The sequence below is a fragment of the Emys orbicularis genome, chromosome 1, assembly GCF_028017835.1.
Source record: "Emys orbicularis isolate rEmyOrb1 chromosome 1, rEmyOrb1.hap1, whole genome shotgun sequence".
NCBI lineage: Eukaryota > Metazoa > Chordata > Testudines > Emydidae > Emys > Emys orbicularis.
Window position 1 is genome coordinate 147,992,694 of NC_088683.1, and position 72,089 is coordinate 148,064,782.

Below are 72,089 nucleotides of genomic sequence, written 5' to 3' on the forward strand. Positions count from 1 at the left end.
GTGGACGAGAAGCTGGATACGAGTCAACAGTGTGCCCTTGTTGCCAAGAAGGCTAATGGCATTTTGGGCTGTATAAGTAGGAGCATTGCCAGCAGATCAAGGGATGTGATCATTCCCCTGGGATTCTTTAGTCTGCAGAAGAGAAGAATGAGGGGGGATTTGATAGCTGCTTTCAACTACCTGAAAGGGGGTTCCAAAGAGGATGGATCTAGACTGTTCTCAGTGGTACCAGATGACAGAACAAGGAGTAATGGTCTCAAGTTGCAGTGGGGGAGGTTTAAGTTGGATATTAGGAAAAACTTTTTCACTAGGACGGTGGTGAAGCACTGGAATGGGTTACCTAGGGAGGTGGTGGAATCTCCTTCCTTAGAAGTTTTTAAGGTCAGTCTTGACAAAGCCCTATCTGGGATGATATATAAGGACTATAAGGTGGATAGAAGGCTGGCTAGATCCTCGAGCTCAGTGGGTAGTGATCCCAACGGTTAGTGATCAATGGCTCCATGTCTAGTTGGCAGATGGTATCAAGCGGCGTGCCCCAAGGGTCGGTCCTGGGGCCGGTTTTGTTCAGTATCTTCATTAATGATCTGGAGGATGGCGTGGACTGCACTCTCAGCAAGTTTGCAGATGACACTAAACTGGGAGGAGTGGTAGATACGCTGGATGGTAGGGATAGGATACAGAGGGACCTAGACAAATTAGAGGATTGGGCCAAAAGAAACCTGGTGAGGTTCAACAAGGATAAGTGCAGAGTCCTGCACTTAGGATGGAAGAATCCCATGCACTGCTACGGACTAGGGACCAAATGGCTAGGCAGTAGTTCTTCAGAAATGTATGGACAGCAGGGTAGAGAAATTGTGTGGGAAGTTCTGGCCTGCACTTGCAGAGCTCTCCTTCGATAATTACATTTCTTCTTTTCTCTGGGCAAATTTACCTATAAAATCAGTAGAAATTGAAATAATTTTCATTGCAACTTAACCACTCCCTTGAGGTCCTCTTCACAGCTCAGCCACCATCCTGTTAGTATCTGTTAGTAAATATTAGTGCCTCTATTACTTTTCTTCCTGTATATTTGATTTATTTATATATTAACAATGAGTATATTGAATTCTAAGGCCCAGAACACTAACCCTTGACCTATAAGTAACCCTATTTAGGAATTCTATGTGTTAGAGTGTATTTAATAATCCTGGTTGCCTCTATGTCCATAGAACTCCAGATAGTCCGGGAAACCTTTTCCTTAAATATATAATGCTTATATAAGCATATATAAACCTTGGTAACTGATCAGGGATAATTGTCACAGCAGATAGGGAGGAATGATTATGGGGGAAGAAGGACCCAGTGTAATATATTATACGGAAAAACTGTTGGTCCTCTCAGGTGTAAATAATGATGCTTTTACACAAGTCAGGTGAACTGAGAAAGTACAGAAATAACATTAGAACATATGTTTCTTCTGGAAAAAGGATTTTCTTTGTTTGAAAACCCTATATAGTGACACTGGCGTGGGAACTGAGTCCAGGAATGAATCTGATGCATCCCTCCAGTTACAGTCAAGAAGAGACATAGAGCCAGCTCTTTATCATATAATCAAATAAAGGTAGTAATGTATCTATTCTTTCTGTATAGGGATGTACTAATCTCTGACAATCTTTGACCCAGACACAACTCATTCCTCTTCCGGCTTCTTTCTAGATCTCTTAGAGGGTATCTCCCTATTAGGCATGTGGGTTACACTTACATAAAATGGCAAGGAGGAGGAGGATCTCACTCACAGCTTTTAGCCCAGTGATTAGGGTCGTCACCTTGGATGTGGGAGAGCCCAGGTTGAAGTGCCCCCTCCACCTGATGGGGAGAAGGGATTTGAACAGGACTCTGTCACCTCTCAGGAGTTTGCTCAAACCATTGGAATATGAGCTAGTTTGATGTGGGGCTTCCTCAATCTCTCCTCTTGAAGCTGTTTCACTGTGAATAAATAATGAGAAAGTCATTGGGGCAGAGAGAGCAAGCGAGCCTGGGAATGATTCTGTAACCTGGTGGTTAGAGCCCTCACCTAGGGGGAGGGACACCAAGTATCCAATTTCCCTGCTCCAATACTTTTTAAAATTATGTATCTAGAGTGGAACAGTTTCAACTGGAGACACTGGGGGAGCCCAGCATCACAATAGCCCAGAGGTTAGATTTCTCTGACAGGTGCGAGACCCCTGTTCAGATCACTTCTCCCCCTCAGACTGAGGGGGGACTTGAACTGGGGGTCTCCCACACCCCCAGTGAGTATCCTAACCACTAGGCTAATAGTTATGAGGGAAGTGCAATTGCCTAACCCCGAGAGAGGGTTTGCAGCTGAGAATCCCAAGCACAGGAAGTTGCCTGACTCCAGACCCAATTTAGGCACCTATCTCAGAGAGGGGTGGGGCTTAGCACATACCTCTTGACTTCCTATCTCTCATTGGCTAGCTTTCGTGAGGAGCTGCTTAGTATGCTGGCTTTTGTGAATCCTATATCTCCCCATTCATTGTATAGGGAGCCTGGGCACTTAACCCAGTGATTTTTGAGGCACCTAAGAATTAGGCACAGTGTGCTCAGCATCATCACACCTATGTTTTATTGTTATTCTAGTCTCTAGTGACCTAATGAATGAATCGTGATTCACACTCGCACATAGAGAACTCTTGTGAGAACTGGCCCTACCATTTTACTCTGACTGGGAGCTCAGCTGTAGAAAGTGTATGAAAGTTCAGAAGATGACACAATAACCTATAATAACAAATATGGATGGGAAAAGGTGACAGAACGACTGAATTAGTCTAAACAAACATGCCTCCTGATATCATTCAAAGACTGTGTTAAGATCATGGCTGGTAAATAAGAAAATGTGGGCCTGGAAATTAATGAACCAAAACTGGCATGTCAAATATTAGGGGAAAATGAGGAAGAACACACAGAGGCTACTGGAGCAAGCTACACCATCATGGCTGCCACCGCCAGTCCCTTCTGTGCCCCTTTTCATCCTAATCCTGAGAGACCTCAGAGCCATTAATGATTATCTTTGAGAACTAGTGGAGGATGGGAGAGATCCCAGAAGACTGGAGAAGGGCAAATATAGTCCCTATCTATAAAAAGGGGAATAAGGACAACCCAAGGAATTATAGACCAGTCAGCTTAACTTCCGTACCCAGAAAGATAATGAAGCAAATAATCAAACAATCGATTTGTAAGCACTTAGAAGATATTAAGTTAATAAGTAACATTCAACATGGGTTTGTCATGAACAAATCATGTCAAACCAACCTGATATCCTTCTTTGACAGGGTAACAAACCTTGTGGATGGGGGGAAGCAGTAGATGTGAGATATCTTGACTTTAGTTAGGTGTTTGATACTGTCTCACATGACCTTCTCATAAGCAAACTAGGGAAATATAGACTATGCAAACCTACTATAAGGTCGGTGCACAACTGGATGCAAAACCATACTCAGACAGTAGTTATCAACGGTTCACAGTCAAATTGGAAGGGTATATCAAGTAGGGTCCCACAGGGAGCTGTCCCAGGTCCAGTTCTATTCAATATCTTCATAATTTATTTGGATAATGGCATAGAGAGTACAGTTATAAAGTTTGTGGACAATACCAAGTTGGGAGGAGTTGCAAGTGCTTTGGAGGACAGGATTGGAATTCAAAATGATGACTAGAGAAATGCTCTGAAATAAGTAAGATGAAATTCAATAAGGACAAATGGAAAGTACCCCACGTAGGAAGAAATAATCAGTTGCACAAATACAAAAATGGAAAATGACTGTCTAGGAAGAAGTATGGAAGAAAAGGATCCAGGGGTTATAGTGAATCACAAACTAAATATGAGTCAATGTAATACAGTTGCAAAAAAAGCCAACGTCAATCTGGGATGTATTAGCTGGAGAGTTGAAAGCAAGACACAAGAAGTAATTCTTCACTCTACTCAGCACTGATAAAGCCTCAGCTGGAATACGGTGTCCAGTTCTGGACACCACACTTTCTGGAAAGATGTGAACAATTTGGAGAAAGTCCAGAGGAGGGCAACAAAAATGATTAAAGATCTAGAAAACATGACCTATGAGGAAATATTGAAAAAAAATTGGTTTTGTTTAGTCTGCAAAAGAGAAGACATCATACGTCTTCAAGTACATAAAAGATTTTATAAAGAGAAGAGTGATAAATTGTTCTCCTTAACCACTGAGGATCGCAAAGGAAACAATGGGCTTAAATTGCAACAAGGAAGATTTAGGTTAGACATTAGGAAAATCTTCTTAACTGTAAGGGTACGTCTTCACTACCCGCCGGATCGTACGGGATCCCGATCTATCAGGGATTGATATATCGCGTCTCGTTAAGACGCGATATATCGATCCCCGAACGCGCTCCCCGTCGACTCCGGAACTCCACCGGAGCGAGCGACGGTAGCGCAGTCGACGGGGGAGCCTCAGCCGTCGATCCCGCACTGTGTGGACCCCAGGTAATTCGATCTCCGATCTACAGCTATTCGAGTAGCTGAAGTTGCATATCTTAGATCGATTTCCCCCCCCTGGGATTAATTCCTGCCTCCTCAAAGGCTGAGGAAGGGAAACTGGAGTTGGGCCTTGTGTGAAGCAAGTAGGGTTCTCTTAGGCATGTGGCTTGGGACTTGGGACACACTTAATGAACCTGGGATGTCCCCACCACAACAATGTATGTGCTTCTTCCATAACAAGCTGAGGTAACTCTGAGAACAAAATGGCTCAGAGTAACAGCTCAGTTATTCATGCACAACATCTCATGACTTCAGGCTGCTCTAACGTGCACCAGGCTGTTTACACATTAGAGAACTGAACTGTTTGCTATTGAATAGGTAGGCTAGGATTGGTTTAAGTGCATCCACTCTAGCTATACTGATTCATCCATACACAATAGCATTGTGGTAATCCCTTTCAAATACAAAGGTTTCTTGATACCTTGCCATGTTCCCAACACAACTCCTGAAAAATGTGGATTTTTGGAGATTTTTGAAATGTCACCACTGAGGACTGGTTGAACCATTCCAGCTCACTCAAACTTGCTTCAAACTAAAATGGGTCAAGAGAATAACACAGCATTAAACACTGCAGAAAGCAAGTCTACTTCAACTTGTATTTGTCATGCATTTGAAGTGCTTTTGTGAGTAGACACAAGATAATGAACATACTAGGGGGACCACCAGCTTCCTACCATGGTACATTTCTCCAGTGTAGACAAGAATGAAGTGACTGGGTCATGAGCAGCAGAACCACCCTGTGTAGCAAGGACATCTTTGTACCGAGCACAGGGTGCTGGAGTTAGAGTATTGGACAAATTCCTCACAGTAGATCCTGAAAGCGCAGCCTTAGGGCTAGGGGCATTCCCTGATGTGTGTCAGAGATACATGATCTTCAACCCTGAAAAGATGGAATTCTTGTTGGTGGACTGGAACTCCTTATGGTTTTTCTTTTTCTATCACACCATGTATTGTAGGGGCTCATTCAGAGATGAGGTTAAGAATTTTGGCATCATTTTTGACCATGGACATCCTTGCATTAAATATGGTACAAAAGTGGGTTTCCCTCCCCCTTACACACAGTTTTGCAATTTTTACAGGTGCACCCTTAATTATCCTATCATGACAGCAACAATCTCTATCCTTATCAGTACAAGAGCTCACAGCAGGACTTCTTCATAGCTCTCAACTTGTTCTTGATGCATCTGTAGTTCTGCTTATTGGTATGAGAGGTTGGGATCATATTACATCTTGCATTTTATTTTTTACACTGGCTGCCTATTTTGTAAGAGGTTGTCATTAAACTAGCCCTACTGAGTTTTGAAGCTCTGGTAATTTTTCAGAGCTCCTCCTTCAGCCCACCCTGATGGGTATTTTTACCCCATTGAAACAAGACCTTTAGGAATCCCACCACCATCATGTCTTAGATCTTAAATAACATGGCAGTAGACACAAAAGGAGACAGAGAAAGGGTATACGACAGATAATTATGATTTTGCTTTGATGGGTCCTTTGGCATGGAACTTAATTCCCTTTGATATCCATTTCAGTTCATCCTACTGAACTTCTAAACAACATTTTAAACTGATTTCCCCAGAAATGTGTTTTTAGTGAAACTACTGGTATCCTCGTATTTGAATACATTTGCTGTGCTCTTTTTCCATTTTTGAATGAAGTATAACAAAGGAAGCAAAAAGGAAATAACTAAATTAGACATTTAAAAAAAATTCAGTTTTTCTCATCTCTAGAGACTTATTATTATCAGTAGCACAATGTGATACAGCATGGCCAGAGGACAGCAGGAGAGGGTTAGAAGGGAGCCTTATTCACTGTAGAGGGAAGAAAGTTTGCTATAGATTAATTAAAGCACCTGAAGCCAATTAGACTCATAGACTTTAAGGTCAGAAGGGACCATTATGATCATCTAGTCTGACCTCCTGCACAACGCAGGCCACAGAATCTCACCCACCCACTCCTGTAACAAATCCCTAACCTATGCCTGAGTTATTGAAGTCCTCAAATCGTGGTATAAAGACCTCAAGGTGCAGAGAATCCTCCAGCAAGTGACCCATGCCCCACACTGCAGAGGAAGGCGAAAAACCTCCAGGGCCTCTGCCAATCTTCCCTGGAGGAAAATTCCTTCCCGACCCCAAATATGGCGATCAGTTAAACCCTGAGCATGTGGGCAAGACTCACCAGCCAGCACCCAGGAAAGAATTCTCTGTAGTAACTCAGATCCCACCCCATCTAACATCCCATCACAGACCATTGGGCATATTTACCTGCTAATAATCAAAGATCAATTAATTGCCAAAATTAGGCTATCCCATCATACCTTCCCCTCCATAAACTTATCAAGCTTAGTCTTGAAGCCAGATATGTCTTTTGCCCCCACTACTCCCCTTGGAAGGCTGTTCCAGAACTTCACTCCTCTAATGGTTAGAAACCTTCGTCTAATTTCAAGTCTAAACTTCCTAATGTCCAGTTTATATCCATTTGTTCTTGTGTCCACATTGGTACTAAGCGTAAATAATTCCTCTCCCTCCCTGATATTTATCCCTCTGATATATTTATAAAGAGCAATCATATCTCCCCTCAGCCTTCTTTTGGTTAGGCTAAACAAGCCAAGCTCTTTGAGTCTCCTTTCATAAGACAGGTTTTCCATTCCTCGGATCATCCTAGTAGCCCTTCTCTGTACATGTTCCAGTTTGAATTCATCCTTCTTAAACATTGGAGACCAGAACTGCACACAATATTCCAGATGAGGTCTCACCAGTGCCTTGTATAACGGTACTAACACCTCCTTATCTTTACTGGAAATACCTCGTCTGATGCATCCCAAGACCGCATTAGCTTTTTTAACTGCCATATCACATTGGCGGTTCATAGTCATCCTGTGATCAACCCATACTCTGAGGTCCTTCTCCTCCTCTGTTACTTCCAACTGATGGGTCCCCAATTTGTAACCAAAATTCTTGTTATTAATCCCTAAATGCATGACCTTGCACTTTTCACTATTAAATTTCACCCTATTACTATTACTCCAGTTTACAAGGTCATCCAGATCTTCCTGTATGATATCCCGGTCCTTCTCTGTATTGGCAATACCTCCCAGCTTTGTGTCATCCGCAAACTTTATTAGCCCATTCCCACTTTTTGTGCCAAGGTCAGTAATAAAAAGATTAAATAAGATTGGTCCCAAAACCGATCCCTGAGGAACTCCACTAGTAACCTCCTTCCAGCCTGACAGTTCACCTTTCAGTATGACCCGTTGTAGTCTCTCCTTTAACCAGTTCCTTATCCACCTTTCAATTTTCATATTGATCCCCATCTTTTTCAATTTAGCTAATAATTCCCCATGTAGAACTGTATCAAATGCCTTACTGAAATCAAGGTAAATTAGATCCACTGCGTTTCCTTTGTCTAAAAAATCTGTTACCTTCTCAAAGAAGGAGATCAGGTTCGTTTGGCACGATCTACCTTTTGTAAAACCATGTTGTATTTTGTCCCAATTACCATTGACCTCAATGTCCTTAACTACTTTCTCCTTCAACATTTTTTCCAAGACCTTGCATACTACAGATGTCAAACTAACAGGCCTATAGTTACTCAGATCACTTTTTTTTTCCCTTTCTTAAAAATAGGAACTATGTTAGCAATTCTCCAGTCATACGGTACAACCCCTGAGTTTACTGATTCGTTAAAAATTCTTGCTAATGGGCTTGCAACTTCATGTGCCAGTTCCTTTAATACTCTTGGATGAAGATTATCTGCCCCCCCGCCCCCCGATTTAGTCCCATTAAGCTGTTCGAGTTTGGCTTCTACCTCGGATGTAGAAATATCTATTTCCATATCCTCATTCCCATTTGTCATTCTACCATTATCCCTAAGCTCCTCATTAAAGACTGAGGCAAAGTATTTGTTTAGATATTGGGCCATGCCTAGATTATCCTGAACCTCCACTCCATCCTCAGTGTTTAGCAGTCCCACTTCTTCTTTCTTTGTTTTCTTCTTATTTATATGGCTATAGAACCTTTTACTATTGGTTTTAATTCCCTTTGCAAGGTCCAACTCTACATGGCTTTTGGCCTTTCTCATTTTATCCCTACATGTTCTGACCTCAATAAGGTAGCTTTCCTTGCTAATCCCTTCCATCTTCCACTCCTTGTAGGCTTTCTGCTTTTTCTTAATCACCTCTCTGAGATGCTTATTCATCCAGCTTGGTCTACAACTCCTGCCTATGAATTTTTTCCCCTTTCTTGGGATGCAGGCTTCTGATAGTTTCTGAAACTTTGACTTGAAGTAATTCCAGGCCTCCTCCGCCTTTAAATCCACAAACTCTTCAGCCCAATCCACTTTCCTAACTAATGTCCTTAATTCTTTAAAGTTAGCCCTATTAAAATAAAAAACCCTAGTCCCAGATCTATTTTTGTTTATCCTTCCATCTAGTTTGAACTGAATTAGCTCATGATCACTCAAACCAAGGTTGTCCCCTACAACCATTTCTTCTATGAGGTCCTCACTACTCACCAAAACCAAATCTAAAATGGCATCCCCTCTTGTTGGTTCTTCAACTACTTGGTGAAGGAATCCATCAGCTATCACATCCAGGAAAATCTGAGCCCTATTATTATTACTAGCACTTGTCCTCCAGTCTATATCTGGGAAGTTAAAGTCGCCCATGATCACACAATTCCCATTAGTGTTTACTTCATTAAAAACATTAAAGAGGTCTCTATCCATATCCAAATCGGATCCCAGTGGTCTGTAGCATACCCCAAGCACTATCTCAGGGAGGCTGTAGTAGCTTTCTTTCCCAATGTGATTTTTGCCCAGACAGTCTCTGTCTTATCCATTCCATCACTTATTTCTTTACAGTCTACCTCATCATTGATATACAATGCTACTCCACCACCTTTGCCTTTATTTCTGTCTTTCCTAAACAGCACATAGCCTTCAATACCTGTACTCCAGTCATGACTACTATTCCACCATGTTTCTGTTATCCCTATAATATCTGGTTTCACTTCCTGCACCAGTAGCTCTAGTTCCTCCATTTTGTTACCTAGGCTCCTCGCATTAGTGTACAAACATCTTAATTTTTGCCGTTTGGCTTCACTGACATTCTTAACCCAATTAGGCACAGACATTCTACCGCCAGTATCACCTATTAGATTGGCATCTTCACTACCCTTCCTCCTTACGTCCATTCTCATACCCACGGCTGTATCCTTTCTTACTTTGTTTTCTTCCTTCTCAATGTTAAATTCCGGTGTGGAGATTACCTGGACATCTCCCAACCATCTCCCCCAAATTCCTAGTTTAAAGCTCTCTTAATCAGTTGTGCCAGCCTCCATCCTAGAAGTCTATTTCCCTCCTTACTCAGGTGAAGTCCATCCCGAGAGAACAGTCCTCTGTCCATGAATGCTTCCCAGTGGCCATACATCCCAAAGCCCTCCTTATAGCACCACTGCCTGAGCCATCTGTTGATCGCCATAATCTTGTCACACCTTTGTTGCCCTTCTCTAGGAACAGGCAGAATCCCACTGAAGATCACCTGAGCCTCAATTTCCTTAAGCGTCTTCCCCATCCTGGCATAGTCTCGATATGTTCCAGCGAGAATCTAGCCGTATCATTTGTTCCCACATGAAGGACAATCAGCGGATTCTTTCCCGCTCCCGTTAGGATCCTTTTCAGCCTCAGGTCCACATCCCGTATCTTAGCACCTGGCAAACAGCACACCCTTCTGTTCTCCGGATCAGCTCTAGTTACAGGCCTGTCTATTCTTCTCAGTAAGGAGTCCCCAATCATGCAGACCTGCCTTTTCCTGGTGATGGTGCGATTCTCCGGTCTATCCCCTGCTCCCTCCGGCTGCAAGTCCTCTCGATTTCTATTGTCCCTTGCAATCCTCCGCAACCCATCCCGTATCCTCCTGGAGCTCATATTTGTTGTTATCTCCATTGACTCTTCCCCTCTTCCTATAGGACTAGCTGCTCTTCTCTTCTTCCTTGCCCTCTCACCTTCAGCGACCACCTGCTGTAACCCTTCTTCATTTTCCAACTCCGCAAACCAGTTCCTGAGCTCTATCTGTCTTTTCCTCTGCCTGGTTCTCTTAGTCACATGCTTCCACAGTCCACTTTCCTCACCCAGCAGTCTCCCCTCAGAATTCTTTGGTCCTGCTTCCATCTGCAAGTCTGAGCATTTTCCTTCAGCCTCCTCCTGTCTTTGCTCCATCATCTGCTCGAACCCCCTTCTAAACTCCACCAGAGTTTCCACCTGCATCTCCAATCCTCGGATCTTTTCTTCCATCAGCTCTATCAGGCAGCATTTCATGCAAACAAAACTCTTTTCAGATACCCCCTCCAGGATCATGTACATGCCACAGCTTCCACATCCAGTCATCCTTCTTGTGTCTTCCACTGCTGCCTCTGTATCGGTCATAGCCTTCCCACCTAAAACCTGTTAGTCCGGGAAACACAAACCAAACCCCAACACCCACAGCAAAACAAACCCCCAACGGGCACCAAAACACCGGCAGAACACCACCCCCTCCCTTCACTAGCCTGTCTATTCCTCTGCCTAGCTCTCTTAGTCTTCCCCGTGAACTCCCCTTGCAAACTCCCACTGAAACTCCCGTTTACAGCTCTGTTTGCTGGCTCCTGTGCCGCTGCAGCTGTCTATGCCACTGCCTGACTGGCTGACTACCTTTATAGGACCCCTAAGCAGAGAAGCCCCACCCCCAAATCAGAGCTCAGCTTCTCTCCCAGCACACTGCCCCTACCAGCCTCCACACATATAAAACTACAAAATACAATACACAAAATACAAAAACCTTCTCCTCCACCAGAACTCCCACTGAAACTCTCCTGTTTACAGCTCTGTTTGCTGGCTCCTATGCCGCTGCAGCTGTCTAATGAGAGCACCTGATGCCAATTAAAGAACCTGAAGTGAGTCACCTGATAAAAAAACCCTGCTTCAATCAGACAGAGGAAGGAGTTGGAGCAGAGAGGATTGGTGTTGGAGCAGAGAGCAGTTTGGAGGGAAGCAGAGGAAAGTTTGGAGAAGTGCTGTGGTGGGCTATTGTGCCTCCTGCCCTGAATGCCAGTTGCACAGCCCCCGACCTTACTTGCGAGCCCTATTAGTACCTTTGCCTATTATTGAAGTCCCTTTCGAGAGGATAGCCATGGACATAGTGGGCCCACTGGAAAGCTCGGCACGGGGCCACCGAAACATACTAGTCATCTTTGACTATGCCCCGCGGTACCCAGAAGCCATTCCTTTAAGAAATCCCACATCCAAGGCAATAGCAAAAGAACTACTCCAGGTTTTTGCCAGAGTGGGCATCCCTACGGAGATCCTGGCTGACCAAGGAACCCCTTTCATGTCAAAATTAATGAAAGACTTATGTGCCCTACTCCGCATCCAGGCCATACGGACCTCACTCTACCATCCACAAACAGATGGACTGGTCGAGCAGTTTAACCGTAGCCTTAAAAGTATGATCCGGAAGGTGGTAGCACAGGATGGAAAAGAATGGGATACCCTTCTACCGTATCTAATGCTTGCTATACAGGAAGTCCCCCAGGCGTCCACTGGTTTCTCTCCCTTTGAACTACTATACGGACGCCACCCACGCGGAATATTAGATTTCGTCAGGGAAGACTGGGAAGAACAACCCAGGAAAAAATGTCATTGAGCACATGACACAGATGAGAGAGCGAATAACTCGAGTAAACCCTATAGTATGAGAACATTTGGAAAAAGCACAAGAGGCCCAGCGGACATATTACAACCGTTGGGCGAAAGTACAGAGATTTCAGCCGGGGCAACAGGTGATGGTACTAGTGCCGACAGCAGAAAGCAAACTCCTAGCCAGCTGGCATGGACCATATGAGATAGTGGAAGCCATTGGGGAGGTGGACTATAAGGTCAGACAACCAGACCGCCGAAAGCCAGAGCAAATCTACCACATCAATTTACTGAAGCCCTGGCGTGACTGAGAGATGTGCCTGGTCATTCGGGGAGCTCCACCCCAGACAGACAACCCACAGGGGCAGGTGAAGATATCTCCTGAATTAACCCCAGAACAACGAACAGAGGTCATTGATATGATCCAATGGAACCAGGACGTGTTCTGTACACAGCCGGGCTGTACAACACTGGTCCAACATCATATTGTCATCAGCCCCAGAGTAAGGGTGATGATAAGACCGTACCGAATACCGGAAGCTAAAAGGGAAGAAATTAGGACGGAAGTGAAGAAGATGCTGGAACTCGGGGTTATTGAAGAATCCCACAGTCAGTGGTCCAGCCCTATCGTCCTAGTCCCCAAGCCTGACAGCACCCTGAGGTTTTGCAATGACTTCCAGAAGTTGAATGAAGTATCCCAATCCGATGCCTATCCGATACCACACATTGACGAGCTAGTTGATCAGTTAGGCAAGGCCCAATACCTAACCACTCTGGATCTGACCAAAGAATATTGGCATATTCCCCTGGCCGAGAATGCCAAGGAAAAGACTGCCTTCTCTACACCCAATGGCCTGTTCCAATACACTGTCCTCCTTTTCGGACTCCATGGGGCCCCAGCAACATTCCAACAACTTATGGATAAATTGCTGCGACCCCATGCCAAGTATGCCGCCGCCTATCTAGACGACATAGTCATCCATAGCCCTGACTGGGAAATGCACCTAGGAAAAGTAGAAGCAGGGCTAAACGCCCTGCGGAAGGCTGGCCTCCCTGCCAACCCTCTCAAGTGTGTGATAGGACTAGCTGAGGCCAGATACCTCGGGTATGTAGTAGGGAGAGGTTTGGTGAAACCCCAATGGAACAAAGTGGAGGCAATACAAGGTTGGCCTCGACCAGTCCGAAAAAAGGTCAGAGCATTTCTAGGGATAGTAGGATACTATCGGAGATTCATCCCTCATTTCGCCACAAGAGCAGGGCCATTGACGGATTTGATAAAGGCTCGGGGTCCCGAGATAATAAAGTGGACTGATACGGCAGAAGAAGCATTTGCAGATTTAAGGACAGCCCTCTGCTGCCATTCAGTACTCATAGCCCCAGACTTGGAGAAGGAATTCATCCTACAAACAGATGCCTCGGAGGTAGGGCTAGGAGCCGTCCTTTCGCAGATGGTAGGGGAGGACAAACACCCAATCTTGTACCTCAGCCGGAAACTCCTCCCCAGGGAACAAAAGTATGCCATCGTTGAAAAGGAATGTCTGGCAGTAAAATGGGCTATGTAGACTCTCCGCTACTACCTACCGGGGTGGCGGTTTACCCTCGTGACAGACCACGCCCCACTCCAGTGGATGCACAGAAACAAGGAGAGGAACGCAAGAGTGACTAGGTGGTTCCGGTCCCTGCAGCCCTTCCATTTCCGGGTACAGCATGGGGCCGGAAGCCAAGACAGCAACACTGATGGCCTATCATGACAGCAGTGCCTCTCGTCCCAAGTAGCCCAACCCCATGGTGTGTGTGTGTGGGGGGGGGGGGGAATATGTGATACAGCATGGCCAGAGGGCAGCAGGAGAGGTTAGAAGGGAGCCTTATTCCCTGTAGAGGGAAGAAAGTTTGCTATAGATTAATTAAAGCATCTGAAGCCAATTAGAGCACCTGAAGTCAGTCACCTGATACTCCCCCCTGCTTCAATCAGACAGAGGAAGGAGTAGAAACAGAGTTGATTGGTGTTGGAGCAGAGAGCAGTTTGGAGGGAAGCAGAGGAAAGTTTGGAGAAGTGCTGTGGTGGGCTAAGAAGACCAAGACCCTAGGTAAAGGGACACCTGGCTTGTGCAGAGGGAGGGCAGGAAGCCCCCACAAGCTGAAGGGCAGGAGAGGGAAGTAGCCCAGGGGAAGGAACCACTAGTTCAAGTCGTTTACCACTATCCCTAGGGCCCCTGGGCTAGGACCCGGAGTAGAGGGCGGGCCCGGGTCCCTCCCTCTCCATTCCCCTCCTCTAGGACACTAGTGGGGCAGTTAATATCCCAGTTCAGGGGCAAGAAACGGTGCCCTGAACTCCCCCACGAGAAAACAAAGACCCATCATAGTAGTGCCAGCAATTTGCCACACACAGATAGGAATTATTTGTACCAGCCATTTAATGAATTTCTGCCATGTGAACATCTGTTCTCGCTTTCAGGTGACATTGTAAATAAGAAGCGGGCAGTATTATCTCCGGCAAATGTAAACAAACTTATTTGTCTTAGCGATTGGCCAAACAAGACGTAGGACTGAGTGGACTTGTAGGCTCTAAAGCTTTTGTTGTTTTATTTTTCAATTTAGTTATGTAACAAAAAAATCTGCATTTGTAAGTTGCACTTTCATGATAAAGAGATTGCAGTACAATACTTGTATGAGGTGAATTGAAAAATACTGTTTCTTTTGTTTGTTTTTTTATAGTACAAATATTTGCAATAAAAATTATAATATACAGTGAGCGCTGTACACTTTGTATTCTGTATTGTAATTTATATCAATATATTTGAAAATGTAGAAAACATCCAAAAATATTTAAATAAATGGTATTCTATTATCGTTTAACAGTGCGATTAAAACTGTGGTCAATTGCTATTAATTTTTTAATCAAGTTAATCTGTTCTGAGTTAATTGCTTGAGTTAACTGATTAATTTACAGCCTTATTTATGATATAAATAGGCTTCACCAAAAGAGCTGGCTGCTCACAAATATAGCGCTTTTCATCTTTGCAGTCATCAGAGAAGAGCTCTCCACCTCTGACAACTGCACAGTCCCCATCCATCTATCCTTCCTTTACTGGAAACCTAAAATGGGAGGAGAGGGGTGGAGTTATTTCAGCCATTCTAGTTATAGATACATCACAATTTTAGTTTTTCCTAAGGTGTCGAATCAGTCTGAAATCTAAGTGCCATGGTATATGGCATTGGCAAATAGAACAATTGTGGAGAAGCAGAGGGAACATTATTAAAAAATTAATTAGTAAATTTGATGGTTGTGAATATAAAGGAATAACTACATTGGCCGGGCAGGAGTAGTGCCCCAGATACTATGTAAACTTTCTGTATAACTCTAGAATTGCACCGCTGCCATGACACATAACTTCCTGTCTTCATTTTTCAGTCCTGAGTCCACCTCTACTCTCAGCTCTGCCAAAGTGCCTTATTCCTGATGTGCAGAATCTTCTGCTATTCCATTTCTGATGCTGCACCATCTATAGATTTCAGTCAGTAAATCTCAGTTTTGACTTGCACCCATCCTCTGCTGTCTTGGGCCCCACCCAGAATTCTGAAAATACAATTCAGTGATGATGTCCTGGTATTCCATCCTGGGTTTTTCTCCCACGCTATTCTGTCAATGATCTTTGGTAATGACCTTCATGTACACACATACAAGGATAGGAAGAGTGGTATAAATCCTTAAATAGCTAGCTAGATATATAAAAGACCGGCATCACCCCTAACTATTCTAATCAGCCAGACATACCAAATTTTACATTGATTTTGAGATGCTGACTAATATAAAATAAGACAAGACATTATCTAACTCACATTTACTTCTTGAAAATCAACATTAAAATTCAATAGTTTCAATAGCAGATGAACCCTGAGGAATCAAAGATCCAGTTTTCACGTAAATGGCCAATTGTAAAAATGAATGAAGGGAAGGGAAATCTGGATTACATCCATAAATGAGACAGCAGTACAATTTAATCTATATACTGAACAGTATTTTTCATTCATTAGTGCCTCCGGACACTGGTTGGAAAAAGGGGTAATTTGGTTCATACCGGAGTTCTGACTCACATTATTGCAAACATTTCTGAGCTCAGGATTTGGGATCTCCTTTGTCTTTTGTTGGGCACCATAGACATGCTGCAAAATAATCCTCATAGAAATGAGAAGTTTGTAGAAGTGTCTGTGACGCACCAATCAGTGGAGAGAGCTGTGCCATCTCCCCACATCCAGGGTCTGTAGGTCTTGTCACGTGATAATCCTATCCAGTGAAAAGCTGCCAGTGGGTTTATGAAATCCTGAACAAAACCAATTCATACAATTGCATTCATTTCCCTGTTTCTTTCATGGGCAAATAGATACCAGTGTAGCGCCTCTCTCCACCTGGTTACCTCCTTTAATGGCAATCCGCTTACAGGTTTTGATGGACAGGTCTGGCTTCTTTTGGATCCCGCCACCCACTCAGCAGGGTGAATCTTTTTTCTTTTTTTTTTCTATGAAATTATTTGGCGGTGCCTCTACCCCCCTCACTCCTTCCTGGCAGGGTCACCAGGGCAGCTTGGGAGGAAAATTCTAACTACAGAGTAATCCTCACTTACTTGCCAGATAGTTGGAGACTTCCAAGAAATAACACAACACATAAAAATATATTCAACACAATAATTATATTAAACAGGCAACAAATACAACATAACAGGGTGAAATACTATTTTTAGGGTCACCGGTGCCCACACTGAAAATACCCGTGACTTGATGTAACAAGTGTAAAATTAGTGTCCTGTTGGTACGCATACTTTGCTGGGGCCCTTGATGACCTATAAAATTCTCTGCAGTGGTTTAGCAGTGTGGCTGACTGCGTTCAGTACAGCCCCAAAGACCCACAAGTGGGAGGAGGTGGTGAATCCCTCCACAGGTATAATAAGCAGCAGGTTATAAAATCCTCAAACCCTTACTCCCTGGCTTGAGGACACAGTTCAGGGAGTAGGGGGTCCCCAAAACAAATTCCCTGACTAACTAACTAAAAGACGGTGCACTCACGAACTCCATGAATGATCTTCAGTTTTGAAGATGACGCTGGACTCTTTAGTCACTGCAGAGGGGCTGCTGTCTGCTGTCAGGGATCCTCCTCAAGCAGGAATCAGGCTGCATTGGTCCCAGGATTTCCCCTCACCACAAAGGGGTGCAGGGCGCAAGGTGTAGATTATACAACTACCCTAACATCCAAACTGTAGCCTCCTAGCCCAGCCTCCAGTCACGCACTCAGCAGGCAGCTTCCCTGGACTAGCAGAGCTGACCATGTGGTGACTAGTCTCACCTAGGGAGCTGGAGGTGAACCCAGCCTGGCTGGGGAAATTTCTCAGCAAACGCTACCAATTGGGACTCATCCGTGGGGAAGGAAAACCCAGGTGAGGGATTGGCTGTCAGGTCCCTAGAGGCCAGTTCTCAGGGGGAACCCTGCTTGCAGGCCTGGGACTCACCAGCTCCCCACACAACCAGTCCTGCCCTTGCCCTGGCTGGCTCCAGCCTCTCCAAAATGGCTTCTCCCCTCTCCTGAACTCCCTGGGAGGGGCATCTCACTCCCTATTGGTTGCCGGGCAGACTCTGAGTTTGCCTTGGCTCCTCCTCCCTGAGCTGTCAGCAGACAGAGCTCCAGGGATCTATGTAATCTCCTTGGGGGTTACACCAGGTACGGTAATGTGATTAACAAATCCTGATATGCTCAGGTAACCTCAGGTTGGAGCAACTCTATTGGCCAAACTGATCATGTTCTTTGTTTTCTCCAAGAATGTAAATGTCAGTCTTGTAGAAACTGTTAATATTCTCTCTTCCCTTCCCAACCATATTTTAACATGTTTGTCTCTATCAAAATCCTCAGGAGACTGGAGAAGTTTCCACTGGAAACTGCCAATCCTGCTCCATTGATGCACTGCCTCGTCCCAGAGGATGAGTGCACCCCCTGAGCAATTCCCTGTACTTGGTGGCCCCAGACAGTGAAAGGCTGGATAGGGGATTCCAACCTTGATCTCTACCAGAGAAGTACAGAGCACTAATTCCTAGGACACTAACCCTGGTGCTACTGCTTTTCCTTAAACTCTGTCAGTTCTTTCAACTACTTAATTTCTTTGGTGTTGATTAATCTCTCTTCACTCTCTTATCTGGAGGACATTATCTGAGACAGAGAAAAAATGCCCAGTGCAATGTACAGCTCCATCTTATACTACAGTAATAGGTGCACCTTGAATATGAATATGAAAAGTACAGGTGACATTGGGTTACTGCCTTGCAGGAGATGTATTTGATTTGAATTTAGAATTTAGTGATGATTCTAATACTGGCAAGAGTGGAGAAAGCTCAAGGTAATTAGCCTTCAAGAAAAAATATATAATAAAGCAAATAACAAATGAAGCCAAATCTCATTCTCCCCAATCCTGTTCTCACTGACAAATCTTCTATTGGCAGATTTGAATATGCCACTCTGCAAAAGAGGAAGATACTCTACCAGCTCTTCTTTGCCTTCTATCAAAAAGGAGTCTGGAGCCATGAGAAGAGCAGGCCTTTCCACTCTCCAGCCAATGTTTGTATTCAGTAGAAAAGTGGTAACATTTCTTTCCACATTGATACCAATGTTCTGGGCAAAGAGACTTCCATCCTTAAAAAGAAAATACAGTTTAAGGTTCCTATCGCTGTTACACTCGTACAGGCATGTGAGTGTCAGGGAGTGTAAGATGGTGTAACTAATATGCTAAAAAGCCAGAACAAGGTGTAAGGTAAAATGGGAGGTTGATGGGTTTATTTTACAGTTTCTTATTCTCTCCTGCTGACTGCTTTTCTTGCTGTACTTTCAGCATGTCACTTAGATCAGTTTAGCTTCCCTGACCTTCCCTAAGGCTCACCTCTGAATTTTGCCTAGTGAGGATATTGGGGAGATTCTTTAGTAAACAGGGATAAAAAGACCAGTGTTCTAATTAACTCCAAATGTCATGATCTGTGTATTATTGATCAGTGCCACTACAGCATTGGGGATTCAATTTGAAATTATTTTAGTCAACAGGTAAAGCACATATAAGAAACAGTTTTGTTTGTTTTTTTTAAGGAAATTTACCTATATCGTTCCTGTTCAAAACCTATGGTAGGTTTGCATTCTCACCTTGGATAATTTCCATTTCTTCAACTTCTTTCGTGAGGTTTTGCAGCTGTCCACATGGCAGATCGGAGACCTTAAAAACTGAAAGCCAAAATAACTAGGGCTGTCAAGTGATTAAAAAAAATTAATCGTGATTAATTGCGCTGCTAAAGAAGAATAGAATATTATTTATTTTAATATTTTTGGATGTTTACTACATTTTCAAATATATTAATTTCAATTACTACATAGAATACAAAGTTTACAGTGCTCACTTTATATTTATTTTTGATTTTTTATATTTGCACTGTAAAAAAAAATATATATATATTTTTCAATTCACCTCATACAAGTACTGTAGTGCAATCTCTTTACCATGAAAGTTGAACTTACAAATGTAGAATTATGCACAAAAAAACTGCATTCAAAAATAAAACAATGTAAAACTTTAGAGTCTACAAGTCCTCTTCTTTGTCAGCCAATCACTCAGATAAACAAGGTTGGTTACAATTTGCAGGCGTTAATGCTGCCTGCTTCTTGTTTACAATGTCACTTGAAAGTGAGAACAGGCGTTCACATGGCACTGTTGTTGCTGGCGTTGCAAGATATTAACATGCCAGATGCGCTAAAGATTCATATGTCCCTTCATGCTTCAACCACCATTCCATAGGACATGCTTCCATGCTGATGGTGGGTTCTGCTTGATAACAATCCAAAGCAGTGTGGACTGACGCATGTTCATTTTCATCATCTGAGTCAGATGCCACCAGCAGAAGATTTATTTTCTTTTTTGGTAGGTTCTGTGTTGCTCTTTTAAGACTTCTAAAAGCATGCTCCACAGCTCGTCCCTCTCAGATATCGGATGGCGCTTCAGATTCTTAAACCTTGGGTCGAGTGCTGTAGCTATCTTTAGAAATCTCACATTGGTACCTTCTTTGCGCTTTGTCAAATCTCCTGTTCTTAAAATGAACATGTGTTCATGACTAAATGGACTTGTAGGCTCTAAAGTTTTAAACTGTTTTGTTTTTGAGTGCAGTTGTGTAACCAAAAAAAATTTGCATTTGTAAGTTACACTTTCACGATAAAGAGATTGCACTTCAGTACTTGTATGAGGTGAATTGAAAAATATTATAGTAACTCCTCGCTTAACATTGTAGTTATGTTCCTGAAAAATGCGACTTTCAGAAAAATGATGTTAAGCGAATCCAATTTCCCCATAAGAATTAATGCAAATGGGGGTTTAGGTTCCAGGGAAATTTTTTTCACCCGACAAAAAAACTATATATTATATAGATATACACACAGTATACGTTTTAAACAAACAATTTAATACTGTTCACAGCTATGATGATTGTGAAGCTTGGTTGAGGTGGTGAAGTTATAGGATGGAAGAGGGAGGGATATTTCCCAGGGAATGCTTTGCTGCAAAATGATGAACTAGCACTCGGCTGAGCCCTCAAGGGTTAACATGTTGTTAATGTAGCCTCTCATACAAGGCAGCACGAACATGAGGGAGGGGAGACAGCATAGCAGACAGACAGACACGCACCTTGTGTGTGGGAGAGAGAGAGATGCACACTGCCCCTTTAAGTAAGCTGACCCACTCTTAAGTGCATTGTCTTTTTAAGTGGATCAGGAAGTTGAGATAGAAACTGCTGCCCCAAGCTCTCTCTGTCTCTCTCCCTCCGTGTCCCCTCCCTGCTCTATATGGAGAAGGGGTAAGTGGGGTGCAGGAGCAGGGGGGAGGGGGACACCCTGACATTCCCCTCCCCCCCTACACAGCAAGCAGGAGTCTCTGGGAGCAGCTCTAAGGCAGAGGGCAGGAACAGCACATGGCAGTGCGGGGAAGTACAGCTGAACTGCCTTTATAGCCTGCTGGGCGGCTGCAGCACAGGGAGCTTAGGGGAGCAGGGAGCTGATGGGGGGCTGCCAGTCCCAGGGCCGGCTCCAGGCACCAGCTTAACACGCAGGTGCTTGGGGCGGCCAAAGGAGAGGGGCGGCAGGTCCCTCACTCCCTCTAGGCTTTTTTTTTTTTTTTTTTTGCTTGGGGCAGCAGAAATGCTGGAGTCGGCCCTGGCCGGTCCACCTTGGTTCCAAGCCCCCACCAGCTAACTGCAATGGGCTGCTCTTCCTGCAAGCAGTGGACAAAGCAGGTGGCTGCCAAACGACATTAGAAGGGAGCATTGCACAACTTTAAATGAGCATGTTCCCTAATTGATCAGCAACATAACAAGGAAACAACATTAACCAGGACGACTTTAAGTGAGGAGTTACTGTATTTCTTTTGTTTATCATTTTTACAGTGCATATATGTGAGATCAAATATAATATAACGTGAACACTGTGCACTTTGTATTCTGTGTTGTAATAGAAATCAATATTGAAAATGTAGAAAAACATCCAAAAATATTTAATAAATTTCAATTGGTATTCTATTGTTATGAGTGCAATTAATCACGATTACTTTTTTTTTTTTTAGTTAATCGCGTGAGTTAACTGTGATTAACTGACAGCCCTAAAAATAACATAACAATGTGATGGACCACTTAAAACTAAATTTCGTCATAGTGTTACAGATCAATGCATTGTGCCTTTCAGTGCCCAATTGTACCATCAGTTACTGTATATCTAACATATATTTATAATAGTATGTTATCGTGTTACTACAGTATTAACATATCAGGCAATTTTTAAGTAGGTAAATATTAATTTAAAAATAAACATCTTGAAATTAAAAATAAAAATTGTGTGTGGCTAAAAATCCTTACTCTGTGAAGATGCTGAGAAAAATGCAATTGAAAATATCCTGGTTTCTAAACTTTTAGTCACAAGAGTGTTTGTTTAAACTTAAAATTACTACAAAGCACAAACATTTCATTTTCCAAGTTAGGCACCCAAGTTGAAAATTAGAAATTTAAGAAAAAAATGGTAACTGGAATCTTTGCAAGGAAGCCAAGGAATAACTGCATTAGAAGGAGAAAATTCCAGAAGTTTCAAGTGCTGAAGATCCTAGGAAGTCTTTTATTGTGGGGTATAGGTTGCTTCATGTGACAGACGCTGGGGGTTCAGACCCCAGATTCCAGGTCTGTGCTTTGCGTTGGGGATCGGGGTCCTGGGCAAGACAGCTACATTGTTGTTGTGATGCCAGGGACTCTCTTGCTGCAGCTGTCCCTAGAAAACCCTACAGGGTGAAGAAAAATGTGTAGGAGCCCAGCTGGTTCCTCTGTCCTGCTCCCTAAATCCACAATTAGATACCTAAATAAGTGATTTTCAGAAGTGCAGCACACGCAATGCAATTTACACTCCATTAGAAAAGACATATGTCAGCACAGAATTATTTGGCCTTTTAGTGTCTTCTTTGCTCATACTTACCTTTGGCACTCAAGAAACCCACTGCTATCAGCAAAGCCAGGCAGAAGATCCCAAGAATCGCTACAATGAGCCTCCATACAGAAGATGGAGCAGAAGAACCTATGAGAGAGAAAAGGGAGAAATTTAATATTAAGGAGAAAATTTTAAGCAGTATTAAGGAGAAAATTTTAAGCCTCACCATAGGCATAAGCCCTACCTGATTTTTCCTTAATCTTTATGTGGAGTTTTGCTTTTAATGTTCTCATACAGTTCAAGGAAGGTGTTAGACTATGGACAGTTAAACAGCAGTATGTGTGGAGTCACCAGTTTGTAGCACACAGTACCTTTGCCCTGGGGGTTCGTAGTCCTTCGTCTCCTCTGCTGCTCAGAAGCCTTATGACGCTTCAGTTCTGTGTAGGTCACCACCTCCTTGTTTCTTTCTAGTGGGTTATAGTATAAAAATAGTGAATTTCATTCAGTGTGCTGACAAAGTGGACAGCTCTGATTACAATCTATAGAGGTATAAAACTGTCATTGAAGTATGTGAGGCAGAATTTTTGTATTAAAAGATTTTGTCCTATAGTACAATCGTCTTCAGTAGCCTATCAGTGTACTGGGATCAACAAACATCTGTGAATTCAGCAAATGCAACTAGTCACTTTTTTCTGATATCTGACTCCTATTTAGAGTCTTACCCCAAAATGTTGTTAATTTCCACTTAAAAGTTGTTCAAGTGATTAATATAATCCTTTGCACATACTGTATAATCAGAAAAGTACAGGTTAAAAAGGTAAGCATTAAAAGTTAGGGAAATCATCAATTGAGAATAAGTATCTACTCGATTACCCTTACGACTCCTGCATTTGGCTTATCAAATCTTGAAATGTAAAATTTCATTTTATATACTTCAAAAGAGTAGGAGACCAAAAGCTGGGAGACCAAGAGAGTTAGCCAGCTGAGTTTGCCAGCGGAGGCAGATAGGTTTGTGTGTGTTTCTGTTTGTTTGTTTTTCATTCTGTTTCCTTAAACTTGCAGGTACTGTACAAGGAAGAACCCATCAGGGCATGTTTCCATCACCACTGCTATCTCTTTGTCTGTCTACACTGGTGGGGGTCCAGACCAAACAAGCAACCTGACCCTAGAGGTTTCCATGCAGGTTCTGGTCTTGACTTGCTGGGAATGTGTCCAGAATTTTGCTGCCAATGAAAACCAAGCAGGGGGAACAACCAGGTGTAAGAGGTGTCTTCTGGAGGAGTCCCTTGGGAAGCAGGTAAGAGAGCTGTAAGTGGCTTGTCTGTGTAGCATCTGGGAGCATGAGAACTTCATCAATTGGATACACGTGGAGTCATCTGGGATGGAGGATGCTGTGGCTCTCTTCCTATTACAGACACTAGCCAACTACAGATGACTGCAGCAGCAGCGGAGGAAATGGGAGAATGGGCAGCTTTTCAAGGAGGTGACAGACTAGTTGGCCACCTCAGTCAGTAGACAGTACTCCACCCCCCCACCCTGGTTCCCTATCCATCAACGTCTAAAACTGGTATGCTGTACTGGCAACAGGAAGTGAGGAACAGATCCCAATGGCTGAGGAGGAGGAGCCATTTGCCCCAAGGCTGGAAGGCTCACCGCCACCACACACGAGAGGAGGACACGTAGGGTGCTGGTGGTCAGGGACTCTCTTCTGGAATGAAGGCATCCATCTGCCAACCTGACATGATGTCCTGGGGGGCATGCTGCCTGCCTGGTGCCTCTGTCTGAAACATTATGGAAAGGTCTCCAATGCTCATCTGTCCCTCTGAGAGCTACCCTATGCTACTCATCCACGTGGGCACTAATGATACTGCCAGGTCTGAGCCTGAGCAGATCAGCATGACTACAGGGATCTGGGAGCTAGGGTGAAGGAGTCGGGGCACAGGTTGTGTTCTCATCCATCCTCCCTGTTGAGTGTAAGTGCCCTGGCAGGGACATGAGCATCCTGGAGATGAATGCATGGCAGGGCAGATGGTGTTGATGGTAGGGCTTTGGTTTCTTTAACCAGGGGATGTGGTTCTGGGAAGAAGGTCTGCTGGGTAGAATCATAGAATCATAGGACTGGAAGGGACCTCGAGAGGTCATCTAGTCCAGTGGTTTTCAAACTTTTTTTCTGGAAACCCAGTTGAAGAAAATTGTTGATGCCCACGACCCCACGGAGCTGGGGATGAGGGGTTTGAGGTGTGGTAGGGGGCTCTGGGCTGGGGCGGGGGTTGGGGTGTGGGAGGGGGTCAGGGCTCTGGGCTGGGGGTTCAGGCTCTGGGGTGGGGCTGGGGATGAGGGGTTTGGTGTGCAGGAAGGGGGTCCAGGTTGGGGGGGGGCTCAGGTTTGGGGCAGGGCTTGGGGTGTGGGCTTGGGGTGTGGAGTTGCCTTGGGCACCAGTCAGCGGTGCAGCGGGGGTGATAAGGCAGGCTTTCTGCCTGTCCTGGCACCGTGGACTGCACTGCGCCCCAGAAGTGGCCAGCAGCAGGTCCGGCTCCTAGGCGGAGGCTCGCAAGCAGCTCTGTGTGGCTCTCGCCCGCAGGCACCACGCCCCCACGAGTTCCCATTGGCTGATTCCCAGTCAATGGGAGTGCGTAGCCGGTGCTCGGGCTGTGCGTAGAGCCCCATGTCCCCCCTCCCCCCACCTAGGAGCCGGACCTGCTTCTGGCTGCTTCCGGGGCACAGCGCGGTGTCAGAACAGATAGGAACTAGCCAGCCTTAGCCAGGTAGCACTGCCGATGGGACTTTGAATAGCCCGGTTGGTGGTGCTGATCAGAGCCACCATGACCGAGTGCCTTACATTCCATGACCCAGTACTGGGTTGCAACCCGCAGTTTGAAAACCACTAATCTAGTCCAGTCTCCTGCACTCAGGCAGGACTAAGTATTATCTAGACCATCCCTGACAGGTGTTTGTCTAACCTGCTCTTAAAAACCTCCAATGACGGGGATTCCACCACCTCCCTAGGCAATTTATTCCAGTTCTTAACCACCTTGACAGTTAGGAAGTTTTTTCTAATGTCCAACCTAAACCTCCCTTGCTGCAATTTAAGCCCATTGTTTCTTGTCCTATACTCACAGGTTAAGAAGAACAATTTTTCTCCCTTCTCTTTGTAATAACCTTTTGTGTACTTGAAATATAATAGAGATGGGGTCCTCCTGACCAAGAAGGGGAAGATCATCTTTGTGCACTGACTCGCCAACCTAGTGGGGAGGGCTTTAAATGAGGTTCTATTGAGGCAGGTGACAAAAGCCCAAAGGTAAGTATAAAAAGGAGACATTAACAGAGGGTTAAATGTGTGTGTGGGGGGGGGCGGGACATGGAAAATTAGAGTAGGGTCAAAGGAGGAACAAAAAAGAAATCAGTGAGGCAATTGGATCAACATTTTAGATATCTGTAAACAAATGCAAGGAGTATGGGGAATAAACAGGAAGAACTGGAAGCATTGGTACATAAGCTAAATTGTGATTTAATTGGCATCACACTGACTTCATGGGATAAGTTTCATGATTGGAATATTAATATTGAGGGATATAGCTTGTTCAGAAAGGACAATTGGGAAAAAAAAAGGAAGGAGGGGTTGCATTATACATAAAGGATATTGTAATGGAGCGCTTCCCTGCTTGTGCCAAAAATCAGCCAGAGACCACTTAATGTGCCAGCACCAGTGCCCTTTTATGCCTTGTGTCAGTTTCCGCCACCATTTATATACAGTCCATTCCAGTCAGCTCCCTGGGTGACAGCTAGCTTCTTCAGCAAGCTGGGAACTACAGCCACAGGCTCCTCCCTTTCCTGCCCCCCCCCCACTTCCTTCCTGCCAGCTTTATATAGCCTACTCGGTAACAAGGCCCACAGGTGTTTTGTCTGAAGCCCTTTGGCAAGCTACACCTAGCCAGTCCCAATTAATATCCCGTCATTGGAGCTGGGCTAATAGGGGCCTGGCCAGGATGTTTTTGGCCAGCACCCTGTTACAGATATGTACAATTGTTTGGACGTCCATAAAGCGGTGTGAGGCAGACCAGTTGAGAGTCTCTGGGTAAAGATAATAGAATTAAAAATAGGGGTTGATGTCACAGTGGAGGTCTGCTTTAGACCACCAAATCAGGACCTGGTAGTAAAGGGGGACTTTAACTACCCAATCATCTGTCGGGAAAGTAATACATCAAAACACAAACTCTCCAATAACTTCTTGGAATGTATTAGGGACAACTTTTTATTCTATAAAGTGGAGGAAGTAACCAGGGGACAGCCATTTAGACTTGATTCTGACCAACAGGGAGGATTTGGTAGTAAAAGTGAAAGGCAATTTGGGTGACAGTGATCATGAAATGACACATTTCATGATTCTAAGGAAAGGAAAGAGTGAGAGCAACAGAATAAGGATAATGGACTTCAAAAAAGCAGACTAACAAACTCGGAGAACTAATAGGTGAGATCTCATGGGAAGAAAATCTAAGGGAAAAGGGAGTTCAGGTGAGCTGGCAGTACCTCAAGGAGACAATATTAAAGCCACAACTACAAACTATTCTGATGCAAAGAAAAGATAGAAGCAATAGTAAGAGGCCAATATGGCTCCATCAGGAGCTCTTTAATTACCTGAAAATCAAAAAGGAATCCTACAAAAATTAGAAACATAGTCAAATTGAAAAGGAGGAGTATAAAACAATAGAAAAAGTATGTAGGGATAAAATCAGGCTATGGCACAAAATGAATTAAAGCTGGCCAGGGACATAAAGGCAATAAGAAGTGGTTATATAAATACATTAAGAGCAAAAGAAAGGAAAAAGGAAAGTGTAGGACCGCTATTTAGCAGGGAAGAAGAGCTAATAACTGATGACATTGAGAAATCTGATGTGCTTAATGCCTATTTTCCTTCAGTCTTCACTAAAAAGGTTCATGATAACCAGATACTCAACACAATTAATATTGACAACCAGGGAGAAGGAATGCAAGTCAAAATAGGGAAAGAACAGGTTAAAAATATTTAGATAAGTTAGATGTATACTAGTTGACAGGGCCAGATGAAATTCATCCTAGGGTATTTAAAGAACTAGCTGAAGCAATCTTGGAGCCATTAGCAATTATCTTAGAGAACTGCTGGAGGACAGGAGGGGTTCCAGAAGACTGGAGAAGGACAAACATACTACCTAGCTTTAAAAAGGGAACAAGAAAGAACCTGGGAATTATAGACCAATCGGCCTAATTGCAATACCTGGAAAGATACTGGAGCAAATTGTCAATTAATATGTAAGCACCTGGAGGATAATAGGGTTATAAGGAATAGTCAACATGAATTTGTCAAGAACAAATCATGCCTAACCAACTTAATTTCTTTGATAGGGTTACAGACCTAGTGGATGGGGGGCAGAAGTAGACATGATATACCTTGATTTTAGTAAGGTTTTAACACACTTTTACATGACATTCTCATAAGTAAAGTAGGGAAACATGGTCTAGATGGAACTCCTGTAAGGTGGGTGCACAACTAGTTGAAAGCAATACTCAAAGAGTAGTTATCAATGGTTTGCTGTCAAATTGGGAGGGTGTATCTAGTCGCAACTTTCAGGGGCCAGTCCTGGATCTGGTTCTATTCAATAATGGCTTGGATAATGAAGTAGAGAGTACACTTATAAAATGTGCAGATGACACCAAGCTGGTATGGGTTGAAAGTAGTTTGGAGGACAGGTTTAAAATTCAAAATAACCTTGACCAACTGGAGAATTGGTCTGAAGTCAACAAGATGAAATTCAATGAAGACAAGTGCAAAGTACTTCACTTAGGAAGGAAAAATCAAATGCACAACTACAAAATGGGGTCTAGGTAGCAGTGCTGATGAAAAGGATCTGGGGGCTGCAGTGGACCACAAACTGAATATGAGTCATCAATGTGCTGCAGCTGAAAAAAGGCTAATGTGATTGTGAAGGAATCAACAGGAGTGTTGGATGTAAGACACAGGAGCTAATGGTCAGCCTCTACTCAGCATTGGTGAGGCCCCAGCTGAAGTACCGTGTTCAGTTCTGGACATCACAATTTAGGAAGGATGTGGACAAATTAGAAAGAGTCCAGAAGACAGCAACAAAAATGATAAAAGGTTTAGAAAACCTGACCAGTGGGGAAAGACTGACAAAACTGGGCATGTTTAGTCTTGAGAAAAGAAGACTGTGTGTGGGGGGGGGGGGGGGACACACCTGATAACAGTCTTCCAATATCTTAAGGGTTGTTATAAAGATGAGGGTGATCAATTGTTCTCCATGTCCACTGAAGATAGGACAAAAAGTAATGGGCTTAATCTGCAGCAAGGGAGATTTAGGTTAGATATTAGGAAAATCTCTCTTACTTTAAGGGTAGTTAAGATCTGAAATAGGCTTCCAAGGGAGATCCCGTTATTGGAAGTATTTAAAAAAAAGTTGGACAAACACCTGTCAGGGATGGTCTAGATTTACTTGGCCCTGCCACAGCACAGAGGGCTGAACTTGATGACTTCTCAAGTCCCTTCCAGCCCAACATTTCTATGATTCTATGATTCTAATTTCTAACACAAATTTAACTCTGATCTACAATACCCATTTATAAACTCGTTCAACACATTTAGTGCTATTTCCATAATGTAAAGCTTGCTCCTGCTGTCATTGAAGTCAATGGCTGTTTTACAATTGATTTCAGAGGAAACATGGCACTTGGCATTATGCTCTTCTTTATGGAGATGTTTTTCTGCTTCTTTTTAAAAAAAGATTATTTTAAAATGTCATCTTCTCAAAAACTAACTGCCCAGTGTCTTTGATGCTCACTGGAATTCCTCCATAGGTCAGGAAATCATTTGCTGGACAGAAATGAGTTTAAAGCTCTGGGATGGTAAATAAATATGGTCAGTTAAGGATGAGTCATGACTTCATGATGTTGACTATCACAATCAGGCAAAGCAGAGAGAAGCTCATACTTTATTTGAGTATGAGTACGTTTCAGAAGGGAAAGTAGAATTCAGACATCACATCCTTTAACCCTCCCACAATAAGGCATGACTTAAAGAGGCCATGTCTCCTTGAACATGGGACAATTCAAACAACACTCTTTGACAAGGAATGGTTTGCAAAAACATAATCACAGAACTGTATTCCAGTGTTCTGGAGGTTTGATGGCTTCTACTCCCCACTCCTGAATACTGTGTACCAATCTAGGGCATTTCAGAAGCTGAAAGATGTTAATAAATTACTAAAATAACTGTGCCTGACACTGAAGAAAAAGCTAATAATCTAAATAGATAAAGTCAGGTACAATGTCTCCAGCTCACAGAAGAGATTTAACACAGACAATAAAATATCAGTAATAGCAGATATGGGTCTCAGATGCTTATAAACATTCCATACCTTTGTCCCTGGTGTTCTTAGGTCTCTGTTTCTTCTGTGCTCAGAAGGAGTGTGACATTTCAAGTCTACATAGGATACTGCCTTCTCACTCATTTCTGGTGCATTCTGGGCTAGAAAGGTTGGATTCAGTAGACTGAGATGAACAATAGGATCTGATAGAAACTGATACTTGTACTAAGGAACCACAACAGCAATCATCATGATCTAATAGCAGAATAACTGGGGGTTTTGGAAGAACAAAGCCTCTCTCCCATTGCACTTGGAATATGGCACATAGTTCTGAGTCCAGAATTGTCGCAAGGGGTAGGAGGTCCTCTTTCACACTGGCTGGTTGAGGGAGGGAAGCCTCTGGGGATTAGGATCACTGTTTTCAGTTGCATTATTTTCTCATTTTTATTTGATCCCTTTCATATGTTTATGGCATGATTCTTTCTAGTGCTTTATCCAGTCTAATTTTAAATGGTTTTTGGTGGATTTCCACCACTTGCCTTGGGAAACTTCCTTTTGTTTTAATTCCCTCCCTTTACACCAAGTTCTACAAACTCAAACCACCCTAAACAACCAATTTTCCTCTTTGATGCTGATACACTTTCAATATTTCTAGACAATTATCATTCATCCCCTTCTGGCCATGGTTTGCAAATTCATTATATATGTTTAGTTCTTCAGGTTTTCTTTATAAATCAATCCCTTCAGCCCCTTTAATAAAGCAAATATCTTCTTTTCTTCCAAACTGCCCACCACTTCCTGCTTTTTTTTTTTTTTAAAGATGTGTTAACTAAATCTTTGAGTCAGGGACCAGGACCAAAATGTTCAAAAATGGGTGCTAAAATTTAGGCTTCTAAGTCAATGCGAGGGCGCCTATTTATGCAGCCTGGTTTTCAAAAGTGCTGAGTATCCAGCAGCAACTATAGACTTCCGAGGTGCTGATGGGTGCTCAAGTTTTGAACATAAATCAGTTTTTAGTTGTATAGATATGAATTTAAGAGGCCAATTTTAGGCACCTGTCAAGGCTGAATCCCCACACTGTCACTTTGAGTGCAGAAGATGGGGGCCCGCAAGGATTCTAAAATATAATACTGGCCACTCCAGGCTTGTATTAAACTCCCAAGGTTACAGCTTTTATCTGACCTTGGCTTGGTAAACGCTGCCACCACCCAAATGCAAAAGTCCCCCTTGAACCCAGGAAGGAGCACTTGGGAATTCCTCCCTGTGGGGTACCCTCAAGCCCTTTAAGACACACACACACCCAGAAAGAAAACAAAGGAAATTAGCTGTTGCCACCAGCTAATCAAACAGCATATGCACAAACCTCTTAGGACATCAAAAATCCAATCCTGTTCTTAAAAAAGGTAAATTTTATTAAAAAGAAAAAAGAAGAAAATACATCTGGAATTTAGGCTTTTGCTAGATTTTAAAAGAGCAATTCCAAAAAATTAAACACCCAAAATAGCTTTCTTGGGGGTTCAGCTTAACGGTTACAAGCAAACAAAAGCATCTGGGATTAGCACAGAGGAGTCCACAAGCCTTAAAAAATAAACAGAAATAACCCTAGTCGTGTCTTCCTAAACATGCCCTGTCCAGTGATTTTTTCTAGGTATGGAAGATGAATTTTTATACCTGGTTTGAGCCTTACACAGCATTCCTGCTTATAGCATTGCTGCTCGGTGTTTCCTTCTCCGGAGAACAACAGACAAAGGAAACATTTTTCCCCCCCATTTTAAAAAGTTCTACCTTCCCATTGGCTCTTTTGGTCAGGTGCCCACTCCGTTTTTTTTTTTTAACCTGTGGGCTTGTTAACCCTTTACAGGTAAAGCAAGTAGAGAACAGACCAAGAGGGATTTTACAGCTAACTGGTGGTTGGCTGTCCATCAAAGGGAGCTATTCCCCCCACCTTCATGTATCACAGCACCCATTTTTGAAAACTTTGGCCCATCTCCCCTCTGTGTTATACAGTTAACTACACAGTAGATATCCAACAAATAAATAATAAAATAATAATAATAATTAATCAAAATTGAAATGCACAGAACTGAATTCTAGGCATGCTTTCATCAGAGCCATAGAAAGAGAGATGGTCCTGTAGCAAGATGCACCTTCCTATGCACAACATTTTATTAACTTTTTTGTTAACATACTGCATTGCAATAATATATCCAATCTGCTATCCACTCTCAGGGCAAGTCTACACTACAGTGCTACATCTGCACAGGTGCCCTGATGCAGCCGAGCCGCTGCACCGTGTCTGGTGAAGATGCACTACGTCGACGGAAGAGCGCTCTCCCATTGTCATAATTACTCCATCTCAGCAAGAAATAAAGCTACGTCGGTGGGAGAGCATCTCCCACTGACATAGCACCGGTGCGGACTGTGCGAAACATGCATTGCTAAGGCGGGGGAGTGACATAAGTTAGATCAACTTAGACTGTAATGTAGACCTGCCCTCAGCCCTAGGTTACCTATTTTATTACTGCTTTCCATTTCTCCCTACCATTAAATAGCCATGTTATTACAACAGATGTAATAGTTTTAATTTTATTTTCAGATCATTTTGCTAAACTTTCCAGACTGCTTTGGGTTTCGTATCTGGTCTTGTTTGTGTTTGTAACACCCCTCCATTTAGCATAGGGGTGAGCAAACTACGGCCCGAGGGCCACATCCGCCCTGCCAGCTGATTTAATGTGGCCCCTGACTTCTCGCTGGGGAGCGGGGTTAGGGGCCGCTCCGCGAATGTGTACAGCAGCTCCGCGCGGCTCCCGGAAGCAGCAGCATGTCCCCCCTCCGGCTCCTATGCGTAGAGGCAGACCGGGGCTCTGCTTGCTTGCCCCATCCCAAGCGCCAGTTCTGTAGCTCCAATTGGCCAGGAACTGCAGACAATAGGAGCTGCAGGGGTGGTGCCTGCGGATGAGGCAGCGTGCAGACTAAAGCCATCTGGCCACAACTTTGCATAGGAGCTGGAGGGGGGACATGCCGCTTCTTCCGGGAGCTGCTTGAGGTAAGTGATGCCCAGAGCCTGCACCTCTGAGCCCCTTCCACGCTCCAACCCCCTGCTCCAGCCCTGATCCCCCTCCTGCCCTCTGAACCCTTGGACCCTAGCCCGGAGCACCCTCCTGCACCCCAAACTCCTCATCCTGAGCCCCACCCCAGAGCCCGCACCTCCAGCTGGAGCCCTCCCCTGCCCCTCCCCCCCGTGCCCCAGCCCTGATCTCCCTCTGAATCCCTTGGTGCCAGCCTGGAGCACCCTCCTACACCCCAAAACCCTCATCCCCAGCCACACCCCAGAGCACGCACCTCCAGCTGGAGCTCTCACCCTCTCCTTCCTGCATCCCAACTCCCTGCCTCAGCCCAGAGCCCCCTCCCGCACCCTGAACTCCTCATTTCTGGCCCCACCCGAGCCTGCACCCTCAGACAGAGCCCTCACCCCCTCCTGCACCCCAACCCCAATTTCGTGAGCATTCATGGCCCGCCATACAATTTCCATACCCAGCTGTGGCCCTTGGGCCAAAAAGTTTGCCCACCTTTGAATTAGCATCATCTGAGAATTGAATGATGTAAACTTACAATGTATTAACAGTCTAGTCACTGCAGTTTCCAGCCTATTTATGAAGATGATAAATAACAAAGATCCTAACACTAAACTTTGCCCATTCCTATTTATCATTACCCTTGGTTCACAGTACTTCAACCATTTTTTTGTTCAGTGATAATGTTCTTATCCAAGACTATTTGAATTAATTACCCAAGTAAGATTTCTTGAGAAACTGTTAAATTTCTCACTAAAACCAGGATATTATATTTCCTGTCTTTTCTGGCTTATGTTGATCTTGGCGATTTGGTGTATACAGTTATCAAGTGTGCATACTGCACCAGAGATGAAAAAAAATATAGAAATGTAAACTTCTAATGGTGGTTTGCCTAAGATTATAAATCTTTTCTTAGTCCCTTAAAAATAATAATGATAAAATAATACTGTATTTCATAGTGTCTCTCTTAAATTTTAATCAGAAGAAAAATATTGTACAGGATGCAGAAATAAGTCTATTTCAGAATAACTAACTTCACTCATTTTTTGAATTATACAGAAGCAATCACCTATACCTCTTGTAACAACTATGTACCCTACCAATTAAAGCCCCGGAAGAATGTGGAACACATACATTTGTACCTTTTTGATAGGAGGCTGGAGGGCAGGAACTAGACCTTTAAGTGTCAGAAATGTTTTTGTCCGTCTTAAAAATCCCTTGGGGATGAAGAGAGAGAGAGTCCGGTGTCACCCTGTCACTGCCTTGTAAGGAGATGGACAACAGGAGCTGAGAGGGGAAGAATTATTCACTCTGCAATGTTCCATCTGAAACCGCACAGGAAATTCTCACTCTGGTAGTTTGAAGTGCGCTGCACCCGCACTCACAGGAACTTCCCTCTTTGTAGCTTTACGCAAGGCCTAAGGTGTTAAATTTAACTTGTTTGAGGTCAGTTAAATATTGAATTTATTAAGCAACCTTGTTTAAGAAACTATTGATCAGCTAGTGTCTCTGCACTTCTTAAAACATGGGGCGAGATTTTTCTGTATTTTACACTGGTATAAACTGGTGTACACTGGTGTAAACCCAGTGTAACTCCATTGAAGCTAATACATTCCCTCCCTATTCATAGTGATATAAACAAGATCAGAGTCTAGCCCATGGTCTCTGTGTTCACGTTCCCAACTTGCCTGACTAGGGAGGCAAATGTAACCAAATGGAGACCTGAGTGCACTTCCTGGCTCAACTCTGGATCTGCTCACTACAGCCAAGTCACTTTACCTCTCTGGAACCTGGAGTGCAATGAAGTGGCTTGGGTACAAGAAAAACAATCCCCAATCTTTGCCTGAATCATAACCAAACATATACATAGGTACTGTGGGTTTGGACAGGGAAATAAATATTCACTTAACAGTGTTCTGGCTGAAATCACACAGGAAGTTCTCATACTCAAGTTGCTAATTTGAGAAGGGCTGCCACCAGCTAGAATGGTCAGAACTTGAAACACATACTTTTAACAAAGATTCCCTATTTATACTTAATCTCCCTTTTCCAGAGTAGATGCAGACATCAACCAGTGATCTTATGCTAAACTCAGGTGGTCTGCATAGCTTGTATTTTCAAAACACAATCTCTGCCCATACAGAGCTTAGAAAATTTTACAGGAAAAAATAAACTGGTCAACACTGAGCTCACAGTCTCCTTGGGCAGCTCTTCTCAAATTAGCAACACACAGTTGGGTCTCAGAACTACAACGCAATAATATCTGACATTGACTAATGGGAAGACAGAGAGTAATAGGAGTAAACAAATGATCTAATTGGCTGGCAGAGATGTGAAGCTCCTACCCCTTTCCATGTCCCTTCCAGCTAACCTTCATACATCCAAACACACATGTACTCAATGACAAAAATTGCCCAAATGTGGTTGACAGCAGACATGTGAAAAAGGGTAGAAAATTCAGTACCTCCATTTTTGCAATCATAAGTGAGGAAAAGACTGTAACAAACATTTGACATTATATATAGTTATACAGCAAAGAATTTGATAACTGCAGTACTGTATAAAAATAGCAACACACAGCTCAGCAAAGCCAAGAAGCAGCAATTCTTTCCGAGTTTCTCTTTCCGTCTGGGATGTTTCCAGATATGAATCTCAGAGTTTCTATGTTTTTCCTCGTAACAGTGCAAGGGACTTCAGCTCAACTACCTCCTTCTCACAGGCACACCTACGGGTGGTTGTACAAACACTGGAGCGTATTTCAGAAAGAGAGAAAGCTGCACATTCTTCACGGTAATTTTTCTGTACTAAAGAGCTGGGATGGAAAGAGACACATTACTGTCAGTCATACCAATGACATGGCAAAATCATAAGAGGCTATTAACAGTGGGTCATTCTGGTGGGCAGGAGAGTTGTTTAAAAATTATAATCATTGGTGGTTATGAAAGTGGGGAATACGACATCTGGTGAGAATGATGTGGGGGGTGGGGGCAGAGCTTTAGTTTGTGTAAATTGTCATATTTCCACTGAAGTCAATGAAATGATGACAATTTGCATGAGCTGAGCATCTGCCCCATAGTGTGCGGAGCTACCAGTGCACCTGAAACTTGACCTGCTGCACCATTTTCTATTCCTGTTCTAGGATCCCAAAGAGCTCTGCCAGGGCACCTCAGTCCTCACTACAGAACTGAATAAGGCCAGTTGCATTTTTTTTCCATCAAAGTTGTTTTTGAATGGTTTTTGTTTAAACATTTTTGTTTGTTTGTTTGCAAAACTCAACTGCTTTCTGCCAAAAACTTCTATCTTTCATTCAAAGAATGAAGGCCAAAACCCCAAATTGTTACTCTTCTAATTAGCTGTGAAAAACTGAAATTTTCTTCAGGAAAAAACATCATTCAGGTCTACTCCTAATTGATGGCCAATTGTGCGCTGATTTTCAGATGTAGAGAAGTGGGGGTGAGCATGGCAGGTCACGAAACTCACATTTATTCATGAAAAGTCAAAATAAGTATCAGGAGGAGATGGGCTCTGAAGAAAGAGATTCTGTTTCATGCAAATACCTTTTAATAATAAAGAATGAAGAAATACAGAAATACAGAAACTAGAATAAAATAGCAGAATTCTATCTAAGTAGGTTTTCCATGTGTCTGTTTACTAAGTAAGATTAGGATTTTCAGAGGACACTAAGGAAGTTAGGTGCCCATACACTGCTGAAATTCATGGGATTTGGACATGTAATTCCTTTGAAAAATACAGACTAAGAAATCTGCTTTTTTCTGGATTTCAGGTTATATTACAAAAGACTCAACTCCACCCCCACCCTACTCTCCTTTGCTGCCTATGGCACTGACTTGGAAGCAAGGAGATTACTAAACAAAGATCCTAACCCACATAGTCACACACATTATTGAGTTCAGTCCATTGGAACCTCTTTCTCCCATTTGTTTCATGCCAGCTTCATATAAATGTACAGGGAACTGAACAGGTTCACACTGTGGCTTACACATCAATGGAGAGAGCTGTGCTGTCCTCCCATAGCCAGGGCCCATCTGCTCCATTACGGGATAATCCAATCCAGTAAGAGGAATAATCCAGTTTTTTTAGGGAGTCCTGGAGGAAAAAAACGCAAAAGAAAGAAAAGGAAAAGATTAAAACAATCCATGTTTCATCCTCTTTCTCTGTCCTTTCCATAGCTGTACGGCTGTGAGGGAAGGGAATGTAAATCTTGTGCTGAGGCATCTATGGAGACTAGTTGTCTCATTATTATTACTATTTATTTGCAATATGGGCTCATCTAGAGGACCCATTCAGGACTGGGGCTCTATTATGTACAGAACAAGAACAAGATCGGGATGAAAACAAATATTGAAATATCAGAATGTCCCAAGAGATCAAAATCTTGTTGTCTAAACAGCTCTGTTATGCACATTTTACTGTCACACAACAGTAAAAAGAAAATAATTGTGGTACAGGGTCTGCGTGGAGTTATGGCAGGCTTACATTCAATATAAATGACCATCATAAATACTTTGTAACCTTTTGCTAAAACACATTGATTAAAAAAGCCAAAACAAAATGAGTGAAAACATTTGAAACTTAGAAGATATGTAAAATTTATTTGAAAAATTTGCATTTTTTCGGCTTAAAGAGATTTTTCCAAGGTAAAATCCCTTGCTTGCTTGGTCTTTAGATGATATTAAAAGCACCTGGAACAAGAGGGGTAATTATAGGTGGTAGCTTTTTATTTTGCTGTAGTTGAAATCCAATCCTATTTCTTCCCAAGAGAAAACAAGAAAAACTGTCAGACAGGGAGAAAGGAATAAAGATAAGGAGACACATCTTCTTTCTCTCTGTGATTGCCACTTGCAGTTTAGTTCCTGGATAGATATCTCAGGAATGTCACACAGTTCGCACAACTGTATTAGCAACTTTAAGATCTGGCAAAATGTTTCCAGGATCAGGCTAACTGGTTGTTTATTGTTTGTTTGTTCTGTTTGTTTGTCACAGCAGTGATGCAAGGGTAAACAACAGAAAACATTAGGTTCACATTCCAGGTCTTACTGAGGATTTAGCCAAACCCAATGAATGTGGTGATGTCACGTTTCAGAGTTGCAAACTGTATACCATCAGATTAGGCCTGAATAAAGACTGGGAGTAGTTGGGTCATTACAAAACCTAAACTTAATTTCCCCAATACTAATTTCTCCCTACTGTTACTCACACCTTCTTGTCAACTGTCTGTAATGGGCCACTCTCTTATCACTTCAAAAGTTATTTTTCCTTCCTTGGTATCCTACTGTTAATTGATTTATCTCGTTAGACTGACCTCACACTAAAGCAACCCCTATCCTTTCATGTATTTATACCTGCTCCTGTATTTTTCACTTCATGCATCTGATGAAGTGGGTTCTAGCCCACGAAAGCTTAGGCCCAAATAAATTTGTTAGTTTCTAAGGTGCCACAAAGACTCCTCATTTTTGTGTGTGATGTCATGTGTTTGTCTTTTCTCCCCAGTCTGGTCAGGACTTCTTGTAGATTCATGATATTAATGTAATGTTAAAGTTAGGAGTGTATGTTAATATTCCCGAGGATTGGAAGGACAATAATAATAATTTATTATTATTATTATTATTATTTCTTGCCACTTCCCTTATTTGGAGTCAGTGACTTTTATAGCCTTCTTCCAAAACTCATGATTGTATGCTTGATTTGTTGTGCAAATTGGTTTCTCTAAGGTCCGCTGATATCTGGCCCAGGTACTGAGTCTTTTGTCTCTCCCTTGGTTGTCTTCCATTCACAATCATTGCAAAAGCCATCCTACCAATATAACTCTCAGGTCTCTGCTGGATATGTCCATATCAACAGAGCCTTGCCTCTCTCAACTTGTCTTCAATTGGGGCAACCCACATTAGGTCCTCACAACCTTATTTTGTCTCCTATCATGGAGTGTGCAACTATTTGATCATCTAACATGTTCAATTCTGTGGTGGAGAGCATACTGATTTCCTTTCTTGTGGTTGGCCAGGTATCTGTTTTGTACATTAGAATGGGTTAATTACACTTATATACACTCTACCTTCTAACTTTATTGGCATCTTTTTGCCACAGAGAACTGGGGTCAGCAACTATCATTTGTACCAAGCAGCTTTGATACGATGCTGGGCATCACTCAGGATAGCACCAATGTCAGCAAACATTGATCCCAGGTATTTAAATTCTTTCACTCTTCTGAATTCTCTGCCTGTGATATCCTTTCTAGTGGTCCTCCTCCCTCAGTTATCAAAGCCTCAGTCTTACCAGCATTCACTCTAAATCCCACCCGCTCAAAACTGTGTTGTCACTGTTCAAACTGTTACACACTGGTAAAGGCCAATGTATACTGGAAATTCTTTGCTGTAGCCCCATTTGGTTTGGACTATGGTACTCACGCCGTCATACATATCCTAGATAAGACAGCCATAGCCTTCTGGCAGACCTCTGTATCACAAACTTCATCAAACTAATTCTCTTGGAACACAATCATATGCCTTCTCCAAGTCCACAAAGACAATGCCCAGATGCTGTCTTTTTTTCTCTGTACTTCTCCATGAGGTTTTGTAGAGGAAATATGGCATCAATTATACTCCATAAATCAATAGTCACCCTTTCAAATTTCAACTCTTCCATGCAGACCATTTTCAATAATTCCTCCCATAGTTTCATAGCATATAAAGTCAGTTTAATTAGGTGATAATTAGCACACAGTGTAATATTTCCTGTACATTTAAAAATGGGAACCAGAAAGCTTTAACACCATTCATTCAGCATTTTCTCTTTATTAAGAATATCATTAAACAGACTTGTAAAATACTTTACACTTTCCTTTCCCAATGTCTTCAACATATCCATATGTACTTCATATGGCCCAGGTCCTTTCTCTCCTTTTTCACTTCCCTAAGTGCATCAACAAACTCTTCCTCCTGCTACTCTGAAATCTATCAGCTTTCATTTTCTTAATTCCTCCCTTGATTTCTCCTCATTCATCACTCTCTCAAAATAATCACTCCAGACTATATTGATTGGTTGCCTATTTATTTGGAATATAAGCAAATTCATTCACATTCCTCATCTTTTCTCTATTGTCTTAGTGAGTTTGTAGATGGTCTTTTCTCCCTCACATCCTCCTCACTGGCCACATTTTTAGCTGTCACAATGCTTCTTTTAGCCTTTTTTTTTTGCCTCCATACACACCATCTTATCAATGCTCAACCCACTGGCCTGCCATTTTTTAAGGGTTACCTTTTTCTTCTCAACTGATTCTTTAACTTGAGGATTCCACATCCACATTTCCCTTTTTACCCTTTTGGCACTGGTTTCATCACTCCTAGGATTTCATGTACTGTTTCAGGAACATTAACTTTACTTTGTACCAGTTATCCTCCAGCCATTCTTCTGTGTAGTCAGGAAGACTACATATTACTTCTTGCTTAAAGATTTTTTCATTCATATCTGTAAGTTTCCAACACTTAGGCCTTTTCAGCACCCAGGAGTTCAGATATTTCCGAGGTCTCTGCATTCTGAAGTCTATAAGAGGAAGTCTGTGCTGGTTCACAATGCATTCACCGGGTTTTATCTTACACTTGATTATTTATCTATCACTTCTTGATAAAAACAAATCAATTTAGGACTTGTGTCCTCCACTGGCATAAGTTATGAGGTGGCTTTCCCTCTTTTGAAAGTGTGTGTCTGCAATCACTACATCTCATCCCAGTATTTGTTTCCCCTTCAGAGTTTCTGGTTCCAATGCCGTGCCCCCCATGGACTGTTCCATATACAGCCTTTGCAGTTCCAACATGTGCATTTAGACCTGCTCTGATAATTATCTCCTCATTAGGTGGTATGTTTTCAATAAGGCAAAACTCCTCTTTTACCTTTTGATCATCTCCTAACTGTGGTGCGTACCCACCTACTATATGGACAGTTACCTCTTCCCAATAATTTAACACTCATCAGTTAGTCTGACCTTCTGGTAACCTCTATCACATGCCTCTGCATGGTTTAATCTAGAATTGTTTCAAATCATTCTGGTAGTTTTTTCCCCCATAAACATTTGTGTACTATACCCAAGTAAATTATAAATAGTATCCTGACAAACCTGCCATGTGTAATTTGGGATATATAAGAGGTTATATAAAAAGTAAAATAGAATCTACCAGCTCCTCCTTGGTGTCTATCTTCAGCAGTCTGGAGCCCAGGGAAGAGCAATACTCTTTACATTCAAACCAAGTTTTTATTTTAGTAGAGAAGTAGTAACAGTCCTCTCCATTTTGCATCCATTCGTCCTTTGAACAGACTCTGCATTTGTTTCCTTCAAAAGAAAACAAATAGATTGGTCAGATTTCTGTGTTCCTGTATGTAATGAAATTGAAGATTGGCATCTTCTGACTAACAAATCATTCCGAAACCTACAGGGAACATTACTGGCTGCTGACACTCCACTGTCTGATTGCACAGTGTGCAGAGTCATTTTGCTGCTGACGAGCTCATTTCCCTTTCAACCATAAAGACCTTTTTTTTTTAGCTTGTTTTGTTTTGTGGTACTGTAAATGTGAAGGAGGAAAGAGGATGACAGTCCGTGTTGCATGGCTCAGATCTTTGTCAATTCCTAGTTTAAATCTATACTAGAATCCATGCAAATCTGTCCGGCACAGCAAGTACAAGGTAACTGAATCAATAGAAAGTATCTAGTGGCATAAAATGTCATGCAGGTAACAGAGAGCCCTGACTGGTTGTGTGCTGCCCTCTAAGAGGATTCTGTTTACATCCAAGCACATGGTACAGGGCAAAGGAATTCTATTCAGTTTATTTTGCCAAATCTCATTGAAAACCCCATGTCATGTCATAGCGCCTGAAAATGAAGCACTGTGGGTAGATGATATTGTAGGCTATTACCAATTATTGTGACTGACATTCATAAAGCAATTTCCATACAAAGGACCAAAAGTGTTCCACAATATGCATATTAGGAGATTGCTTTAAGAAACACCGAAATACACAAATTGGTAAACTGTGTAGTCCCACTGCCTTCAATGAACACTGGATTGGGCACCAGTTCCCTAATAACACACACCCTATCATGGCTATAACAGTGAACATAAAACTATTTGCACCAAACTCATTTTCCTTATGACTATAAATCCAGTATTTAAATTGTGGTCTCTGGACATGAACAGCTGGGGTATTAATTCCACTTATGCCCCTCAGTTTCCTTGTTCATTTGGCAACAGATAGCACAGAACTAGGGCCTGGTTTATGGAAGTGCTGAGCACACACGCTCCCATTCATTTCAATGTTCATTTGGGTGCTCAGCCCATCTGAATATAAGCCTCAATTACCATGCCAATTGCTTCTACAGTGCATTGAATCCTCCTATTCAGAGGTGGATTAATAATAGTCATCGCATAATGTATTCAACACATTTTGAAATATTTTTAAAAAAATTGCCCCTATCCCCTGTCTTCACTTGTAATGTATTTTAAGTGTATTGTGAGTTGTTAGGCTGTATCTTTGCAGAACAGGGCAAAAGGAGCACTTGGATAGACAGTTGCTAATATGAACAAGGATAAAAGGGTTCTACTGTAATTAAACTAATTAAACGAGGTGTAAAAACATCAAAATGAATGGCTATATAGCTCTTTGTTTAGAAAGCATATTCATCTGGGACCTGACTCAAAGCTTATTGAAATAATTGAAAAGATTTCAGTGGACTTTATCAGACACATAGATGAATACAATTAGTTGGGGAAGAATCAACATGGCTTTTGTAAAGGCAAATCATGCCTCACCAATCTACTAGAATTCTTTGAGGAGGTCAACAAACACCTGGACAAGGGTGATCCAGTGGGTATAGTGTACTTGTACTTTCAGAAAGCCTTGACAAAATCCTTCGCCAAAGGCTCTTAAGCAAAGTAAGCAGTCATGGGATAAGAGGGAATGTCCTCTCATGGGTAAATAACTGGTTACAAGACAAGAAACAAAGGGTAGGAATAAATGGTCAATTTTAAGAATGGAGAGAGGTAAATATGATGTCCCCCAGGGGTCTGTACTGCGACCAGTGCTGGTCAATATATTCATAAATGATCTGGAAAAAGTGGTTAACAGTGAGGTGGCAAAATTTACACACAATACAAAATTACTCAGTCCAAACAGACTGTGAGGAGTTACAAAGATCTCACAAAACTGTGTGACTGAGCAACAAAATAGCAGATGAAATTCAGCATTGATAAATGCAAAGTAATGCATATTGGAAAACATAATCCCAATTATACATAGAAAATTACTTAACATAATCCCAATTATACATATAAAATCTATTAGTTGCGTCTGATGAAGTGGGCATTCACCCACAAAAGCTTATGCTCCAATACTTCTGTTAGTCTTAAAGGTGCCACAGGACCCTCTGTTGCTTTTTATAGAAAATGATAGGCTCTAATTTAGCTGTAACCACTCAAAAAAGAGATCTTGGAGTCACTGTGGATAGTTCTCTGAAAACATCTGCTCAATGTACAGTGGCAGTCACAAAAGGTAACAAAATGTTAGGAACCATTAGGAAAGGGATATTTAATAAGACAGTAAATATCATAATGCCACTATATAAATCCATCTAGGTAGGTCCATCAATTGCTATTAACCAAGATTGTCAGGGATGCAACTCCATGCTCTGGGTGTCCCTACCCTCTGACTGCCAGAAGCTGGGAGTGGACAACAGGGGATGGAGCACTCAATAATTGCCCTCTTTTGTTCATTCCCTCAGAAGCACCTAACATTGGCAACTGTCAGAAGACAAATTACTGGGCTAGATGGACCATTGATCTGATCCATTATGGCCATTCTTATATTCTTATGACTCAGGGTCTGGCTCTAGGTGTATAATCAGTGTAGGGGATTCTGCTCACAGTTTATTTCAGTCTGAAGTCACATACAAGGAACACACAGTAGTTGCCATTAGAAGGCCATAGACTGGTACCTTTTGACTGTAAGGACTGCAAAGACTTAGAAAGCTCTGCATTCTTGGCCTGGAGATCTTCCTTTTCCTGAGAGGTTTTCTCCTGAATTTCTTGTAGCTTCTGGGTGAGGTTTTCCAGAATTTCCTGCTGGTGAGTGAGATTTTCCAGAATTTCCTGCTGCTGGGTGAACTTTTCCTGCCATCTGTTTGCTTGATGGGAAATGAAAACAGTTAAATTCACAATAGTACTACACCAAAAAGTGTCCTTCAAAACTAAACTATGGTTTACAATATAGAGGCACAATTTTAAAAATTCCTTTAAATGTTGCATAGAGCCAGGGCTGGTACAAGACAGCTGTGAAGCTATGGGTGTGGCCCGGGGACCACTTGGTGCCAACCAGCAGAGGGCACAGGGTTGAATACACTTTTACAGGGATTCCCTGGGTTAGACATCTGCATAACTATTAATCAAAGGGTGACATGTGAGGTCTCTACGAAGAGCCAGTAGCCCACTGGTCATCATGATCATTGAAAAATATATGTATAGATGATATTTAAGACATTATGTAGCTACATTGATAATTATGTTGTTAAGGTCTTGGAGTTACGGCAGCTCACCAGGAGGCAACATGCCTAAGAAATGTTCCTTTCAGGGAGGAAGTAATAGACATCTATCTCCCTGTCTGGTCATTTGTGTATTGCAAACCTCACAATGGATGCCTATTTACATATTGAGAGACTGTGAAATCTACAAGAGAAAATCTACAGGAAGACAAACAGCAGTGGGGTGTCCTGTTCATGAATAAAACCAAAAGATTGTTCTGCTAAATCTTGGTGGGCAAGGGGATGCACTGAATCCTTTGCTCAGGAGGCAATCTGGCAGTGTGCTTGTCTCATGAAAGGAGGGTCACTGCCAGCCTGGCTGCAGGGATTTTGGGTGAGCAATATTCTACAAGTCTTGAGACTAGCATGTCAATAAAGTCTAGGCATTTGCAAGTGTGTTATGATTGTTATTTTATATGTAACCATTTGTTTCCAGTATTTCTACTTGCTACAACTTGAATCTTTGTGCTTTGTTAAATACTTTTATTTGATTTCACTATACACATATCTAAGTTCTGCGTGCTAAGCAGAGCAGTGATCTGAGGAGAAACTGGTGAGCTGGGGTGCACTGCTTCTTTGGAAGCAACAAATCAGTGAACACTGTGAGTGTCCAGTGGACCGGGGCTGGACACTCCAAAGAGACACTTTGAGGGTTTGAGGGTACCTACTGCTAACCTGAAGAGTGAAGCTGATGTGATTAGTCACTTGAATAGATATCTAGAATAGGGCCTAATCACATCAGCCATACCATCAGGGGCTCGTTCACCTGCACATCTACCAATGTGATATATGCCATCATGTGCCAGCAATGCCCCTCTGCCATGTACATTGGCCAAACCGGACAGTCTCTACGCAAAAGAATTAATGGACACAAATCTGACATCAGGAATCATAATACTCAAAAACCAGTGGGAGAACACTTTAACCTGTCTGGCCATTCTATGACAGACCTGCGGGTGGCTATCTTAAAACAGAAAAACTTCAAAAACAGACTCCAACGAGAGACTGCTGAGCTGGAATTGATATGCAAACTAGACACAATCAACTCAGGATTAAATAAAGACTGGGAATGGCTGAGCCATTACAAACATTGAATCTATCTCCCCTTGTAAGTATTTTCACACTTGCTTCTTATCAAACTGTCTGTACTGAGCTATCTTGATTATCACTTCAAAAGTTTTTTTTCTCTTACTTAATTGGCCTCTCAGAGTTGGTAAGACAACTCCCACCTGTTCATGCTCTCTGTATGTGTGTATATATATCTCCTCAATATATGTTTCACTCTATATGCATCCGAAGAAGTGGGTTGTAGCCCACGAAAGCTTATGCTCTAATAAATTTGTTAGTCTCTAAGGTGCCACAAGTACTCCTGTTCTTTTTGCGGATACAGACTAACACGGCTGCTACTCTGAAACCTGTGATTTGAAGAAGTAGTTAGGAGAATAGTGGATCGAGGTTTCCTGTAAAACAGAAGCAGGGGGAAAGCTGCAAGGTGATCATTGATAAAGAGAGAGCTATCCTGATCCTCTGGGCGCCCAATTTACCTTCACAAGATTCTCACTCAGCACAAAGCTTCTTGCAAATCACACCATGCAACAGTGAAGCATGAGCAATGACTATCAAACAGTATTTCCCTGTCGCTGGTGAGACACGACTCTGTAACTGTAGGTTTGGCAGTTTTGTCTGAACTCTCCCTGCATACATTTATTGTGGTGAAAACTGCCAAACTAACAAATCTGGAAACCAAAATTCAGTTTATATCAATAGACCAGTGAGTTACTTGCAGTGACACCACCATAAATGAGCCTTGGCTTTGTCTTAGAAGGGCCACGTGTGGGGTGACTGTAGAGCTCTGTTTCCGTGACTGATGGAGGAGATATGTTGAAGATTGGGGATGTAAATGGAGGAGACAAGTTGAAGAGCAGGGCTGTGGAGGAGCATGGGACAATATGCTGTGACATAGGAGTGGTGGCTGGGAGTGAGGCTCTAGGGGAGCAAAGGTTGGATGGTGGGCAGAGGGAAATATGTGAGGGAAATGGAATTGTAAGAACTATGGAACGAAGTGTCAGAGGAGCATGGTGGAGACATTGGCCTGGAGCTGGGAGATGATCTTGAGCAGGAGAGGAAAAGGGAGAAGCTCTCCACTCTGGGAAGTTTCTCATCTGTGGTTTGTCAGAGGATCTCTGTTCTGACAAGAGTTCTTCAGAATGTGACTTAGATCCAAAGACCATTTGTTGTTCATCAGAGCAGAGACTCCCCTTTCACAAACCACAGGGGTTCAGCAGAAAAGAGAACTGGTCCATCCCACTAGTGCCCTACCCAGCTCAACTACCATTTGTGGCCAAGACTCTCCACATGTGATTCTGACACCCCCCACCTAGTCATGTGTCCATTCACCCACATGCCCTCTCTCCTCAGCCTCTCACCCCACTTATTTCCCTGTGCAGCTGTTCTGCTGTTTACCAGAGGAACAATGGGTGACTGGGGATGCTGGGGAGGGAAGGGGTGTGAGTGGGAAGGTGGGGAGTTATGGGCTTCTGGGCACATGTGCTGGGATCTGGGTGGGCAAGATCAGTGGTGTGTGTTGGGGATGGAAGCAATAAGAGTGACCTCCATTTTATGTGAATCATACACAGACAGCCCCATTTAAACCATGTTCCTGTTCTATGTCTAACCCCATCTGTGTGAAACACCATTTACACAAAACACATTTTATACTCAAGAAACAGATTATATTGATGTTGCTACATACATTTTTACATTTTAGAGTTTAACTATCTTGCCTATATCTGAGTTATAGTGAAGCTGAGTAAATGACAAAGTAGTGACAGGAAAACATGGGCAAATTTAAAAGGAATTATCTAGATTTTTAAAGAATTTCATAGATATTTCATTGAAAATGCAAAGAACGTTAAATAGACTCTTAAAGAGATATTGACCCTTATTTGGAGACTTAAATTAATCATTTAAGAGTGAAGCTAAGGGATTTAATCCCGCTTTAAGTGGAAATGCAATCAAAACCTTAACTGTGCTAAATTAGTGCTCAGGCTTCCACTTTGAATGATTCCCGCACAGTGTTGCAATGGTTCAGATAACTTCTAAAGCCCTGATCCTGCACAGGGCTCTGTGTAGGGGGATCCTGGAGACTCTTTGAGCTCATTGCAGCATTGTAGCCTTAGTGCCTTCGTTGGATGTACTCACCCTCAGCACCCAGGATCCCGAGCGTTACCAGCAACACCAGGCAGAAGATCCCAAGAGTCAGTGCAATGAGCTGCCACCGAGGAGATGGAGTGTCTGAAAGAAAGGAGACAGGGCCAAGCCAGGCAGTGAAAACAGTGTCTTGTCTCTGAGAGTGGACACCACCAGACTGATCCAGAAGAAAGTTTAATGTCCCTGTGAGAATCAGGATCCAGACACCGCAAGGGGAGAGAGAACAGGGGGTCTCAACTACAAATAATAAGCAATTCAATCAACTGGTTGGATACAATGTTACTGTGTATAAAAATATGTCAAGTAAGGTCTTTTATTGAAAGCTTGTAATGTTCTGAACTTGATGGTCACTATGAGACGTGTATGCAGCCTGTGATTATGAATTTATGTATTTGTGTAGAATATAAAACTGTGCTCCTAATCTGTGCTGCAACATTCAGCTCTGCCACACAACAGGGAGGTGGTCAGCCTGGCAAGCAGGGGCTGCCCCCACAACCAGAAGAGACTAGCTCCATGCACCTGGCTTTGTTCAACCTGGAAAAAGAAACATGATGGGCCATTAGAATTAATGGGAAAACATTAAGGCAACCTGGCTAGAATTTCCCCACCCTAAATCCACATGCCAGGAGAAAATAAAAAGAAAAAAGTCTTAAAAGGGGGGCTTGAAACCAAAGCTTTTATCTAGAAAATGAGGGCCAGCATTTAGGTGTGGTACTGTTCAGGAAAGGCTGGATCCCCTCTCTGACAGGGAGCATGTTGGGAAACTGCACAAAGGCACTAGGGTGACTTGCATTACAAAGTGGAATTTGTTTAATATAGAAGTGTAAAACCTGAAGCTGCGTCTTTTTGTTTATTTTCTGTGTAACTTGTATGGTTTTGCCTCCCTTTCTATTTTTGTCTTTGAGTCTGATTTTTCTGTTAAATAAACCTTTTGTACATTTTCCCCCAGGCAGGTCTCTGTTGTGAAAACTGTGTAGAGTGTATGAGCCAAAGTGAACTGATAACTGGAGGCAGGTTTCACTCCTTCAGGGGTGATGAACAAGAAGGGAAAAGTCTAAGTGCCTGGGAGTTAAGAACTCAGGGTAGATGTATTTGGGGAAATTTGGTACCAGAACGGCTGGTGAGGTCACCCTGCAAGGAGTAACTAGGCTGGTGGAAGCCAGGGGGAGACCTTCATGTTTGTAGGCTGGCTACTGGTGTCAGGACTCTAAGCCATAGCAGCATAGCATTAAGGCACCCAAATATATAAGGAAGGATGAGAGTAACCCCTTTCTGGTCTGGGTGATCCCCAAAATGTCACAGCCCACCTCCTATAATGGACAACTATAGAATAACCTGCCCATACAGGAAACTTCATCCTAACCCCAGACAGTTGGTGGTTGACTTCTGCCTTGTTACACAAGGGGATTTATAGAGGAAAAAAAAGAAAACAAGTTAATCCAGACCAGTAATAGCTGATTGGATGATTGCTCAGCCCAGCAGCCAATGAGAGTGACTGGAGAAGACTCCTATTAGCTTCCAAGTCTGTGACCTTCCCCGACCGTGCATGATTATTTCTTGCATTTGGCATTCAAGGCAGTGATCAGGTCTCAGTAACTTGCCATTGGCAGAAACACCAGAGTACAATAAATTAAAATTTCTGAATTCTGACATATAATATCAAGGAAAGTTATTGGAGGAAGAGGTATGAGGAAGAGGTATGACTCTGGATTGTAAAATAGCAATATGTACAGTGTTAGCAGCTTGTTATGTATAATACCTTTGCTTTTGGTCTTCTCCACTGTTTGTCTCCTTTGCTGTTGAGCAGAAGTGTGAAATTTCAGTTCTGTGTAGGTCACTTCCTGCTCACTCATTTCTGGTGGAATATAAGATATAATGTTTAAACTAATTTAGTGGATGGAGGTGACTGATGAGAATACTAGGGCTGTTGAATAATCACAGATAACTCACATGATTAACTCAAAAAAATTAATCAGGATTTTAAAAATTAATTGTGATTAATCACAGTTTAATTGCACTATTAAATAATAGAATACCAATTGAAGATTATTAAATATTTTTGCATGTTTTTCTACATTTTCAAATATATTGATTTCAATTACAACACAGAATACAAAGTGTACAGTGCTCACTTTATATTATTATTTTGATTACAAATATTTGCACTGTAAAAATGATAATCAAAAGAAATAGTATTTTTCAATTCATCTCATACAAGTACTTTAGTGCAATCTCTTTATTGTGAAAGTGCAACTTACAAATGTAGATTTTTTTTGTTACATAACTACACTAAAAAACAAAACAATGTAAAATGTAGATCCTACAAGTCCACTCAGACATACTTCTGCTTCAGCCAAAACAAACAAGCTTGTTTACATTTACAGGAGATAATGCTGCCCGCTTTTTATTTACATTGTCACCTGAAATTGAGAACAGGTGTTTTCTATGGCACTTTTGTAGCCAGCACTGCAAAGGTATTTACATGCCAGATATGTTAAACATTCGTATGCCCCTTCATGCTTTGGCCACCATTCCAGAGGACACTATTCCATGCTGATGACGCTCGTTACAAAATAATGCATTAATTAAATTTGTGACTGAACTCCTTGGAGGAGAAGTGTATGTCTCCTGCTGTTTTACCTGCATTCTGCCATATATTTCATGTTATAGCAGTCTCGGATGATGACCCAGCACATGTTCTTTGTTTTAAGAACACTTTCACTGCAGATTTGACAAAAGGCAAAGAATGTACCAATGTGAAATTTCTAAAGATAGCTACAGCACTCAACTCAAGGTTTAAGAATCTGAAGTGCCTTCCAAAATCTGAGAGGTACAAGATGTGGAGCATGCTTCCAGAACTCTTCAAAGAGTAACATTCTGATGAGAAAACTACAGGACACGAAACACCAAAAAAGAAAATCAACCTTCTGCTGGTGGCATCTGACTATGATGATGAAAATGAACATGCATCAGTCCGCACTGCTTTGGATCATTATTGAGCAGAACCCATCATCAATATGGTCGCATATCCTCTGGAATGGTGGTTGAACCATGAAGGGACATATTTACGTGCCAGATGTGCTAAAGATTCATATCTTGTGACACCAACTATAACAGTGCCATGCGAACACCTGTTCTCACTTTCAGGTGACATTATAAACAAGAAGGGGGCAGCATTATTTCCTGAAAATGTAAACAAACTTGTTTGTCTGAGTTACTGGTTGAAAAAATAATTAGGACTAATTAGACTTGCAGGGTTTTTTTCTACATAATTCTACATTTGTAAGTTCAACTTTCATGATAAGGATATTGCACTACAGTACTTTTATTAGGTGATTTGAAAAATACTATTTCTTGTACTTTTTACAGTGCAAATATTTGTAATAGAAAATAAATATAAAGTGAGCACTGTACACTTTATATTCTGTGGTTGTAATTGAAATCAATATATTTGAAAATGTGGAAAACATCCAAAAATATTTAAATCAATTGTATTCTATTTTGTTTAACAGTGTGATTAATCGCACAATTAATTTTTTTATCGCTTGATAGCCCTAGAGATTACAGATCAATGGGCCTGAGTTATACCAGGTTCATTCTAGTGTAACTCCAGTGACATTTATGGAATTTCACCAGCATCAAACTGGTGCAGTGAAATAGGAAGTGGACTCCATATATTCACTGGCAGAACAAACAAATATTTAGACCTATTTCATGTTACTATAGACTGGATGACTGAAACCAAGGAGAGTATTGGAATGAAGAAAAATCACATACATCTTTTTAAATATCTGACCTCTATTTATAAGTTATGGGACAAAAACCAAGCTGATTGTCAATGTATATCAGTAACTGAAGCAAAATAACTAAACAAAGACGGCAAACTATAAATTAGAAGTTGGAAGTTTTACAAAAACAAACATTAGAACATTAAGAGATTGTAAATTAAGGCTACACTTATTTTTTTAAAATGATGCAGAGTATGTAATACAAAATTGAGCTACCATACTCTGAACAACCTTAAGCGTAGTTTTGTTCTGAAAGATTAGTGTGGAAAAAGGACATTGTCTCTCTCAAGAAAGTTTCCTGTGCACAGTCTGAGTCATATCCACTGACTTTAGTAACTAAAACAATGGTTTCTATATTTTACACCTGACGCTCAGTGGGGTTTAGTCCTGCAGTTCACAGGCGTAAGTGCTTTTCTGAATAGGAGGTACCATTTTTGAAGTACTTTCATGACATAGGAACCTATGGTCTATTGGGGGGAAAAAATCAATGGGACTAAGTCCCATAGGCACTTCTGAAATGTTTTGCCTAAGGGCCCTAATTAATTCAAACTATCATAATGCTGTGATATGGAGGAAAGCTGAAAACATATCATCCCAACCCCATTCCTGGATAACACTCCAATTAAAAAAATGCAAGAATGAAAATAAATAAATAAATAAATAAATAAGCCTTGCATCACGCCTCAAAGGCCAGAAAATCTCAAGGAATAGCAGAAAAACTAGGAGAGAAAATTAGAATTCAAGACATTCCACTGAAAGTGCTCTCAACTGAGTGTCAATGCATCCATATCTAGGCTTATTAACATAAACATCTCAGGTGATCTCAGTTGTGAGTGTGTTGCATAGAGACCAGTTTATTTGACTCAATTTCACTTTTTTGGGTCCTGTCCATATTTCTCATCCCCCTAAATCCTTAGGTATCATTTCTCAGACTTCTCTATGGTTCCAAATGCCTTCCAACACAGTATCATCTAGAGATTTTATTAACATTTTTCTTACGCTCTCTTCCAAAACATTTCATCAGATGTTATATAAATGAGGGTTGTCATTCATTCCCAGTTAACACCTGACTGGCCACCTAGCTCTGGATTCACTATACAGTTGTTTACCGTTAGCCTTATTTTTATGGTTTATAGTAATTTCTAAGTTGCTACCTTGTTTCTTCAGACAGGACCAGATGCTTTGTTAATACTGAGATCTCTGCCATAAACTTGGTACCCTCCTTTTTGGCAATCTTGTAGATTTGGTGAATATGGTAAAAAGAGCATTCAGTTACAAATGCAGAACCATAAGATACATGGATTGACCAACATCATACATCCCAAACACACATGTTTTGCTGCTTAGACTAAACTTTACTAGATAGGGAAAGAACAATACACAAGTTAGAGATGTCTAAAATCCTTTTAAATAAAGATAATGGGTAGGATTTTCAAAAGTGCCCAACTGACTCAGGAGTGTAAGTGCCTGCAATGGTGCACCACCCTCGAGCAAGTCCTCTTGTGGCTGTGTTCGGATCTCCAGGAATGCTGCTGTCCGATCTCCCTTAGTGCCTGCAATCATTTTCTGAGACTTGAGTACTTCAAACAGGTACTCCTTAGTGGGGTCTCTTTATTAACCTTTCGCACACTGTACAAAACCTCTTCTTTAGCCCCTTGAACTCAGCCCTTCATTTAGAACTGGGTACTCATTCAGACAAGTTCTGATACGGGTCAGCAGCAGTCCTCAGTCAGCTTCTCACCAGCTGGCCCCTTTTTACTCTGACCTTTCACCTATTGGCTTGGAGAGGTCAACAAGCAGCAGTCCTCCTCCTGCTAGAGTTTCCCTTTTATGAGGGAGGAAGGAGCATATATGTGGCCCTCCTTCCCAGGACTCATCCTGGTTGGCTGGGAGAGAGGGGAGCTTTGCTCCACACTACACTACAAGGCTCCTGCTCCTGGGCCCTTAAAGGAATAGTAGCATGGATTCCCCCAAACACTAACTATTCCCCCGAGACTGCTTCCCCCCTCCCAGTATCTGCCTATGTCTCTTCCTAGGCCCAGTCCCATTGATTTTCAACATGAATTATGCTCCTAAGTCACTTAAGGCCAGATTTTTAGGCACATTTAGGCTCCTAAATCTCATTGATTTCAATCTGGTGCTTAGGTACTTTTGAAAATGTCACCCAATAACACTCACTTCCTAATTTAGACAGAAGAGGAAAATCTTACAGCAGTTACAACCCCTAACAATGAAAGATCCCATAAATACTGAGACATGATACCTGTGGAGGTGTCCTCTGGTCAGTGAGCAGGAGTCTGGGAATAGAACTTGAGGAGGTGTACCCATCCACTCCTGTATCAAATCCTCTGAGGAGTCAGAGAGAGGCAGAAACTGTTTGTCCTGCTATAAGAGGGTCAGCATGAATGAGAGAGGAAAATTATTTGCTCTGTGATGTTCCGACTGAAACCGCACAGGAAGTTCTCGCTCTGCTACTTCGACGGATGTTGCACCTACACAATGCGCTTAGAGAAAAGGGTCTTTCATCTTTATGGATGACTAGGACTCAGGCATTAACTATAGAGCTTGGTTTGGACATTTACATACATGAATTACTGCATGAAGCAACTGTGACTAAGAAACAAATGCTCAGCCTGTGTCCAAGCACTTTTAAAAGCCTGGTCTTACCTTCCCTGTATTACCTCCAGGGTGAACTCTTTGCCAGCCAATTTTCCAAAGGGGAGCCTCCTGTCCTACGGCCTAGACCAGAGGGATACTGGGGGATCTCTCTACTTCTTTGCACTTGGAAATTTCCTTTATTTTACTCATTTTACATCACCATCAGTGCAACAAGTTGTGATGGGATCCCCGGGGTGCAGCCTGGGACTGTGGGACCGCTGTGCACCCTTACCTCTCTCCAACCTGGGCTGTCTCTCACAATGCCTTGCTAGTGACCAGCAGCAAACCCCTCCAGATGCTGTTATCACTCAGCATAAACACATGTGGAGCCCGACACTCAGCTAGATTGCATGAATGCTCCCAGAGCCACTCATGAATAACACAGAGAAAGGCACCAGAGCCAAATCCCCCCAGTTCCCAGTACTATACCTCAGGAATAGACTGTCTTGCACTGCTCAAGATGAGAAATGCAGATTTATTAATTGGTTTACCACTTCATCAATGGAAAGTGGAGATACACCAGCCTTTGCAAAACCTTAGCAGATTTGCCATACATTTCATACAAATTCACTGATAAAGATAAACAGTTAAACAAATTTATTGACTATAAATGGTAGATTTTAAGTGATATTAAGTGATGGGCAAAAAGTCAGAGTTAGTAACCAAAAGAAATAAAATATAAGCATGCAGTCTAAACTTTCAACCCTATTAGGCTGGGCAGCAACTAGACTTAAGCAGTTTTTTCTCACCCCACTGGATATTGCAGTTCTAAATATACAGATTTGTCCCTTAAATCTGTGCCAGTCTCCTCTGTTGGATTCTTCAGTCTTCTTCTCAGTGTCTTAGTTGCTTGCAGCATAGGTAGGGGCATGAGAAAGGCCAAGCATATGGCCACTGTGTCTGTTTTATACCCTCCGTCAATGTGCTTGGAAAACACAAGTTCAGGCATGTCTGGGGGCATTGCTGAGTCTCCAGGCAAGGTTGAGAAATTCCCCTGGTGGGGCCTCATGCAGGTGAGTCATTGCATCGTAGCTCCCTTGCTGGACAATGTTTGGTGATGGGTTGATTGACACCCCACCCAGGTGTTGGCTAATTTCCTTACTGTTGTGTCTGGGGAGCTAATGTCTGGCTGATTCCCCCAATTTACAGCATGTTTGAGTGACCACCATACAACACAATTCTCATAACGTCATATGCATTCATGACATATACATATAGTTAGAGAAATGACTTTCAGCAGATCATAACCTTTCCCCTGATACCCTACAAGGCATGCTTTATATGTAAGATCACGATTATATAAAAATGAGGAATTTGGAGGTTACAAGATGCTCCCTCAAGGTATAGTATGTCACACCAGTATCATCACCAGAAAGAGGAGAGGTTATGAAACCATTGGACACAGGTAGTATTGGCATGAGCAGCGTATGCATGCATGAAACTGGAACTGCATCATCACCAACATCATGAGAGACATTGACTCTATCAATTTCTGCTTCTACAGCCCTAGAAGTGTGTTTATTTATTTTTGACTAGACACTGCAATACTAGAGAAAAAGTGGAAACAGTCCCAAGAAAAAGACAAGCTAAATTTGGGTCAATAAGAAGATTCTGGGAAATGCTGACTGTGTGTAACATTGAAATTAAATCAGGAACCCAGATATATCCCCAAACAACTCTAAAAATGGGGAGAGGGTTAGAATGAGAGATTATCTGGTGGTCGCTGAAGAGACATGTGGATGTCATTTTGGGAAAGGATGGTTCTTTGAGGGGAAAAATTATAATCTCATTTATATCTGTCAATCTGGTAACTAATTCTGGTCATATATGTTCATTCAAAAATGTAGCTTTATCAAAAGTGAAGTGATCCATGGGAAAATGTTTATTTCAACATTTTTTTCAGTTTTCTGAAACAACATTTTGCATTTGTCATTTTGAATTACATATCATTTTAAGATGAAATGTTAGCTATAAACATAACATTTTATATCTAATTGACATTCTATTTCCAAAATTCATTTTGAGATGACAAAATATATCATTTTGATTGAAAATCTCAACATTTTTCATTTGAGCATTTCCAAAACAAAGTATCTCAGAATTTTTCATTTTGTAAAAACTTGATATTTTGAAATTTTGTCCCAATTCAGGAAAAAGCAAACATCAACACAACAGAATGTCCCATAGGAAGGAAATTCCATTTTCCAGTCAGCTCTATTGGTAACACAAGGAGAGGAGGGTCCAAATTTATTTTGGGAGCAAGATGCACACATCTCATGGAAAGATCAGGGTCTTTGCATTTATCCACTGAAAAGCTCTCTTGGTTTCTTACTCTGCAATATTGTATTGCCTTTAAAGATAAATCCCTATTTTCCTCTCAAAATGTCCTTGCTAATACTTTCAGAATGTTGGCAGTGACTGAACTGGAATATGAGTGGACCTTTCAAACAAGAGTCAATAGAGATAGTTATGTGCACTACTTTCTTCCCTATGCAGTTATAACAACCCCACATAAGGTTCTGGGTTTCTATATAGCTAATCTAATCTGATTAATCTAGTAGCCTCAGTCTTATTGAGTAGGAATGCTGAAAAATGTGTACAATTCCATGAAAAATATATACAAAAAGTAATAGCATCTCTATTACAACAGTCACACTATCTCACTGTGCTTGGTTGTACCTGGCCTCCTTTAGAGGTCCTGATGTCCTACTGAACCCTGTCCCAGGAAAGGAGCTGTGGAGGTGGGTTTTCCAGGCCTATCTAGAGAGGTTGCATAGAAGTAGCCAATCCGAGAAAAGAAGCTGCAGGAGCTGATCAGGTCAGTTCCTGGCTGGGACCAGAGGAGCAAGGGTGGGTGTACTTTGCTGGTCACAGGAGCTTGAGAGACAGCCAGAAGGGGGATTCTGGTGGTACTTGCATGCAGTGAGGAGGATCTGAGAATTTCAGCCCTGAGGTCAGGCTCCCCCCACCACTGCTGGAGTGGCCTAAGCCCCAGAAAGGGGACACAGCTAGTTTCAAAGCCCAAGAAAGGGGCTAGATAAAAGGTCCCAGAGTGGGGCTGAAGACCCTTGTGAGGGCAGACCGATAGGTCTAGCTGGACTCTTTACTAAAAGCCTGAGAAAGGGGCTAGACTTAAAGGGCCCAGCGACAGGGCTGAAGACACTAATAAGGGCACACCTATAGTCCTTTTTGGACCTTTTTTACCCTGGAAGGGGTTCGTTCATTCATTCATACTGACTGTGTGGCTTGGCCAGAGGGATGAGCCACTGGAGACCTGTCTAATGAGGTCAACAACCTACAGGGGGCACCAGGAGAAAAAGGATTTCAGCACCACACCCAGCTGACAGGAGACACTCCCAAGAGGTGAGTGTCCCTTGTCACAAATATGTATATACAAGACTGTGTAGTCCATTGTCCTGTGGCTTAAATATGCTCTGGAATACATACCTTGCCTACCCCTTACTGATGAATTGTGCTCCAGAATGAAAGCTATCATTTAAAAGAAATATTCTAGCCCTGTGGGTTGTTCAGATTACCTTGAAACTGTGAACTGAATGTACCCAGTTCAATGTTATATTTGTGAGCTAGCAGACCACCTTCAATAGCTCTGAGAGGTGTTACGTTAAGTGATACATTCATCTCAATGGGCTGTTGACTCTAAATCTTGACAATTTAGGGAGGTTGAAATTTTTCCAAAGAAACTTTTTTCTGACAGAAAATTCGGTAGTCGATGAAATGAATAATGTTGTTGAAAATTCCTGTTTTCCTTGAAAATTTTTGATATTTTATCAGAAAATCTAACACCCAAACCCCAAATATTTTCAGCTGAAAACTAAGAATTTGTGCATTTTTGTCTGTTTTGCTTCTGAGACACAGATGCTTAAAATAGTGATTCATGTATTTCACTGTCCTAAACATCAGACTTTGAAAATAATACTTTAGGCCTCATTATCATCTCCTTAACCCATGAAAATGGAAGATCATTTGCTCAGAGTGCTTTGTGCAGGGGCAGTACATTTTTAACATGAGAACTTCCTGTGTGATTTCAGCCAGAATATCGCAGCGTGAATCATTGTTTCTCAACTCGCACTGATTCTCTAACAGGTGAGTCAGACTATAGATTGCAGAGCCATTAGCCATTATTTTTGAAACTCATGGCGATCGGGGGAGGTCCCGGATGACTGGAAAAAGGCTAATGTAGTGCCCATCTTTAAAAAAGGGAAGAAGGAGGATCCGGGGAACTACAGGCCAGTCAGCCTCACCTCAGTCCCTGGAAAAATCATGGAGCAGGTCCTCAAGGAATCAATTATGAAACACTTAGAGGAGAGGAAAGTGATCAGGAACAGTCAGCATGGATTCACCAAGGGCAAGTCATGCCTGACTAACCTAATTGCCTTCTATGAGGAGATAACTGGGTCTGTGGATGAGGGGAAAGCAGTGGATGTGTTATTCCTTGACTTTAGCAAAGCTTTTGATACTGTCTCCCACAATATTCTTGCCAGCAAATTAAAGAAGAAGGGGCTGGATGAATGGACTATAAGGTGGACAGAAAGCTGGCTAGATCATCGGGCTCAACGGGTAGTGATCAATGGCTCCATGTCTAGTTGGCAGGTGGTTTCAAGCGGAGTGCCCCAAGGGTCGGTCCTGGGGCTGGTTTTGTTTAATATCTTTATTAATGATCTGGAGGATGGCATGGACTGAACTCTCAGCAAGTTTGCAGATGACACTAAACTGGGAGGAGTGGTAGATATGCTGGAGGGTAGGGATAGGATGCAGAGGGACCTAGACAAATTAGAGGATCGGGCCAAAAGAAACCTGATGAGGTTCAACAAGGACAAGTGCAGAGTCCTGCACTTAGGACGGAAGAATCCCATTCACTGTTACAGACTAGGGACCGAATGGCTAGGAAGCAGTTCTGCAGAAAAGGACCTAGGGGTTACAGTGGACGAGAAGCTGGATATGAGTCAACAGAGTGCCCTTGTTGCCAAGAAGGCTAATGGCATTTTGGGCTGTATAAGTAGGGGCATTGCCAGCAAATCGAGGGACGTGATCATTCCCCTCTATTCGACATTGGTGAGGCCTCATCTGGAGTACTGTGTCCAATTTTGGGCCCCACACTACAAGAAGAATGTGGAAAAATTGGAAAGAGTCCAGCGGAGGGCAACAAAAATTATTAGGGGGCTGGAGCACATGACTTATGAGGAGAGGCTGAGGGAACTGGGATTGTTTAGTCTGCAGAAGAGAAGAATGAGGGGGGAATTGATAGCTGCTTTCAACTACCTGAAAGGGGGTTCCAAAGAGGATGGATCTAGACTGTTCTCAGTGGTACCTGATGACAGAACAAGGAGTAATGGTCTCAAGTTGCAGTGGGGGAGGTTTAGGCTGGATATTAGGAAAAACTTTTTCACTAGGAGGGTGGTGAAGCACTGGAATGGGTTACCTAGGGAGGTGGTGGAATCTCCTTCCTTAGAGGTTTTTAAGGTCAGGCTTGACAAAGCCCTGTCTGGGATGATTTAATTGGGAATTGGTCCTGCTTTGAGCAGGGGGTTGGACTAGATGACCTCCTGAGGTCCCTTCCAACCCTGATATTCTATGATTCTATGATCTCAACACATCAACGCAGATATCATCACTTGTTGGGACTTTGATTGCTATACACTGAAGGTTTACATCTCTCATCTAATTCTAAGGAGTGACAAAAGTATCTATTTTGAAAGATCTTAAATATATTTATTAAATTTTGTCTCATGCAATTTATTACATATGTCAAAACATATCTCTATATGCAATTCATTATTTAGTGTTGATGCTCTAGCATATGATTTCTGTATTTGTAGCTCTGTGTTCTTTTCACCAGCATATAAAGATCATCACCAACAAGGGAATGCAGAAGATGGGTTACATCTTAATATTAGTAAAAGATTTGGTAAAAAGTCTCAAGAGATATTACTGGAAATGTTGCTCCTAATTGGCTAAGAAGTAAGCATAATCTTTCTGACTGAAAATTATCGGAGGCACCATGAACAAGGGGTAATCATAAACATCAACGTATTGAATGAAAGATTTATATTTGGTCAGGTATTGCAGGGATTCAGCCACCATCTTAAAGTGGATTCATGTGAAAAGTTGTTTTCCATTTTTAAATATTTTACTGATTTTAGAGATCATATTTCTAAATGGAAGATTTTAAGTGTGACCAATTTCCTTAGTATCTGTACTCATGATCTGGAAGAGAGTGTAAACAACATGTTAATAAAATTTTGAAATGATTCTACATTGTTCTGAATCCTAGAAAAGTCATGGAAACAATTCAAAAGAACAGATGTTACCAATACGCATGAATAATAACCAAATAAAATCTAGACCAATGCATCACCCTTATGCAACAATCACAGCCCAGATCCGCTGCATTCAGTATGCTAATGGTACCTAGAGATAATCTCTTGGGCACTCTAGACATGCCAATTTCTGTAAAGGGTCCTCAGCTCTAAGTTGTTTCCCCTTTTATTCTGCTAGAGCCTGAGTGTATTGACCATAAGGGCATGGTGCAGAACTCATTTTATCACTCTTGTGTTAGCTTGAGAGAAGTCTTCTGCAAGAATGGGCCTCAGACAGTGTTTCTGAATTATTTCTATCAAACTATTGTGAGGAATAAAACTGTTTCAAAATGGGAGAAACTTTGCTAAAATTTTCATAATAAATTTGTCATGTTTTGGTTCAAAAATGTGAAAATTAGGAAATTTTCAACTACATCGATAAATAAATATACAAATAAATTACATTAATTTGACAAGTAAATTGTTTTGAAAAAAATTATGTTTTTCATAGAAAAATTGCAAAATTGTTGTTTGTTTTACTGGCTGTAGAAATTATTTACTAAAGGGAGAAACAGTCTATTGGTAACACGAGCTGCAAGTAGGATATCTTTATGATTTTTATTTTCATAGAGTTTGCAGTGGTATCAATTAGAATTTAATAAACAATTATTTGATGATGCTCAAGAAGAAAGAAAAATACAAATCATTCCTTGTTATGAGGTGTAACAGTACCTTTGTGGCATCCTGGTGGTAGCCCCATGATCCTACCACACTCTGCCCCAGGAAAGGAGCAGCAAAGGTGGGACCTCCAGACCTGCCTAGAGAGGCTACATAGAAGCAGCCAATTAGAGCCCAGCAGGCTCAGATAAAAGGAACTGCAGAGCCCAAGCAGGTCAGTTTCTGCTTGGGACCAGAAGAATGAAGAAGGGCTGGAGGACAGAGAAACTCTCCAGGCAAAAAGCAACTAAGAGTCCTGCGGCACCTTATAGACTAACAGATGTATTGGAGCATAAGCTTTCGTGGGTGAATACCCACCTTGTCAGATGCATGTAATGGAAATTTCCAGAGGCAGGTATAAATATGCAGGCAAGAATCAGTCTAGAGATACAGGCGAATCTCATCTTACGCGGGGGTTCCGTTCCGCAGTTAGCGCGTAAAGCAAAAACCGTGTATAGTCAAAATTACATTGAGTTGAATGGCAGGCGGAATTGCCTGCACTACAAATACAGTATTAAAATTGTTATTTTTCTCATTTTTTTGGTTTTGTTTTTTGTTTTTGCCGACCGCGTAAAGCTGAAATCGCGCATGTTAAATGCGCGCAAGATGTGAGAGACCTGTAACTGCATTTTTATACCTGCCTCTGGAAATTTCCATTACATGCGTCTGACGAAGTGGGTATTCACCCACGAAAACTTATGCTCCAATACATCTGTTATTCTATAAGGTGCCACAGGACTCTTTGTTGCTTTTTACAGATCCAGACTAACACAGCTACCCCTCTGATACTTGTCTCCAGGCAAAGAGGCCTGGAATAGATGGAGAGAACCCAAGGACTTGTAATCCTAAGGTAAAAGAGACAAGGATATGGAACTGATTGGAAAGCAGCCCAGGGATTTCAGCAGCAACTGTTAAGGGAAGCAATATGTGGCTGCTGCTAACAGGGTCCCTTGGTTGGGACCTGGAATATGGGGTGGGATTGGGTTCCCCCCTGGCCAGTGATAAAGTAGCCTAAGTCCTGAAAAGGGGACAGGCTTATTTACTGAAAGCCTGAGAAAGGGGCTGGAATTTAAACAGGCCCAGAGATGGGGCTAAGGACCCTGGTGAGGGCTGATCATTTGTTGAACTCTATTACCCCAGAAGGGGTTCATTCAATGCAAATTATCATAGCACATAGGTGCCGACTTCCCCTCTACCTGGGGGTGCTCGACCCCCATCCCGTCCACCCCATGCCCCATCCACACTTAGGGTGACCAGATGTCCCGATTTTATAGGGACAGTCCTGATATTTGGGGCTTTTTCTTATATAGGCGCCTATTACCCCCCACCCTCTGTCCCGGTTTTTCATACTTTCTGTCTGGTCACCCTATCCACACTCCACCCTTTCCTCCAAGCCCCTGCCCCTGCTCTGCCCCCACCCCCACTCCACCCCTTCCCCAAGTCCCCTGTTGTGCCCCTCTGATAGCCCTGGTATCTGGCTGCTCAAAATCAGCAGCCAGGCATTCTCCCTCAGCACTCCACTTTTTGCCCTTTCCTTCACAAATATTATGCAACACTCAGCTATGACCATGGGAATATTTTCCTCATTCAGATCTAGCCTGCCATAAAGGCATCACTAGGGTACCTTTAATCACATTCAATGGTCATCCTGCACCTACTCAGCCTATTGTTGAAATGCTCCTTACTGCTATCCAGATTTCCTGTGTATGGTTTCATGAGCCATGTGTGCCATCTATCGCCCCTCTACAGTTAGGGAAACCCATTGCTGCAAAGCCATCCACAATTTCACGCACATTGCAAAGAGTCATGGTCTTGTACAGCAAGATGGATTAATGTCCCTGCAAACTTGTATTAATGCAGCACCAACGGTCGCCTTCCCAACTCCAAATTTCCTTGAGTGACTGACTGGTAGCAATCTGGAGTTGCCAGCTTCCACATTGCAATCGCCATGTGCTTCTCCACCGAGAGGTCAGCTCTTATTTGGGTGTCCTTGTTCTGCAGGGCTGGGGCGAGCTCCGCACACAGTTCCAGGAAGGTGGCTTTCCACATCCTAAAGTTCTGCAGCCACTGCTCATCATTCCAACCTGCATAACAATGTGATCCCACCACTCAGTGCTAGTTTCCCAAGCCCAGAAGTGACATTCCACCATGTTCATCTGCTCCGTGAATGCCAAAAGCAATCTCATGTTTTGCTATCCAAATAATCCATGTTCGTAGTGTGTCATACAATTGTGACTCCCATTGCCTTCACAAGTTCAAGATTAACTCCACTACCATTCGTAAGGTGCTACTGACAATTAACAGAGCAGTGGAGAGCAGCTCAGGATCCATTCCTGCTGACAGAGATGGCAGGGCGAGCAGAAAGCAGGGACGTTGAAAAATGCTACAAACTGGAAATCGAAGCACAGGGAATGCTGGGACGAACAGCAATGCATCATGGGACATAGAGCCTGGTACCATGATGCACTGCTATCTGCTCCACCTTCCCACAACACCTAGCTGCACAAAGTGGACAGCTGAATTGTGGGATAGCTATCCACAGTGCATTGCTCTCACTGTTGATGTGACCGCCCCATGTGTGGGGGCGAAACAGAAAGACAGTGTGAATATGCAACAAGGATTTTCTTTAAACGTTTTTTGGTCATCAACCAAACTTTCAGCAAAAAAACTCTGCCAGTGTAGACATACTCTCAGTCCTGACTCTACCACAGATATCCTACATGATGCTGGGTAAAACTGTGTCATAATGCATATGCACAGTGCAGCCAGGTTTGAACAGGCAACCTTAATTGAGGCCTTTGTTGACACTTGAGTGCTTGACTTTGTAACCTTAATTATTATTTTTTTAGTGTGGTTCATTTATATACAAGACTGTGTAGTCCATGATTCTGTTGCTGGTTCAGATGCTCTAGAATCCATACCTTGCCTACCCCTTACTGCTGAATTGTGCTCCAGAATGAAAGCTTTCATTTAAAAGAATGATTCTAACCCTGTGGGTTGTACAGATGATCTTAAAACTGTGAACTGAATGTATCCAGTTCAATGTTATATTCCTGAGCTAGCAGACCACCTTCAGCAATAGCTCTGAAGTGTTAATTGGCCCCTTCATCTCAACAGTGACAATTGTGGGTTGTTGAAAATTTTCCATTGAAAGTTTTTTCTGAGAGGAAAATCAGTAATCGATGCTAAGGATTTTTGCTCAGAACAAGGTTCATATGACCATAAGAAAATGAAATCTAGACAAATACAACACCCTTACAAATATATGCCCATAGCTCAGATCAGTTGCATTCAGTCTGTCAATGGTATCTAGATATCTTTGGGACCCTAGGCAGGCCAATTTCTGTAGAGGGTCCTCAGCTCTAAGTTGCTTCCCTTGTAATTCTGCTACAGCCTGCGTTTATTGACCATTGGGGCATGATGCAGAGCTAAATTGTATCACTCTTGTTTTAGCTTGAGGGGAATCTTCTACAGGAAAGGGCCTCAGACAGTGTTTCTGAATAATTTCTCTCTATCACACCACTGTATAGGAATAAGAAATAAAGCTGTCTCAAAATGGGGAAAATGTTGCTTAAACTTTCATGATCTGTTGGTTATGTTTTGGTTGAAAAGGGTGAAAATCAATAGCCATTTTTTTTAAAAGAACAACATCATAAAAAGAAAATAATAAAAAATGCAATCATTTTACAAGTATATTTTCTTGAAACATTCTGTTTTTCATAGAGGCATCACAAAATTTGATTTTTTTTTTTGACTGGCTCTTGAAAATAGTTAGTTGAGGGAGGAATTTTATTGATACTGCCATCAGCTGCAAGGATATTTTTATGATTTTTGTTCATATTGGGTTTGCAGGATAACCAGTTAGAACTTAATAAACAATTCTGTTGATGTTGCCCAAGAAGAAAAAAATATATATAGATCACTCATTCTTAGTTGTGTTGGAGCTGCAGTGCAAAGAGGATTAAAGCACAATAATAACTTATTTTAACCAATAAGGTTAACAATTAAGACTTTGAAGATAGATAGCAAGTATGCTGTGTAGGAAGAAGCCACTGTCATTTTTCAGAGTTCAATTATACTTTGAATGTCTGGAGAACCTTCTCTCTGCAGTTGAAATTGTTTGTTTCTTTCTCTGTTTGTTTGTTTTAGGATTTCCTTAATTGCAAAATCCTACCTTTCTAAAGATGGCTTTCATAAAATTTATTCCTTGTAAGGTTATCTGTTCTTCTTCTTGCCTAATTTTTTGACACATAATTATAAGTTTGATCCCAAATTTAGCTAGCCCTCAGACTGGCTTCTTTAATTCAACCTATTATGCCATAAAACACACACAGAAACACAGCCAGCTTTGTACATTTCTCTGCCCTCAACCCACCTCCGCACTTCAGAAAGCAAAACCGCTTACTGGGGTCTCCTCTCCTGCCTCTTACTCGCCAGAGAGCGACTGCCGAGACTGGCTAGACACCTCCGGAGTGGAGAACATCTCTGGACTGCATGCAGTACCAGGTGACCCCTCTGTGGGCTCCACATTGTCTTCTGCCTCCACCTCTTCATCAATCACTTCCTCCTCTGGGATAGGTGCAGTTTCCGTCAGCTCCAGCCCTGCTGAAGTATACATGGGCTCTTGGCCATGGAGATGGGGTCGCTGCTGAGGACAGCATCCAATGCCTTATCAAAATGGCAGGTTTGAGGTGCAGCATCGGAGCAACAGTTTGTCTCCCGCACTTTCTGGTACGTTTGCCTCAGCTCTTTCACCTTTGCTCTGTACTGCATCATGTCCCAATCATAGTCCTTTTCCCACAAGCTGAGCGCAATCTGGCCATAGGTATTGAAATCCCTACAGCTGGAGCACAGCTGGGACTGCAGAGCCTCCTCTCCCCAAATACTGAGCAGCTCCAGCAGCTCCGCAGAGCTCCAAGTGGGAAAGCAGTTGCTGTGTGGAGACGCCATGCATGGGCAGTGGATCGCATACCAGGCGTGACCCTGCCCCCTTCTGTGATGCTCCCTACATGCAGCTATGGCTCCACTCCTCCAAGCTCGAAGTCCAGCCCCCCAGTGCTCTGGGGCTGGGGCCACGCGCCGCCTGCCTTCCCACGCGCTGGAGCTGTGGGGACTGGGGCAGCCCACCACCCGCCCTCCCATGCTCCGGGGCTGGGGCTGCTTGCTGCCCACCCTCCTGACACTCCTTTGGGGCTGGGGGGCTAGCCACAGGACTGGGCCAGTGGCCACAGTGGAGGGGGGGGCGGCTCTGGGCTCTGTTGGGGGGGCAGGGTCTTGGGTGGAAGGGGTGGGGCTTTGGGCGGAAGGGCCAGGGCCAGCGGTCCCCCCCCATGCTGCCATGGTCATGTGGAAGGATGCAATGTGAGCTCCCATGCTGAGCAAACAGGAAGCAGGATTTCAAAAATTCCCAGGACTTTAAAGGGGCAGAGGTTGTTTACCTGGCTGCAGAGCAGTGGAGTTGAAACTGCTGACCAGAGTGGTCAGGATGGGCACTGTGGGATGCCTTCTGGAGGTCAATTAAAGCGATAAAATCAAGTGTGGTGTCTACACTGGCCCTTTGCGACAAAACTTTTGCATAAAAAACCCGTACAACTCTCGTTGAGGTGGGTTTATTATGCTGCTGAAACTGAGGAGTTCCATCACCAAAACTGGTTTGCAGTGTTTACACCTCCACTGTTTCATCGCCAAAAGCTGCCTTTTTGCAAAAAAACTTGACAGTGTAGACAAGTCCTAACACTCAACTCTCCTGAGTCCCAGAATCCCTTACTCACAAGAGAAAATCCTCTCTCTTCTCACAGTCCTCTACCTCAAACTGTGTCCATCCTGCACACTCAGGGAGGTTGAAGACATACAGAATAAATCATAGGTGATTATATATTTAAACACTGTAGATAAATTTTCAAAAACACCCAAGTGACTTAGGCACTTTCTATTAACTAATTACCATTTTACAATAAACTATCACTGAACTGGAAAAGTAAAAAGAAAGCACTTTGGCCTTTTGGGGGAGCTCTGATTGGCTGTGAGTATCCAAAAGACATGTGGTTTATTAGATTTCTTTCTACTCTGAGTGGCCATGCCCAGCTCCTTTTGACACAGACTCATGAACAATATGTGGTCACAACAATGTGTGTTATAATTTTACAGTATGAACACAGCCTCTGAAGAGGAAAAGATGAGAGTAGTAGTATTTATTGGGGGATATTTGTCATTGTGTTTGGGATGCCCCAGATTTTATGGTTTCCATGGCCCATCTCATGCCGATATGTCAGGCTTTGGCAAAAGACCCAGCTGCTCATAAATATAGCGCTTTGAACCTTTGCATGGACCAGAAAGGAGCTCTCCACCTATACAAACTGCACCGTTCCCATCAATGTACCCTTTCTTTATTGCAAAGCTATGACAGAATGAAATGTTACTTCAGTAATCTCTATTACTACCTTATTTTTTCAAAGATAAAAATGTCTAATTTAAACATATAGAAAAAACAAATCATTTTAATAATAACAAAACAATTGTGGAGAAGCAGAGGGGACATTATTAAACAATTCATGAGTAAATTTGACAATTATGAATGTGAGGGAATACCTGCATTGACTAGAGTCAGGAGTAACGCAGTACATGCTGTGCAAACTTTTCACTTAATGGCCAGTGCAACTCAGCCATGATACATAACCTCCTCTCTATATTATTTCTTCTTGAGTTCCTACTCCCCTCAGTTGTGCCAATTCACTTCATTCTTGACCTGCAGCACCCCCTTCCCTTTCCCTTTTGGTGTTTCATCACCTATAGCTTTTGATCAATACATCTTAATGTTGAATTGTACCATCCTCTTCTGATTTGGGCCCCCATAAAATTTTAAAAAATACATTTCAGTGATTACATATTGCTCTCCTTGTTATTCAAGCTTGGGTTTCTCTCTGTCAGCGCACTGTCAATGCACTTCATTGAAATGAGAAGTTTCTAGCTGTGTCTGGAACTCACTGGTTGGTGGAGAAAATTGTGCCATTCCCCCACATCCAGAGTCTGTCAGTCTTGTCACATGATAATCCTATCCAGTGAGAAGTTGCCAGGGGGCTCATGAAGTCCGGTACAAAGACAAAGCCAGTTCATTCCTTTCCATGCTCATTTCTTGGGTGTATGTACGTCAGGTACAGTGATGTGGTTAAAAGGTCCCTATATGCTGAGGCAGCCTCATAGTTGATCAACTCCACTGGCCAAATAGATCATTTCTTCATTTGCACCAAGCATGTTTGCTATAATTTTATAGAAATTGTGACAGCATTCTCTGATGATTAATCTCTTTTCACTATCTTGTCTGGAGGACAATACCTCCCCTGAATCTCTTCTGAGAGAGAGAAAAATGTCCAGAGTGAATTACAGATTTTTTTAATACTATAATAATAACTGTACCTTGAATATGAAAAATACAGGGGATATTGGGGTTTTGCCTTGCATCAGGTGCCTTTTAATTTAATGTAGGGTTCAGTTATGGCTCTAATGCTGGGGAGAGACGAGACGGTGTAAGGTAATTAGCCTTCAAGAAAAAAAACATCATAAAGCAAGGTACCAAATGAAGCCAAATCTCATTTTCCACAATCCTCTTTTCACTGACAAATCTTCTAATGGCTGTTTTGAATATGCAGCTTTCCAAAGACAAAGATACTCTACCAGCTCTTCTTTGTTTTCTATCCAGAGGAGTCTGGAGCCATGAGAAGAGCAGGCCTTTCGACTCTCCAGCCAAGGTTTGGATTCAGTAGAAAAGTGGTAACATTTCTCTCCATGGGGAAACCAATTTTGTTTGGCAAAGAAACTTCCATCCTTAAAAAGAAATACAGTTTACGTTTCTTCTGTTGCTGTTACACTTGTCCTACCTCCCCAATTCCCTCCACTTGACTGTCATCTCTCTCACATTGGGACTCTCACTGTGTGTTTGTACATCACCGAATATAATTGAGGCCCATACCTTATTGGGGCCTCTAGATATTACTTTATTAGAAGTATTAAATTTAAATTTTAATAACAGATTTTCTGTTGTAGTTTGATTTTGAGTCAAGTGCATCACAAACCAGTTTGAGACTCACAAGCAGTGATACGGTTGCTAGTATTTTGATGCTGGCATGAAGACTCTTACACCATAGCAAATAGAGTAATTGTTATTATACTTGTATCACTTTCCTTTTATACACAAATCATGTTTGTTTGTTTTTTGCATAGGGGAATTTTATGTATTTTATAGATTCTCTCCACAAATGTATCTGCTATTGTAATTAATTGGCTGTTTCTTTGTTAGAAATTATTGAGCAGGATTCTTGCACAATGGGTAAAATTCAGTGATGATGTGCAAGTGAGGCTTCTCCACACAGTTAGACTCCATTTATCACTCAGTTACTGATGTGCAAGTGTCAGGGAATCTAAGAGGGTGAAACCTACATGCTGAGAAGCACCAGAGATGGAAAACGTTAAAGTGGGAAGTTGACCTGTTTACCTTACAGCTTCTTAATAGATGACAGTGGCACCAGAGGAGGAAGATGAGCCAGTTGGTCTACAAGGAGGAGCCTGGCTGCTGGCCACCTTAGGCAGTAGGAAGTGCTCACCTCCCAGCATCCAGGTTCCCTCATCCATCATGGTCAAGATTGAGTCTGAGGTACTGGCAACAGGAGGTGATCAGCAGACCCCAATGGCTGAGGAAGAGAAACCACCTGCCCCCAAGGCTGCGAAACTCATGGCCACCACATCCAAGAGGAGGAGGCATGGGGTGGTGGTGACCGGGGACTCTTCTGATGGGAACAGAGGCATCCATCTGCCAATCTGACATGATGTCCTGGGACATGTTCTGCCTTCCTGGAGCTTTAGCCTTCAAGGCTTTATGGAAAGGTTGCCAAGGCTCATCCGTCTTTCTGACCACTACCCCATGCTGCTCATCCACATGGACACTAATGATACTAACAGTGACTACAGGGCTCTGGGATCAAGGATGAAGGAGTCGGGGCACAGGTGGTGTTTTCCTCCATCCTCCCGATTGAGGGTAAGGAGCTAGGCAGGGACATGCACATCCTGGAGACGAATCCATTGCTGTGACAGTAAATGGGAAAACTTCGGCTTCCTTGGCCATGGGATGCTGTTCCACAATGAAGGTTTGCTAGAAAGAGATGGGGTCCACCTGAGCAAGAAGGGGAAAAGTGTCTTTGTACACTGATTTATCCACCTAGCGAGGAGGTCTTTAAAAGGTGACAAAAGTCCACAGGTATAACAAAATGACCTTAACAGATCGCTTATTGTTGGGGGTGGGGAATGGAAGATTACAATAGGTTCATAGAAGCAACAAAAGGGATAACTGTGAGGGACTCTATACACAAATGTAAGGGGTATGGGGATTAAACAATGAAAATTGGAAGTATTAGTATATAAGCTAAATTTTGAAATTCCTGCCATCAGAGACTTGGTGACAGAAACCTTATGACTAGAATATTGATACAGAAGTGTTCAGCTTGTTCAGGAAAGACATCCAGGGGAAAAAAGGAAGGGGGTGTTGCATTATATATCAAGAATATATACACATGTTCAGAGATTCCACCACTCCCTAGGTAACCCTGATATTCTATGATTCTATGATTCTATGAACCTTTGGCACGTGGCCCATCAGGGTAATCTGCTGGCAGGCCACAAGACATTTTGTTTATATTGACCATCCGCAGGCTCAGCCCCACGCAGCTCCCATTGGCTGCTGTTCACTGTTCCCGGCCAATGGGAGCTGCAGGAAGTCGTGGGCCGCAGGGACGTGCTGGCTGCTGGTTCCCGCATCTCCCATTGGCTGGGAACCATGAACCGCGGCCACTGGGAGCTGCGGGCGGCCATGCCTGTGGACGGTCAACGTAAGCAAAATGTCTCACGGTCCGCCAGCAGATTACCCTGATGGTCCATGTACCGAAGGTTGCTGACCCCTGGTCTACGTGGTACAAGGGAGATCTGAAAAACGTAAAGCGAAAGTAATATAACAACATAATGTACCACTTAAAAGTAAATTGCAGCACAGTTTTACAGATCAATATATTATGCCTTATAGGGAAACAAAGGGCCAAGTTCTACCCACAGTTATGCCATCGGGCAGAGTGTCTATTATATTGTTAGGACACCATGATACGTTATATGTACTTTTTCTTGTTAAAAGTCATCTTAAAATTAACATTTTGAACATAAAACCCCTGAGAAAAAACTGTGTGGCTGAAAATCTTGACTCTATAAAGATTCACTTAAAATAGCAATTTAAAACCTCCTGGTTTCCATCATCTGGGTTGAACACGTGATGTTTGCAGTGACCACAAAGCAGAAAAATCCCATTTTCCAAGTTAGACTCCAAAGTAGAAAAATCAGATACTTAGGAAGAAAGTGCAAATCTCTGGAATCTTTGCAAGGAAGACAAGGACACTTACACTATGGACAGAAAATTTGATGAGAGTATCAGCCAAGAGGAATGCTCACATCAGGGGATGTGTTTTGGCCCATGAGGCTGAAGCGAGTGATTTAGACCCAAAATTCATGATTCAGCAGGCGTTCACCAGAAAGTCAGTGTTTCATATTTGTTCTGGAGGCCCCTACACCCCTTCTGGCTCTTAGGTGATGTGGCCAGTTGGAGTTGTTATGCCAGAGGCTTGTAAAATGCAGTTGTCCCTGGAGACTCTGCAAAGGGGGTGTTTCCAGAGC

At 42.4% G+C, this 72,089-nt stretch overlaps 1 protein-coding gene and 1 pseudogene across 1 annotated transcript; both read right to left on the reverse strand.

The window, feature by feature from the left end:
• Positions 1-15,153: 15,153 nt before the first annotated feature.
• Positions 15,154-34,979, reverse strand: LOC135888206 (natural killer cells antigen CD94-like; annotated as a pseudogene).
• A 793-nt stretch (positions 34,980-35,772) lies between these two features.
• Positions 35,773-49,758, reverse strand: LOC135874773 (C-type lectin domain family 1 member A-like). The gene is made up of 6 exons (XM_065399702.1): positions 49,665-49,758; positions 47,897-47,989; positions 44,114-44,302; positions 41,301-41,455; positions 37,112-37,218; positions 35,773-35,923 (listed from the first exon to the last, which is right to left on the reverse strand). Exons 1-6 carry the CDS (start codon positions 49,756-49,758, stop codon positions 35,773-35,775), a joined length of 789 nt encoding a protein of 262 aa, XP_065255774.1.
• Between the last annotated feature and the right edge of the window lie 22,331 nt (positions 49,759-72,089).

Bases quoted from the DNA above. Each gene is read 5' to 3' on its own strand.
- LOC135874773 (XM_065399702.1), bottom strand. From the start codon at position 49,758: ATGAGTGAGCAGGAAGTGACCTACACAGAACTGAAATTTCACACTTCT. The intron at 47,990-49,664 runs GTATTATACATA...CCTTTCTTTCAG, and splicing joins GGAGAAGACCAAAAGCAAAG to ACACTCCATCTCCTCGGTGG. The intron at 41,456-44,113 runs GTACCAGTCTAT...TTTCTTTTGAAG, and splicing joins GCAGTCCTTACAGTCAAAAG to GAAACAAATGCAGAGTCTGT.